General features: G+C 44.6%; 2 protein-coding genes across 2 annotated transcripts; one reads left to right on the top strand and one right to left on the bottom strand.

Moving 5' to 3' along the window:
• Nucleotides 1–27,238: 27,238 nt before the first annotated feature.
• Nucleotides 27,239–47,013, bottom strand: C13H20orf96 (chromosome 13 C20orf96 homolog). The gene is made up of 11 exons (XM_052651268.1): nucleotides 46,994–47,013; nucleotides 46,659–46,707; nucleotides 46,077–46,194; nucleotides 36,590–36,702; nucleotides 34,155–34,313; nucleotides 33,541–33,640; nucleotides 32,363–32,520; nucleotides 32,181–32,282; nucleotides 31,897–31,983; nucleotides 31,090–31,208; nucleotides 27,239–27,372 (listed from the first exon to the last, which is right to left on the bottom strand). Exons 1-11 carry the CDS (start codon nucleotides 47,011–47,013, stop codon nucleotides 27,312–27,314), a joined length of 1,086 nt encoding a protein of 361 aa, XP_052507228.1. The 3' UTR covers nucleotides 27,239–27,311.
• An 8,433-nt stretch (nucleotides 47,014–55,446) lies between these two features.
• Nucleotides 55,447–57,987, top strand: ZCCHC3 (zinc finger CCHC-type containing 3). Its single transcript, XM_052651082.1, has one exon. The coding sequence runs from the start codon at nucleotides 55,450–55,452 to the stop codon at nucleotides 56,662–56,664; it is 1,215 nt and encodes a 404-aa protein (XP_052507042.1). The 5' UTR covers nucleotides 55,447–55,449; the 3' UTR covers nucleotides 56,665–57,987.
• Nucleotides 57,988–72,089: the final 14,102 nt, after the last annotated feature.

Here is a 72,089-nt window from a genome sequence, read left to right as displayed (position 1 = left end):
CACAGAATGCATAGTAAAAGGCAATAAGCGTGGAACAATTGTTTAACAAGTGTCAGACAATTTGAATTTTTACACACAAACTGGGTTTGAATTTACTAATAAATACCAAAAGTTGCTATTTTAGGGTGAAAATAAAGGAGTCCCTGTGTGCTCAGCACCCTGTGCACACACTTCTCAAGTGACAGCAGTTGGAGTTTGACTTCAAATTCCGGCATATGGGTTAAACTGTGTTCAGTCATGTCCTACTCTTTGCAACCCCATGGACTGTACCCTGCCAGGCTCCTCTGTCCATGGGATTTTCCAGGCAAGAATACTGGAATGAGTTGCCATTTCCTCTTCTAGGGGATCTTCCCAACCCAGGGATTGAACCCACGTCTCCTACATCCCCTGTGTTGGCAGGTGGGTTCTTTACCACTGAGCCACCTGGGAAGCACTAGGAGTTGAAAGGACCACAGCGATTATCATTGCTTTGGGAACAGCTGCAATTGGCTATCTAGCTGACAAAAGATTTTATGTTAAGATTACTGCAGCAAATCTATGGTAAGCATTCACAACCAGAAAAACAACTTCAAGACAGTATATGCTTTTAACTTGAAGATTTAGAAAATAAAAGCTATATGGTAGTGGTTTCTTTAAATTTAGAATAATAACCTTTGTCAGCAAAGTGATGTCTCTGCTTTCTAATATGTTGTCTAGGTTTGTCATAGTTTTGTTCTCTTTAATTTCGCTTTGGAGATTGGATGTTTATCAACAAACTGCTCTCTAAAGTATATTGTATCAAGTTAAAACCACAGGAACAGTACAGAGCTGCCCCTGTTTTGCTTCACTTTTGCCAAGTAGCTAGAAGGCCTATTTTCAAGGACTGGGAGCTAATCTTCTAGATATTCCATGAGTACTCAGTAAATTTACCCAGTAGCCAGTTAGACAGTCTAACCAAATCTGTTTGACCTGATGGCAGAGCTTTCTGCTTTATCATCTGCCCACTGCCCAACTTCAGATCTCTTCGGAAGTCTAATAAATACTGGAGCTCCAGGCGAGTAACACAGGTAGCTCTGTCCTATCCACCCCACTGCACTCTCCCCAGGCATGTCCCCATCCTTCAGGCAAGAAGTTCTTGCCTCTGGCTTTTGCTGCTGTCTTGTTCCTCACTTCAATAACCTTAAGTAACCTGAAATTCTCCATATTGAGAAGAGAGTGATGGAGGGGAGGGGAGACAGAAACAAAAGCACTAGGTACATCTGTTTTTAAATGGGAGGAAAATTTTTAAATGCCCATCTATGGAAAGAGGAAGAAATGAGAAAGAGGAGAGGTTTTTAAAAGAAGCTAGACTTCTCTGAATATATCCTGTTTTGAAGATTTGACTTAGAAATTAATTATTTAAATATTTTACCTAATATAAACAGGTAAAGTGTATATTGAATTGATAGCATAACCACAAATAGAAGAGCTATTTGAAGTAACAGACATTTGAAATAATCTCTTATTCTGTTTGTGAAAAGAAAAGATAGGAAAAGTAAAATACATGTTCATCAATAGGAAGTACTAGTTGCTCAGTCGTGCCAGACTCCGAGACTCCATGGACTGCAGCCCACCAGGCTCCTCTGCCTATGGGATTTTCCAGACAAGGATACTGGAGTGGGTTGCCATTTCCTTCTCCAGATCTTCCCGACCCAGGGATAGAACCTGGGTCTCCTGCACTACAGGCAGATTCTTTACAAACTGAGTCATGTTGGAAGCCCCAATAGGGTCAATCAAAAGGTTTAACTAAACCACTGTATGTTCATATATATAAAGTTATGTAAAATTAGAAAAAAATAATGGAGATCTATATTTTTAGATATAAAAAGAGCTCTTAGACATGTTAAATTTTAAAAAGGAAGCTGAAGAACAATAAGTATAGAATGATGCAATTATTTATTTTCTATAATTTATTATAAAAAGTGAAGTGAAAGTCATTCAGTCATGTCCGACTCTTTGCAACCCTGTAGACTGTACGGTTCATGGAATTCTCCAGTTCAGAATACTGGAGTGGGTAGCCATTCCCTTCTCCAAGGAATCTTCCCAACCCAGGGATTGAACCCAGGTCTCCCACATTGCAGGCAGATTCTCTCGGATTCCTTACCATCTGAGCCAGCAGGGAAGTCCATAATTTATTAATATCATAGGGTAAATTTGGCTGTTTTTCCTTTCAGTGTACAGTTCTACGAATTTTAACATCTTTAGATTTATGCAACCATCACCACAAACAGGACATTGTTTCATCACTCTAAAATATACTACTTTGTATTCAAACTCTAATTGCACCATAACTCCTGGCAACCAGTGATCTATTTTTCATCCCTGTAGTTTTGCCTTCTCTGAGAATATCACAAAAATGGAATGTTTGAGGCTTCTCTCATTTAACACGGCTTTAAGATTCATCCAAGTTTCCCAAATATATTAATATCAATAATTCATTCCTTTTTACTGCTAAATAGTATTGTATTCTAAACATTTAATACTGGTTTTTTATCCTTTCACTCACTAAAGGACATTTGGTTTGTCTGTAGTTTTTTTGACCAACATAAGTAAAGTTGCTATAAACATTTGCTTATATATTTTTGTGTTATTAAAAGTTTCCATTTCACTAAGGTAAATACCCAAGTGTAAGACTGCTAGGTTCTATGGTAAAGTATGTTTAACTTTAAAGGAAACTGAAAACCAGTTTCCAGAGTGACTATGGAATTTTGCATTGCCACCCCTGAAAATTAATCAATGGAAACGTCTTGCAAAATGGAGCCGAGAGGTCAGAAGCGGGAGCTCTCGTACTCTACCACTCAAGGTTAATTGCATTATCAACAAGAAGAAAGTTAATGCTTTACTACTTTACTACCCAACAGGAAAAGGAAAGAATTTCTCCTTGCCTGGCTATAGCCTTACCAATGACAAAACTGTCACTATTCAGCCAATGAAAAAGCCACTACGCTTTTCAGTGGCCTTTCAGTGCCCAGTTTACTCCCACAAACTGAGTTTAACAGCCTCTCTCAACTCCCCCTTCTTCTCTATAAAAGAATGTTTTCTCTACTTCTGTTCTCTGGGCTTGCCTGTGGTTTGCAATTGATTTATGCATCTCACATTGTAATTCTTTGCTGTTCCTGAATAAATCCACTTTGCTTGTAAAACAACTGGCTGTTTTATTGTTTTGTTGCAGGAAGGGGGATCCCTTCCAGGGCCCAAGAGTGGGCTCTTGTCTAACACTTGGAAATGAATAGTCTGAGAAGACACACATGCTGACAAAGCAAGAGATGTCATTGGGAAGGGATGCCCAGGCTGAGAGCAGCAGGATAGGGGAACCCGGGGGAACTACTATGCCCATGAGGCTTGCAGCCTTGAGTTTTATGGTAATTGGATTGATTTCCAGGTTGTCTCTGGCCAATCACTCTGATCTGGGGTCCTTTCTGGGCGTGTGCATGGCTCAGCCAAGATGGTTTCCAGAGAGGATTCTGGGAGGTTGGTAGGACAAATGGACTGGAGACTCCTCTCTCCTTTTGATCTATCCCGAATTTTTCTGCTTGGCGGTAGCTTGTTAGTTCTTCATTCTTTACCAGGACCTCCTTTGAAGGTAACTCAGGCAAGTGGCTACTATCCTGTGTGGCCAGGGTGGCTGGTTTCAGTCAGTGTTTCCTCTAACAGTTTTAGGTCAACACCAGCAATGGGTGAGAATTCCATTTGCTTCACATCCTTGCCAGCACTTAATGTTGTCAGTGTGAAATGAAAATGTGTCCTGCCATATCAATAAACAAACACTCTCTTCCAACAACACAAGAGAAGATTCAACACATGGACATCACCGGATGGTCAATACCGAAATCAGATTGATTATAATCTTTGCAGCCAAAGATGGAGAAGCTCTATGCAGTCAGCAAAAACAGGACCGGGAGCTGACAGTGGCTCAGAGCATGAACTCCTTATTGTCAAATTCAGATTTAAATTGAAAACAGTAGGGAAAACCACTAGACCATTCAGGTATGACCTAAATCAAATCCCTTACAATTATACAGTGGAAGTGAGAAATAGATTCAAGGAATTAGGTTTGACAGACAGAGTGCCTGAAGAACTATGGATGGAGGTTCATGACATTGTACAGGAGGCAGGGATCAAGACCATCCCCAAGAAAAAGAAATGCAAAAAGGCAAAATGGTTGTCTGATGAGGCCTTACAAATAGCTGTGAATATAAGAGAAGCGAAAGGCAAAGGAGGAAAGGAAAGATTTATCCATTTGAATGCAGAGTTCCAAAGAATAGCAAGGAGAGAGAAGAAAGCCTTCCTCAGTGACCAATGCAAAGAAATAGAGGAAAGCAATAAAATGGGAAAGACTAGAAATCTCAAGAAAATTAGAGATACCAAGGGAACATTTCATGCAAAGATGGGCTCAATAAAGGACAGAAATGGTATGAACCCAACAGAAGCAGAAGATGTTAAGAAGAGGTGGCAAGAATACGAAGAAGAACTATACAAAAAAGATCTTCACAACCCGGATAATCATGATGGTGTGATCACTCACCTAGAGCCAGACATCCTGGAATGCGAAGTCAAGTGGGCCTCAGGAAGCATCACTATGAACACAGCTAGTGGAGGTGATGGAATTCCAGTTGAGCCATTTCAAACCCTAAAGGATCATGCTGTGAAAGTGCTGCACTCGATATGCCAGCAAATTTGGAAAACTCAGCAGTGGCCACAGGACTGGAAAAGGTCAGTTTTCATTCCAATCCCAAAGAAAGGTAATGCCAAAGAATGCTCAAACTACCACACAATTGCACTCATCACACGCTAATAAAGTAACGCTTAAAATTCTCCAAGCCAGGCTTCAACAGTATGTGAACAGTGAACTTCCAGATGTTCAAGCTGGTTTTGGAAAAAGCATAGGACCCAGAGATCAAATTGCCAACATCCGTTGGATCGTCAAAAAAGCAAGGGAGTTCCAAAAAAACATCTATTCCTGCTTCATTGACTATGCCAACGCCTTTGATAGTGTGAATCACAACAAACTGTGGAAAATTCTTAAAGAGATGGGAACACCAGACCACCTTACCTGCCACCTGAGAAATCTGTATGTAGATAAAGAAGCAACAGTTAGAACTGGACACGGAACAACAGACTGCTTCCAAATCGGGAGAGGAGTACATCAAGGCTATATACTGTCACCCTGCTATTTTAACTTATATGCACAGTACCTCATGAGAAACGCTGGACTGGATGAAGCACAAGCTGGAATCAAGATTGCCAGGAGAAATATCAATAATCTCAGATATGTAGATAACACCACTCTCATGGCAGAAAGTGAAGAAGAACTAAAGAGACTCTTGATGAAAGAGAAAGAGGAGAGTGAAAAAGTTGGCTTAAATTTCAACATTCAGAAAACTAAGATCATGGCATCCAGTCCCATCACTGCATGGAAAATAGATGGGGAAACAGTGGAAACAGTGACAGACTTTATTTTGGGGGGCTCCAAAATCACTGCAGATGGTGACTGCAGCCATGAAATTCAAAGATGCTTGCTCCTTGGAAGAAAAGCTATGACCAAGCTAGACAGCATATTAAAAAGCAGAGACATTACTTTGCCAACATAGGTCCATCTAGTCAAGGCTATGGTTTTTCCAGTAGTCATGTATAGATGTGAGAGTTGGACTATAAAGAAAGCTGAGTGCCGAAGAATTGAAGTTTTTGAACTGTGGTGTTGGAGAAGACTCTTGAGAGTCCCTTGGACTGCAAGGAGATCCAACCAGTCCATCCTAAAGGAAATCAGTCCTGAATATTCATTGGAAGGAATGATGCTGAGGCCGAAAATCCAATACTTTGGCCACCTGATGCGAAGAACTGACTCAATGGAAAAGAACCTGATGCTGGGAAAGATTGAAGGCAGGAGGAGAAGGGGATGACAGAGGATGAGATGTTTGGATGGCATCACCGACTTGATGGACATGAGTTTGAACAAGCTCCGGGAGCTGGTGATAGACAGGGAAGCCTGCAGTCCATGGGATCGCAAAGAATCATATACAACTTAGTGACTAAACTGAACTGAAGGGACCCAGAGGAGATTTTTCTCCTCTGTCTGAACTTTACAAGAAACCAGAGCCATTGTACCAGCAGAGGCCCCTTGTGACCATCTGCTTCCTTGGGAGTTCCAAACGGATTTGAGTAAGTCTTTCCTTGTTCTCAGATCTCCCATATTGGTTGATGTTAGGTAGTTAGAATAGGAAACAGGAGTCCAGAATGGCGGTGGCTAAAAGACAAGGAAGGGAAAAGCCCGCGAAAACAGAACAAAGGAAGGTCCGAGGACTGGAGTGAGGACCTCAGGTAGAACAAACAGCACTCCTTGCTAGCCCAGTTTACATAGGGCAGGCCCAGGGGGAGGAAAAAAACATAAAAAGAGGAGCCAAAGGGCTGGGGGTCTGTCTCTCTCTCTCTCTCTCACTCCCAGGGACACGCTTCTCTTTTTGTCTTTGGGTCGGCATGCCCTCAGGCCTCCAGGATGGATTTTCCTGATATTTTCTAAATAGAATAGAGCTGTAACATGGAGCTGTAACACTGTCTGTTCAAGACCTGAGAGCTATAACACAGTCTGTCCAAGACCCGAGAGCTTTAACACGGTGTGTCCAAGACCCGAGAGGGCTTTAATGTCCGTCACTCCAAAGCTTTGTTGTGATGAGACAGATCCGAGGAGCATACACTCACCTGACAGTTGCGATCTTGAATTTTTTATTTGATGAGGTATAGCAGGTACCTGCTCCCTCCCATCAAGGTACTGAGGAGACACCTGGCTGAAAGATACCTGGCACTGGTAGATATATCCACCCAAGGTCTAGATACTGGGTGGGGCTTGGTTGGAAGTTACCAAGAAATACCCCAGGCTGGGTTGGAAGACACCTCGGTGGCTCCCTTGTAGAAAGACATAAGACAGTACTTGCGAGTACCTAGTTAACTGTGTTACAGGGAGGCAACCAACTCTGACTCCCTGTTGGAAACTGCTTCTTTGACTTGCTTTTATTATAATCATACTCAATGGCTTGCCTGGAGGACCCTGCCCCTCTGCTTGACTGTAAACTAAAGTGCCTTTGTTCAGCTCATGGAGGGATAGTTTGTCCCTACCAACCTGTGAATAGAAGAGATTAACACACCCCCCTTCCAAAGGCTGGCCGTTTCCTTGGAGATGTTGTGCAAGACTGAAGACCCTTATCTCTTTAGTTTCCCACTGCATCTCTCTCTCTATTCTGCCTTTTGACTTTAGTTCCTCATTGCTTCTTTCTGAGCTATGAAAGAACCTGGCATCCAGACCCCAATAAGATGGTTATTTTGAGACTCTAGCCATCTTCTCATTTTGCCAGCTCCCCGATTAAAGTCTCTTCCTTGCCTCAGCATCTTGTCTCTTGGGTCCATTGGCCTTTCGTTCAGGGAGCAGAGTGAGCTTGGACTCTGTAGGTAACAATTGGGAGAGATTAAATCTCGCTCTAAATATTGAGGGGGCTCTTTAATGCGTATGCAGTTAAAAATTAAAAGCTGGCTGGGTAAAACCTTAAACAAGGCCTTCTAGGGGAAAGCTCAGACTTCTCTGTGTCTTTGAGATGTATCTGACCTTCCTAAGGTTGTTCTATTCTGTTTGTCCGTGTTAGCCTATAAGAAGTCTTTTTGCATTTTTAATCGTTGGCAACTCTGTGGAGATATTTATTGGTGGTGAAATGATATATCCTTTAAAAATTAGAGAAACTAACAAGTTATTAAATCTAGAGTGCTCTCATTGTAAACAACTGTTTTGTTGGTACGGATAAAAGTCAAATTAACTGAAGAACTTTTGTTGAGGAAGAAAAATTGGTTTAGGAAGCTCATGGTGGTTTTCCCCTCAATGGGCCTTACAGATGCTAATAAGAGCATTAAGAATATCAACAAACAACCTGGAGGAGGAAAAAAAGTCTAGCTATTATTTCAACAAGGTAAAAAAAAATTTTTTTAAGGCATTACCTACAATGAATAAAAAATTATTTGGATGATTACTTAGAATGGGATAAATAGACATTTATGTGATTAAACGATTCCATATTACTACACGACCCAGAGTTAATGAGCCATGAGGGACACCCTACTGGTCCCCATCAATAAAAATTAACCAAGTCTGTTCTATTACCCCAGTTTAAGTTATATATTTAAGGGACTAGAAAAATTTACACTGAGATATCCTACCAATTATTTTGGGACAGTTAGGCCAAAAGGCCTGACTTCCTCAGCTCTACCCATCTCTGGGGATCCCAGAGCCTTTTATATAAAAGTAAAGTAAAATAGACAGGGAACAAAAAGAAAAAGCCTTCTTCTAAATGCTCCCCTAAGACCAAAGCTTGTTGATTGGATCCTTATGAAAACTAAAGTTAAAGGTATAGAAAAAGTTGGTGGAATTTTACAGCTCTTACTTAATTATATTGTGGGATAAATAAGGCATATAAATTGCATTGAGGAAATATTAACTAAAAGTACTGAGGAAACCTGAGCCATACAAAATAAGTAAAAACTGAGAATTAACATACAAGGGCTCATAAAATAAAAATAGTGATTTTGCTTTGATTTAATTTATAAACTCAGGAAGATCTTTGCTAAATGCCTTATACAAACCTTTGAAGATGTGATAAATTAAAGCTCTAAAGTTATAAAACATAGAACTTCGTAAATTACATTTCAATTTGATAAAAAATCTTGCCACTGATTTTAGTAACTTTAGGCAACAAAACTATTTGAAAAACTAAGCAACTGCCTTTGTCTCATGAACGTCTAAACCAGAGTATGAATATAGGCCACGAGGACCTAGGCTAAGCCCAATTAAGCAGGCAAGACCCAAAAGACCACAGGCGGGGGGAGGGGGGGAAACATGGCAATTTTAAATATAAATTGCTGGGACTGTTCCCACTGCCAAATGCTACAGATGATGGTAACAGATAGTCTCTGGGTTGTGTCCCACTCTGTGCGACCCCATGGACTTCAGCCTGCCAGGCTTCCCTGTTACAGATAGTAGGCCTTAATCATCTGAGCAAGCAACTTTAAGATATTCCGACTGTTTGTTAACTAGTAAGTTTATATCAATATTGTGATACCTGGTTCATATCTAAGCTTTTACTAAAGCCACGAGACTCTGGTTTGTTTATGTCATGTACACTTTATACGTATGAGCTATCTCTACTTCTAAAAGGTAATTAAAGCTGGGACAGGGAAATACCCTTAAAATTTCCCTTAGAATTGTAAATGTCTCTTACAAAAGGGTAACTTCTTAGAGCTTTTCATATGTCTGATGCTTTCTGAAAAATAATTAACCTAAAGTAATCCTTCTGTCAAAGAGATTTGGGGTGGCAAACTCTGCTACCCTTTCTGTAGTGAGCTGTGGGACCTCTCAACCCAAATATACTATTCCACTCTGCACCGTCCAAACCAAAACACAGCTCCTAAATTACTATTCTCATAATTCATTTTATATCAAAACTATAATAAAAAATCTTCCAATAAACAAAGCCCAGGGCCAGATGGCTTCACAGGCAAATTCTACCAAAAGTTTAGAGAAGAGCTAAACTAAACCTAGGGGCTTCCCTGGTGGCTCAGATAGTAAAGAATCCACCTGCAATGCAGGACACCTGGGTTGGATCCCTGGGTTGGGAAGAACCCCTGGAGGAGGGCACAGCAACCCCCTGCAGTATTTTTTCCTGGAGAATCCCCATGGACAGAGAAGCCTGGTTGACCACAGTCCATGGGGTCACAAAGAGTCAGACATGACTGAGCGACTAAGGACACAGCACAGCAAACTAAACCTATCCTGCTAAACTTTTCCTGCTTAAACTCTTCCAGAAAATTTTAGTAAAACTAAGAAGTAAGCAACTATGAACTGTCTTTACATATCATTTTATAAATTGGGGGAAATAACTCTCTGAAGACCTGTTCTGCCAGGCTTTCCCCTGAGCAGAGTCCCTCATTTCTGCTCTCCACACTGAACTCCTTTCAGGGGATGGGTTAGCTGCAGCAGCATAGGACTTAATCCTTGTAAAGTCAGACGGCAATTGCCAATACGTAGTTGACAGGGAGCCCCTTTCACATGGACACCCAATATAAACTTGTTGCAAAACCAGAAACAGTTCAAATTTGCTGTCTCAGTGTCCCCTCATTGGTATGCTTGCATGCTAAGTCATTTCCGTAGTGTCTGACTCTGCGACCCTCCAGGCTCCTCTGTCCATAGGATTCTCCAGGCAAGAATACTGGAGTGGGTTGCCATGCCCTCCTCCAGGGGATCTTCCCGACCCAGGGATTGAACCCACGTCTCCTTTGGCTCCTGCCTTGCAGGCAGACTTGTTAGGGGAAGCACACTGACTGAAACAGCCCATGCTGGCCGGGTACCATAGTAACCATTTGCATGAGTTGTTAGGAGGTCCTGGTAAGGAACTCGGAACTAATAAGCCACCAGCGAGAAGAGTTCAGGAAATTCAAAAGGAGACACCATATGTCCAACCACCTCCCAGAATCCTTCTCGCTGGCATCCGTCTTGGCTGAGCAAGATGTGCACCACCAGGAAGAACTCTGAGTCAGAATGACTGGCTAAAGATGACCCAGAAACTAATCCCATCACCATAAAACCCAAGACTACAAGCCACGTGGTTGGGCAGTTCTCCTGGGTTCCTTTACCCTGCTGCTCTCCACCGGGGCGCCCTATTCCCAAGAAAATCTCTTGCCTTGTCAGCACATGTGTCTCCTCAGACAATTCATTTCCGAATGTTAGACAAGAGCCCAGCTTCGGGCCCTGAAAGCAGTCCCCCTTCCTGCAACAGATTCTTTACCGCTGAGCCACCAGGGAATCCCCCTCATAGGTATAACAGACGCTAATAAAAACATTCAATTAATGAACAAGAGAATGGGGAGAGGCTGAGGAGAAGTTCCGGGGACGCTTCCCAACAAGACTGAAATTTTTAAAGAGTTATTTAAAAATAAGGTGAGCAAAGCAAATATTGATAGCAATGAAACAAACAGGAAACAGAGAAGAGTCTTGGGACTCATCCCAGCAGGTGGAAGTCTTTAGACTGTTATTAAGAAATAGAATTGTTGCAGTAAAAAGGAAAAAAGAGGAACAAGTTTTTCTCTTTCCCTTTCCTGAGAACACAGATAAAGAAAACAGTGAGCAGGCCTGATTTCTTGTTTTTTTACTTAAACTGCTCCTAACTCTGAATGTCTGTAACTATGTTTTCTTTTCTGCCCCCCAACTCTGCAGGAGCTATAATTCTCATTTTTCCCTTGGACTCTATGCTAAACACATCCTGTATCTGGGGTTTACTCTTACCAACACCCTTTCCCTTGTAGTTAAATATCAGAAAGAAGGCCGCAGAGCCGCCAAACTGCCAGACTCAATTACGGGTTACTGACACCAGTCTATGACTGTCTTTGAAACAATGCAAGAGTGAAAATTCAAGATCCTATCACATTTGTTCCTCATCACGACTTCCAGCTGATTCCTGACTGCCAAGCCCTTGCCTTATATAAGCCTCTAGACTCCTCACGGAGCGAGGGGACAGTTCCTGAGGCACGAGCCAACCGTGTTCCCCTCTCCATCGGCTGAGAATTAAAGCCCCCTTTCTATTTTTTTGTAAACTTTGTCTCTGCATTTTTTTATTCGGCTTCAGTTTTCAGAAAAAGCCAAGATTTTGGCCAACATCAGAATGACTAAAATGGACATGGATGAGTTAAAACAAAGGTTTAACGCAGCACTACCAAAGGTTGAGTGAGACAAAGGGACCCACTGCTGGTCCCCCAACATTAAGGACCCCAAACAAGTCTTCTCTGTTTATCCCAGTATGGTATAATTTTAAAAGCTGGAAGGCAGATATTACAATAGGAAACCTGACCCACAGTCCCTTGGGACAAAGGTTAGGCAGATTAATCAAAATAAAGATCAACTAGAGTCCAGGATAGGGGGTCTGGGGGATGTGTGTAGTCTATCTTAGTTCTCAAAGAACTGCACAAAGATATGTATTAGATTATTATGTATATCCCTTGAGGAGGAACTAGGACTCTGTAATTGCTAAATTATTGTCATTACATTTCTTGTTTTCTTGCTTTTCCTGTGTTTCTGCATTCCCTCCTTTCCCTGAATAGTAGATGCCTGTGCCTGGTCTTTGGAACTCAGGAAAGGCTAGGACACTAAAGCTATTTTTTTATAAGAAGCAGGGGATAAAGGGGCTTTGTATCTGAGAGGGCCCCTCAGGGCCCTGCTCAGTTTCAATGAGAGTATTCATATTGAAGGGGTTTCCCAGGTGACTCAGTAGTAAAGAATTTGCCTGCCAAAGCTAGGGATGCAAGAGAAGCCAGTTCTATCCCCAGGTCGGGAAGATTCCCCTGGTGTAGGAAATGGCAACCCACTCCAATATTCCTGCCTGGAAAACTTACATGGACAGAGGAGCCTGGCAGGCTACCATCCACGGGGTCACAAAGAATCAGACGTGACTAAGCACACATGTATTCATATTGAAACAGGCAAAAAGTAATATTCCTATAGGTAAATCATGCTAGATATGTATTTTGTTTCCACAGTTGTTGTTTTTTTTTTTTTTACCATCAGTTAGGTTGCTTTTAGTTTTCTGCTACTGTGAACAACGTTGAGATAAACCTCTCTGTGTACTTGTTTAATTGTTTCATCAGACAGAAGTCCAAGGAACAGAGTCTCTGAGTCAAAACAAATGCATTATTTTTAAGACTTCTGATGCCAAATTGCTCTACAAAAGCAAAACTCCCAGCAACATTTCGAGAGAACACAAGTTTCCCCATACCCTCACCAACACTGCCTAGAGGACAGTTTCAAAGATGGGTGCTCTTTGATCTGTTTCTCTCTCCCTGCTAATAACCTAGAATACAGGTGCTCAATAAATCAATCCAGGCTACAGTCTATTAGACACTCTGATCTAACCTGTCTGTTCTGGGTTTCAGAGACTTCTCCTGGTTCACTGCCCAGGAGCCTGGTATTGTGTAGACCTTATAAAGGCAGTAGCTCCAAGCATATGACAGTAGAGGGCCCTGACCCCACTCAACCACCACCTACTCCCCAGGCCGCCCTTCAGCTATGAAGCTCCTGCTTCTCGTCTTTACAGCCCTGGGATTCCTGGTGACCCCAGGTAAACTGGATGGAGAAGAGTGAAGGGACTAGGGACCAGGAACACCAGCAAATCTGGCTGCTCTGGTGACAGACAAGCCAGGTTGGAAGTAGGCAGGGCTCAGCCCACTGAGTTCTGACCTGAAGTGGGGGTCTCCCAGCATCCACCACTGGCCCCAATACCCCTTATCCATCCATTGCTTTCTATAACCCTATACCAAAACCAATCTGCCCCAATTTTTTCCCATTCTAAAACAAGAGTCAGCCCCAACCTGGTTCAAAATATCTCCCTTTTCCCTTTACATGAGCTCTCTACATCTAAGCTCCTAAAACGCTGAGAAGGTGTCTCTCTTCCACACTTGCATCCTCTGAGATCAGACCCAGGTTTGTGCTCAGAGGAGAGACCAAGCCCTGGGGTAAGAAATTCAGGAGCACCTGCCTACACCCAAGAGTGCTGGCAGGGAGAACACTTAAGAAGAGTGTTAAGAAGGTAAGTTTACGTAAAATGTCAAACGAGGTGCTCAGCTCAAACCCTGGGGGAAGAAATTGAAGAGCCAGAGAGAAAATTCAGAGAGCCAGGCAATGGGTGTGAAGAACCAGAGGAGAAACCTCTCAGCAGATGCCTGGGCTGTGGGCCCATGGTGGACAGAGCACAGAGACGAAGCCCTCAGGTTTGATGAGAAGGTTGTACTTGGTAACGGTGTATGAATGCAAAATAGCCTGTCATAGCAACCATTATTTTCTCTTTAATGCTTCTGGAGAATGATTCAACTTTTTTTTTCCCCCACTCTGGGTTGATTGATATTGACAAGTTCATATTCCCTAAGAACAAGTGAGGCAGGAACACCTTTAAAAGGAGATGTGGGGAGCACTGGGACAACCCTGAGGGATGGGATGGGGAGGGAGGTGAGGGGGGATTCAGGATGGGGGACACATGTACACCCATGGCTGATTCATGTCAATGTATGGCAAAAAACACTGCAATATTATAAAGTAATTAGCCTCCAATTAAAATAAATTAAATTTTTTCTTAAAAAAAAGGAGATGTGGGATGAGTAAGAACAGCCACAAGTTCCCCTCGGAGTGTTCAAATGCCTCCCTGACAATGAAGACCTGGCTCCCCAGTCCCTTTTTTATTCAGACATTCTGTGGTACCAACTACAGCAAAAATGAGAGGCTTTAGCTGTTGCAAAGATGTAGATGCTGGCAAAGACAAAGAGCTCTTCTACATTCCCAGAGGCCATCCATCAGGGGAAATTCTGTCTCCTCCTGAGTCCTTCTCAAGACTGATATCTCAAGCATACATTTGAGGATAAAAAGTCCCCTTTAAGGACTTCCCTGGCAGTCTAGTGGGGTGAGGGTTCTATTCTTGGTCAGAGTTCAGGATTCCACATGGCCATAGTGGGGAAAAAAAAAAAAAAGCCCCAACTCCTTGGCAGTCCCTCAATTGTTTCTAACCTTGGATTCTCTATCTTTTCTTCTCCCTTGCAGCCAAAGGGGGCGGGACAATTTGTGGGCGTAAGATCGCGGGACACTGCAAGCTGGAATGCGGCTCCCTGGAAAAAACGGTATTCATGTGTGACAGGTACAAACAGTGTTGTGTCAAAGGCCTCTTCGTAGCAAAGCCCGTGATGCAACCACCCACCCAGAAACCTAACAAACCATACAGAAAATACACAGTTGGCTAAACCAAGGACCAATGGGTAAGACAATAGAATCTTCAAGAACCCAAAGGACTATCATGACTTAAAGCTCCTGTTTTCCCTATCTCTCCATCTTTCACTCAATAAAGAGTTTGGAGTTTGTATCTATCCTACAGGAACGGCTGCTCTGTGGACTCACCCATGGGGTGTGCGTCAGCTTGGGTCTTCCAAGAGCCAATGCCAAGACAGAATTAGACACAAAACCATTTACTAAGGGGGAACACCTGTGACGCAAGGCGGTGAGAAGGAGCAGACAGGGAGAGTCCTCATACTACATTACTGGTCTGATACCTGTAAAAGGAAAGATGGGCAGACAGAGGACTGGCTAGGAGGAGCCTGAGGCTGAAGATTGAAGAAAAGTCTCAGCCAAGACCATCAAGGCCCCAAAAGAACTGCTCCTCAGAGGAGCCCTACCCAGGACAGGGATGGCTAGGCACTGGGTTCAGTCACTGGCTGGGGGCTGCCCCTGGAGAACACAACCTTGGGGAGAATGCTACCACACATCTGGAAATATGGCAGCTGAAGGCTCTCCACCAACTACATCTTCAAGGCAATTCTCCTGACAGGAGATCTGAGTGGGAAACCCCATGCCTGCCACAAAGCATGGGAGGGAAAGGAGCTGAACGTGGATACTTGGCCTCCATGTGGATCGACAGATGAGGTACTCATTTGCATAATGAAATGGACAAAATGCATAGATCTGACATTGGTAGCAGTATCTGAAAGCAAGGCAATGATGCTAGTGACTTGAATGTGCCCAGCCATATCATATATATATCATATCAATTCAGCTCAGTCGCTCAGTTGTGTCCAACCCTGCAACCCCATGGACTGCAGCATACCAGGCTTCCCTGTCCACCACCAACTCCCAGAGCATGCTCAAACTCATATCCGTCGAGTCAGTGATAGCCATATCATGTAAAGTTGGCATAATCCTATCAGAAGGCCAAGTGAAAACAAGTACAAAGAAACAAGTCTTTTATTCATTTAAACCAGTTAATGCTACTTCTGGAAATCTATGTCCTTTCTAAAAAATGTTTTAAAAGTTAAAAACCTTAAACCTTGTTCATGTTCTTTGGCTGAGAGACTCTAATTTTAGGAATGACTGTATTCTGAGGAAATAACCAGAATCCGTGTTTAAAAATGATGGATGGTGACTTCCCTGGGGGTCCAGTGGTTAAAACTTCATGCTCCCAATGTAGAACTAGATCCCACATGCTGCAACTAAGATCCGGTGCAACCAAATAAATTTAAAATAAAAATGTGTGAACAGGCATAATCTTAACAACATAGTTTAAAATCATGAAAAACCGGAAGCTGCCTAAATGCCCAGGGATGAGGGAAATGTGAAGTAAATAGCTATAGATTCATAATGTGGATACTATGCACCTCTTAAAAAGGATAAGTTTAGGGACTTTCCTGGTGGTCCAGTGGTTAAGAATCCCACTTTGCAATGCAGGAAATGCAGGTTTGATCCCTGGTCAGGGAACTAAGATCCCACACACTGTGGGGCAATTACTGAGCCTTCATGAAGCAACTAAGACCTGATAAGCCAAATAAATAAGAAACAATTTTTTTCTTAAAGGATAAGTTTAGAGTTCTCTTCAGTCATAGAGAATAACTTTGATGTGCTATTAAAGAGCAGTTTAAAATATCATATGTATAGGTTGATCCCATTTTACAACAAAAACTCAAGCGCACATGCAAACCAGTACCCAAAACAGTGGGATGCTCTCAACAGCTAGTTTTTGCTCCACACCCTCCTCAGAGATGAAATACAGGGTATCCCAAAATAGATTCAGTTCCACAATAATAGAGTCATGAGAAATACAAGTTGTACTGAAGATGCCATGGGGAGATGTGGGAGAAATTTTGCATCACCCCTACCCAACAAAATTTCATAACAATTCCCTTTCAAGTTCCTTGGTTTGTTTTTTTTGTTTGTTTTTTTCAAGTTCTTTTTAGCCACTGACATCTCGGCCCATGGACCCTAGGTCTTGAAGTCACTCTACTTCTCCACTCAGTACCCCCACCCGATCAGATTCTCCCCTTCTTTTGCCATTTTGCCCTCTCTCTGCTTCTCCTAGTCACATCCTTATATTCATAACTAGATCAGCAAACAATAACCTTTCATAGCATTTAATCTTTTTAGAAAATAGCATGCATTATAAATACATTATCATATAAATGCATTTCTGATAGCAAGAGGCCCTAAAGTGATACAAAGATATGGAATTACGAAGTGTTTTTCATTGGTTACTTATATGTATAACTTTTCTACAGTAAACACATTAACAGGAAAAAGTAATATTCTAACAGAGGCACAATAATTATAAAGCATACCACAACTCAAATTGGCCACATGTCCTCCAGTTTTCTACCCATTCCCCTACTCTGTCTAGGATTCCTGAGGATGATGAAACAGAGTGCGTGTATGCATGCTAAGTAGCCAGGCTCCTCTGCCAAGGGTATTCTCCAGGCAAGAATCCTGAAATGGGTTGCCATAGCCTCCTCCAGGGTATCCTCCTGACCCAGGGATTGAACCCACCTCTTCTGTGGCTCCTCCATTGCAGGCGGATTCTTTACCACTGAGCCAGGGAAGCCCCCATGAAACGGAGTTATTTACTGTCATATCAATAAACAAGGAGGATGTCATAGCCATCTGCAATTCAGGCTCTCCAAAAGTGAATTTCTGAGCCCAGAGGGCACCCAGGGAGAACAATGCCATCTATCTGGCAGCCATTAGCCATTCCACATGGTGACTGTAAGCACTGGCCCTAGATAGCTGAGATGCATATGAAAGGAATGATATCAGCAAGCTTAGATTATTGCATTTTCCCATATGTAGGAAAGCCTTAAAATCTTTAACTTGTTCAGTCACTCAGTCGTGTCTGACTCTGCAGTCCCACGGGCTGCAGCACAACAGGCTTCCCTGTCCTTCACTATCTCCTGGCGTTTGCTCAAATTCATGTCTACTGAGTTGGTAATGCCATCCAACCATCCCATCTTCTGTCATCCCCTTCTCCTGCCTTCAATCTTTCCCAGCATCAGAGTCTTTTCCAGTGAATCAGTTCTTTGCATCAAGTGGCTAAAGTATTGGAACTTCAGCATCAGTCCTTCCAGTGGATAGTCAGGGTTGATTTTCTTTAGCATTGACTGGTTTGATCTCCTTGCTGTCCGAGGGACTCTCAAGAGTCTTCTCCAGCACCACAGTTCAAAAACAATTCTTCAGCACTCAGCCTTTTTTATTATCCAGCTCTCACATCCGTGCATGACAACTGGAAAATCCATAGCTTTGACTATATGGACCTTTGTCAGCAAAGTGGTGTCTCTGCTTTTGAATACACTGTCTAGGTTTGTCATAACTTTTCTCCCAAGGGGCAAGCGTGTTTTAATTTCATGGCTGCAGTCACCATCCACAGTGATTTTGGAGCCCAAGAAAATAAAATCTGCCACTGTTTCCATTTTTTCCTCATCTATTTGCCATGAAGTGATGGGACCGGATGCCATGATCTTAGTTTTATTAATGTTGAGTTTGAAGTCATTTTTTCCACTCTCCTCTTTCACCTTCATCAAGAGACTCTTTAGTTCCTCTTCACTTTCTACCATTAAAGGGGTATTATCTGCATATCTGAGATTGTTGATATTTCTTCTGGCAATCTTGATTCCAGCTTGTGAGTTATTCAATCCAGCATTTCCGGTGATATACTCTGCCGTTCCCTCCTATCACGCCCTTGTAGTTGGCGACAGGTTCATTTTATTGGGCCTGTACCGCCATCTGCTGGCGATATTCAGTATATACACGCCATGGTCAACACACGGGTTTATTGTGGGGATAATCTGATATTCACCACTGCTCCGGGGCCCCTCTAATCTCCACATGTGCCTTAAACTAGATTCAGATCAAAGCTCACAATGCACTTTACAAGATACACAGAGATGGGCCTTTAAACAGGAAACTTCTGGAACTTCGCTGATGCTCCAGTGATCAAGACTGTTCCCAATGCAGGGTGCCTGAGTTTGATCCCTGGTCAGGGAATTAGGTCTCTCACATGCCGCAACTAAGACCCAGTGCAGCCAAATAAATAAATAATTTTAAAAAACAAACAAACAGGAAACTTCCTGTTGTCCAATTAGCTGGCCCCACTGAGTACCAGAATAGGCTTTTCAAACAACCCCTACTAAAACTTAAAAACAGTGCCTGGTCATCTAGTATTTTAGCATCTGGTTCATGCCTGCCCACAATTCTCACCTTGTTAAATTCTCCCCCTTCGGAGACACCCAGCAAAACTCTCAGCAGACACCCCCAATGGTCTGTTCTTGTCGTCAGAGGTGATACCTAGGCTTTTTCCCCTCCCCTGTTTCCTCATACACATCCTCTCTCGCTCCTGCCACCTTCCAATACTCCAGGAAAGGATGATGGGCAGACAATAGGGTGGGATTCTTTCATTATGGAGTGCTCCACCTCCCCCCACCCACGGCCCCAAGCATGCTGATTTGGAATCCTAATCAGCTTAAGGCAGAAGCTTTGCCTAAATTCAGGATACAAGGGCCAACTCAAGCCAGTAATAACTATGAACTTCAACAGGAAGAGGAGGTAATTGTACTCAGCCCCGCAGACAATATGGTATGGCTAGTGATTAGGAGGCAGAATAACCTAAAACTGATGCATGTGAAAAACACCCTCAAATAATATGGTCTGGAAACTCCCCACAAGTGGTGTCACTCGGGATGTACTCGTGCTGAGCCCAGGGTGACTGCCCTGGCCCCTGGCCCCTTCCCATGCACCTGACCACAGTTAAGATCTCCAGGGGATCTTCTCAACCCAGGGATTGAACCCAGGTCTCCCACATTGCAAGTGGATTCTTTACCGGCTGAGCCACAAGGGAAGCCCAAGAATACTGGAGTGAGTAGTCTATCCGTTCTCCAGCAGATCTTTCTGACCCAGGAATCGAACCGGGGCCTCCTGCATTGCAGGTAGATTCCTTACCAACTGAGCTATCAAGGAAGCCCCCCCCCCCCACCCCCAGTCAAACAGGGACACTAACCTATGAAGTAAATGTTAATGGATCTGCGACCACCCCCACCTCCGCCCAACAAGGCTCTATGTCTCAAGGTTGTTCAGAGGCCAATTTCCCATTATAACTACACTCTGGACTCAACCAGGACCTAATGGCCTCAATTCAGGGTGTCTCCCCTCTTTCACCTGAGCAGATGAGAGGACATTGCCTCTCCACAGGATTTCACCTAAGGTGGCATCACCCCTTCAGAAGACTCCACGGGAGACGGCATTGCCTAGGACACCACCATGAGCTGGGACCCTAATTTCAACCTTGGCACAGAACAGACCCTGCCTCACATGGGCCCCATGCAAGCTCTGTCTTTCCTCTTGTTGGGTTTGCTCACCAGATGACACCCTGGGACCACTGCAGCACTGAGACCGCCCCAGCATTGTTCTCAACCAATCTAGGCAGGTCTCACATCTCTGATGATGGTGAATGGCCCCCAACACACCCCAGCATAAACACATTCAGTTAAGACAGGCAGAGTCCAGGCAGAGCTGGCCACCAGCCCTGCTGCCTCAGATCAGTAGTGAAACTTTGATGCACTGGACCAGTGTATTTAAGCTTTGGCTTCTGCACTTAGCCTCTGAATATGTGTCTGCCTACCCACCCAGAGTAAGCTAACCTCTTCTGTGCAAAATCCTGAATTTTCTGATGGACCCCTCCGTGAACACAGCAGTCCCTAGGCAGAGAGGCAAATGGACGAAGCAGACCCACTCGGGCTGATGACTCCCTGCTAGAGAGCTTTACACAAACCTGTTTCATAAATCTACCCCACAGGATCTGAGGGCTTTTAAATGTTTGGAGGCAGAGGTAGATTCTCTAGATCAGGAGTCCCCAACCCCTGGGCAACTGATCCATATTGAATGCAGACGGTGGGGGGGGGGGGGGGGGCGATATACAGCAGGAGGCAAGCGACAGGCAATTGTATTCATAATCTCTTCAATGCTCACACTACCTCCTGAGTCTGCCTCCTGTAGGATCAGCAGCACTAGAGTCTCCTATGTGTGAACTGTGCTTACAAGGGATCTAGGTTGTGTGCTCCTTATGAGCACATAATGCCTGGTGATCTGAGGTGGAGCCGAGGTCATGATGCTAGTGCTGGGGAGCAGCTGCAAAGTAAACGTAATGTGCTTGAATCATCCAGAAACATCATCTGTGGAAAAACCGTCTTCCACGAAACCGAGCTTTCATTCCAAAAAGGCTGGGGACTGTTCTGAATAATCTAGATCAACCCCACCCTTTGAAGAGCAAATCAGTGGCGACCCTCTCCTGGGTGGATGATTTCCAAAAATTAAAAATTTCCACGACTTTTGCCCCTCTACCCTCCATTCTTTGCAGGCTATCAAGGACCGCTTGACTGTCAACCACTGCCCTGCCCCCGCATGGCCTCTCCAAAACACTCCAGCTTCTCCTCCTTCCCCTTCTTCCATTTTTAAGGACTCTGTGATGATACAAGCCTAGAGGATTATTCCCAGGCCTAGAAAGCAGTTGAATTTTGAAATCGCTTGTGACCAGTGACTCCTTTTTTCCTTTCATTTTCTCCCTTTTGAATGAGAAAGTCTGTAACTCTTATCTAATGTCTACCCCACCACTGCATTTTGTGAGCAAATAACTTGTTTTTTTAGTTTCACGGGTTCACAGATGGGAAGGAATTGTGTCCAGGGATGAATAAAGTCTTTTCAGAGCCTCCCTTTACCTGGTTTAAATGATATTTAGGACTTTTGAACTAATGGGTTTTAGATGAGATGCTTTTCCTTTGAGTTGACGCAATAACAGGATGAGACTTTGGGAAGTGGTGGATGTATACTTTGCCTGTAGGACAGACATGAATCTTTGGGGTAGGAGGAATAATAACCCCCTAAAGTGAAAGTCGCTCAGTCATGTCCGACTCTTTGAGACCCCATGGACTATACAGTCCATGGAATTCTCTAGGCCAGAATACTAGAGTGGGTAGCCTTTCCCTTCTCCAGGGGATCTTCCCCAACCCAAGGATCAAACCCAAGTCTCCCGCAGCACAGGTGGATTCTTTGCCAGCTGAGCCAAAAATACCCCCTTAAAGATGTCCACATACTATCCCCAGAATCTGGGAGTGAGTTATGCTACATGGCAAAGAAGAATTATGATTGCAGATAAAGCTAAGCTTGCCAATGACCTTATAATGGAGAGATTACTCTGCATTATCCTGGTGGGCCTGGTGTCATCATAGAGTCCTTAAAAGTAGAAGAAAGGGCAGAAGAGGAGGCCAGAGTGATGTGATGGGCGAAGGACTCAACCTGCTGTTACTGGTTTTGAAGATGGAGGAAGGACCCACAAGCCAAGGAACACAGGTGGACTCTAGAAACTGGAAGAGGTAAGAAAATAGATTCTCCTCTAGTGCCTCTAGGAAAGAAGACAGCCCTGATGACCCCTAGATTTTACCCTTCTGAGATTTGTGTCAGACTTCGGACCTACAGATAGGTCAGATAATAAATTTGTGGTGCCTTATTTAAGATTGCAACAATCTGTTACAACAGCAACAGAAAACTAATGCCAGGAGCTCAGTCCCTGGCTCTATAGGGAGAAAAGCATGACCGTCTAGTTTACAGTTCAGCACACATCCACTCCCCTTACCCTCCCATGGGTAGGTGAAGGGAGGTGGTGGGGGAGAGATCTACCTCCCTCCCTAAGTCATTTGGGCCCTGGACCTGCGACCTCCTTTGCCCAGTGAAATGCTCGAACATTCGAAAAGTAGAGGTCTTAAGTGAAGACCTGACTCATTTGCTCCCGGGATCCTCCTTGAGAAAAGCACACCCGAGATCGAGTATCCTGATCCACAGTCTGGAGCCAAACCCAGCTGACCCACAACCTGAAGCAGAGCTGCCCAACCAGCCCAGCTGGGTTCGGCCAAAGTGCAGTCGACCTGAGGCCCTTGAGGAGAGGATAAACTTTCACTGCCGCAGTCCACTGAGTTCTGCAGGTGCTTCTCATGCAGCCGTGCTAATGGGGACAAAGCTGACTAACAGAGAGTTCTAGACAAGACACACAATCGGTCCTTTTACTGATAAGGGCAATCCTGGTGTGTATCTGTGTGCACATGCGCACATGAGGATCCACCCATGTGAAGCTCTGAAAAGTGAGAGAACATCCACATAGACCTGTGCACGTATGGGGTCACTCTCTGTCACAACTGGAGGCACCACAGCTGTGTGTGACGTCAGGGAATCCATGTGGTCAGTCGTCCTTTCTTGGTTTTCCCCCTCAAAACTCATTCATCCCCTCACTACAAAGAATCCAGCTTCTGGCCAAAACCTTATGCCTGACTTTTTTAAAGTATTTTTTTTGATTGAAGTATAGTTGATTTACAATGTTGTATTAGTATCTGGTGCACAGCCAAGTGAGATATATATATGCATGCATATATATGTGTATGTGTATATATATATATATATATGATATTTATAGATATCAGGTTCTTTTCCATCAAACGTTGCTAGGAGATATTGAATATAGTTCCCTGTACTATAGGGTAGGTCTTTGTCGTTCATCTATTTTTATACAGAGTGTGCGTGTGTGTGTGTGTGCTGTCGCCTCAGTCGTGTCCGACTCTTTGGGACCCCATGACTGTAGCCCACCGGCTCCTCTGTCCATGGGATTCTCCAGGCAAGACTACTGGAGGAGGTTTCCATGCCCCCCTCCAGGGGATGTTCCTGACCCAGGGATCTAACCTACTTTTCTTATGTCTCTAGCATTGGCAGGTGGGTTTTTTACCACTAGCACCACCCGGGAAAGCCTACAGTGTGTGTGTGTGTGTGTGTGTGTGTGTGTGTGACAGTGTGTGTGTGTGTTACCACTAGCACCACCAGGAAAAGCCTACAGTGTGTGTGTGTGTGTTACCACTAGCACCACCAGGGAAAGCCTACAGTGTGTGTGTGTGTTACCACTAGCACCACCAGGGAAAGCCTACAGTGTGTGTGTGACAGTGTGTGTGTGACACTGTGACAGTGTGTGTGTGACAGTGTGTGTCAGTGTGTGTGTGACAGTGTGTGTGTGTTACCACTAGCACCACCAAGGAAAGCCTACAGTGTGTGTGTGACAGTGTGTGTGTGTGTGACTGTGTGTTACCACTAGCACCACCAGGGAAAGCCTACAGTGTGTGTGTGTGTGACAGTGTGTGTGTGTGTGTGTGTGTGTGTGTGACAGTGTGTTACCACTAGCACCACCAAGGAAAGCCTACAGTGTGTGTGTGTGTGACAGTGTGTGTGTGTTACCACTAGCACCACCAAGGAAAGCCTACAGTGTGTGCGTGTGAGACAGTTTGTGTGTGTGTGTGACAGTGTGTTACCACTAGCACCACCAGGGAAAGCCTACAGTGTGTGTGTGTCAGTGTGTGTGTGTGTGTGTGTGTGAGACAGTGTGTGTGTTACCACTAGCACCACCAGGGAAAGCCTACAGTGTGTGTGTGTGACAGTGTGTATGTGTGTGTGAGACAGTGTGTGTGTTACCACTAGCACCACCAGGGAAAGCCCACAGTGTGTGTGTGTGTGTGTGTGTGTGTGTGCACATGCATATCTATGTGTGTATGTTCAGTCACTTCAGTCCTGTCCAACTCTGTGACCTATGGACTGTAGCCCACCAGGCTCCTCTGTCCATGGAGTTTTCCAGGCAAGAATACTGGAGTGGGTTGCCATGCCCTCCTCCAGGGGGTCTTCCCAACCCAGGGACTGAATCCTCGTCTCCTGCACTGCAGGCCGATTCTTTATGCTGAGCCACCATGGAAGCCCCATAGAGAAGTGTATACCTGTAACTTCTCAGGCACAACCACAGGCCGTTACAAAGGCTCTCCCCAGCAGGCCTGGTGGGAAGTCTGCCTGCCCCCACACACCAGCGTGGTGCCGCTGCAGCGCACGCAGTCTCTGAGGGGTCACAGCCAAGAACTCAAGCCCCTGGCCAATCCTACACTCTTAGCCCAGCTTCCTTCAGAGACCTTCAGCAAGGGACGGGGTAGCCTTTGCCCAAGGCCCTCCTCAGGTGCCTCCCCCTTATCAGGGGTAGAGGAGAAACCCTGAAGACACTTGTCTCCACTCTGACTCAGGACTCAGGACCTTCCTGCTCCTAGCCCTCCCTACACTCCCTTCCCCACTCCACCCAACCCCACCCTAATCCCCAGCTCCGGCCCCCAGGTTCACAGGCTCCCAGCAGTGAGAACACCCTGGTACTGACCCACCCCACCCAATGGCACCATTCATCCCAAGCAGAAAACTCAAGGGAGCGATGCCAGAGCTTCTCCAGTTTAGCAGCCTCTTCCTTATGCTACAGAAGTGAGCAATTGAAGCTGGACCATTACTTTCATTTGGACCCTTTTTTTTTGGGCTGTGCTGGGTCTTCACTGCTGCGCACGGGCTTCTCACTGTGGTGGCTTCTCGTGTTGTGAAGCATGGGGCTCTAGGCATGTGGGCTTCAGTAGCTGCGGCTGACCGGCTTAGTCTCCCCCCAGCATATGGGATTTTCCCAGACCAGGGATCGAACCTGTGTCCACTGCACTGGCAGAGGATTCTTAACCACTAGACCACCAGCGAAGTCCTGGACTTAACTGGCTCCTATGACACCTGGTGGCTCTGCTCTCTCCAGCCCGGCTGAGCTCCTGACAGTGCACTGATTAAAAGTGAACTGCCTCTACCACTTTCAGCCTGGTGACCTCGAAAAAGCCACTGAACAGCTTTATGCTTTGGGTTCTTCCTCTGTAAAAATGAAAATGCTCACAATACCCACCTCCTAGGGTTGTTCTTGTGACGATATGATAAGCTGACAGATGTAAGAAGTTCCAGCTAAGCATTTGCTATGATGATGTTCAACACTGTCCATTTCTGTTTGGAGATCCATGAGCTTCTGGGGGCGCCTGTTGGCTGAGCCTTGGTCATGTGCCCACCCCATCCACGCCTTCCCCTGCTCCAGGGGGTCTAGACTAAACTAGCAGGTGTTCACCTCCTAGGCTGATTCCTGGTGGGCTTGTGATCTGATCCAGTCATAGTGAATCTTAAAGACATTGGCTGAAAATTCTGGGATACAGACACTCTCTTTTTCTAGCAGGACATGAACAAAGAATCATAACCCCCTAGGAGATGCTGGCAGCCATTCTTGGACCACAGGGAGTGCCGACCTCAGCAAGGGGAAACACGTGGAAAACAAAGGAGAAAAAAGGAAACCAGGTCCTTGGTGTCATCACTTGATTTCTGGTTAAAGCCTCACCTCATCTAGAAATATGTACCTGAGCCCTTCACTGTTTAGGCCAATTTGACTTGGGTGTTCTGTCGCCTGTAACCCCAAATCTCCCAACACACAGAGTGGATCTGTGAGTAGTCAGAGGCTCTTGGGAGTAGGAGGTAGACTAGGTCCCCAGGGAGGCCAACTCTGAGACAGCACAGGGTACAAGCTTTGATTACTGCGTGTCCTGGGGATCAGCTGAGGGAGAGAAGAGAGGGCTAGGCAGGGCTGGGAAGACAAGGAAATTGAGCTACAGTGCAGACCCAGGGGCAGTTTCCGCCAACCCTCCAGGGAGCTGTGGAGCCAGAGGCGCCTTTGGTGTTTGCACATTGAGCATCATCAGAAGTGGGAAGGGGCCGGGGCTCTCTCCACCTCACACAAACACCGATGGGACTGGCAGCTGGAGGATACCTGCCAATGCCCCTCCCAGTAACCCCAGCAACAAGCCCTTGCTTGAAGGGCGTCCAAACATCACCCCTCTAAGTCTACCTTGGAAGCCTATGTGATGGGGAATGGTGCCCTACCGGGCACCGGAGGTGGTATTCATGTCCACGTACAGTGAGAATACAGGCGGTGGACAGACAGATGACTGGACTGTAAGAGAGATGGACAGCAGCAGTGAAGATTCAGCAAGTTCCCAGGGGTATCAAACTCCAGGCGTCCCCCCTCCACCTGGGCACTGGTCTCAAAAGATCTGGGCACAAATCAGGGGAAAAACTGGGCTCCCACTGCACCAGGGAGGGGGCGGCTGGAGCCACAGAACCATGGAGCCTCAGGCAGGGGGTCCCTCCAGCACTTGATGAGAAGTTCTGAGCCCCAGATGCAGGCAGCACAGTCATCCACCTCTTAAGACAAAATCTATTCCTACCATGCCTTAGGAAGCCCCAGGCACTGGCAAAGACCAGGGAAAGCCCAACTTTATTGGTAAAAAGGACTCGCCTAGGAATTCCTACCTGGCCCAAGTAGCAGCTCTGAAAGAATGAGGGGCAGGAGAGGAAAGAAGAAAGGAAGGGAGAGAGGGAAAAAAAGGGGGGAAAGAGGGAGGGAGTGAGGAGGGAAGGAACTGCAGACCGGCACCTGAATGGGGATGTGGCCTTAGGGGAGAACTCAAGGCTCCAGGGAGGGGGAAGAGACCGGGGAAGGAGGGTTGGCCCCCAGCCCCGCCATCTAGAAGGGCAGCGGCTCTTCCACAGGGATGTTGAGGACGACGTCCATGTCGGGGGTGCACCTGTAGGGAAGAGCAAAGCGGGGGTGTAAGAGGCCAGGCACTAGAGCTGCAGGTAGGGGAGCATGGCCTCAGGGGAACCCTGCTCTTTAGAACACTTGTACTGGGGAGCCCCATTCCAAAACAACCTGTGCGCGCACACACACGCACATCAAAATGAAACAGGAATTGGTTTGGCAGGACTCGTGTTCCGCTACAGAGGTCTGAGGTGAACAGGGAGCAGGAGCTCAGCTCTCAAGCGCTGGGGCCCTTCAGGATGAGCGCTCCCTCTGGAGTCAGAATGACGGTTTTGGAAGCCTGGCTCTCCTCTCTGAGCCTCCCGCCTTCACTGGGGACAGACCCCAGGCAAGCCTCTGTTTCCTCACCTGGCAAATGGGGAGGGTCTGGAAGAAATGAAGATGAAGCCGATACGGCCAAAATATAACAAATTCTAAATCTAGACGGGTAACTGGGTACTCCTCATAGTATTCTCTCAATTGTTCTATACATTGGAAATCGCTCAAAGTAAAAAAAAAAAAAAAAAAAAAGGCATCTCTGCACTGTTGTTCAGTCACTCAGTCACAGTTCAAAAGTGTCAATTCTTCGGCACTCAGCCTTCTTTAAGGTCCAACTCTCACATCCATACATGACTGCTGGAAAAACCATACCTTTCACTATATGAACCTTTGTCGGCAAAGTGATATCTCTGCTTTTGAATATGGTGTCTAGGTTTGTCATAGCTTTTCTTCCAGGGAGCAAGCATCTTTTAATTTCATGGCTGCAATCACTGTCTGCAGTGATTCTGGAGCTCAAGAAGATAAAATGTCACTGTTTTCATTGTTTCCCCATCTATTTGCCAAGAAGTGATGGGACTGGATGCTATGATCTTTATTTTCTGAATGCTGAGTTTTAAGCCAGCTTTTTTACTCTCCTCTTTCACCTTCATCAAGAGGCTCTTTAGTTCCTCTTTACTTTCTGCCGTAAGGGTGGTGTCATCTACCTATCTGAGGTTATTCCAGCTTGTACTGGCATTGCCAAAATTTCCATTTCCAGCCAAAGTCTGTCTTCTGAGATCTACACTTATACCCTCAGCTCCCCACCTGTCAGCTCCACGCTCAGGTCTCCATAACTTAGACTCAGTGTCCAAATCAACTGCTGATTGACCTACATATGCATCCTTCACCCCTAGTCCCAGTCTTCCCTCTCTCTGGGTTTGGTATCACTACCCACCCTGTTACAAAAGCTAGGAACCCAAGGGTCATTCTTGACACCTCCCTGTACTGTGCTTCCCATATCCAAATATCACCAAGTCCTACAGATTTACCTTCTTAAATATTTCTCCACTCCGTCCATCTCTCTTCTCTCTTCTGCCACCCATCTTGGCCAAGTCACTCCCAACCACCCCCTCCACACACAACTGCGATCACAACCAACTGGACTCCCAACACGGCCTCTCCAATATCTTCTCCATATTCTTTTCAAAGTGTCTTTTCTTGGAATGCAAATCTGATGTCATCACTGAGCTTAAAAAGTCTTTACTTAGGCCTTCCCTGGTGGCCCAGTGATTAAGACTCCACATATCCACTGCCGGGAGCACAGGTTTGATACCTGGTTGGAGAACTAAGATCCTGTATGCCAAGTAGTATGGGCAAAAAAAAAAAAAAGTTCTTTGCTTTCAGGATCAAATATCTTTGGTCTACAGGGCCCTGCATGGAAGGGTGGGCCTGTCATTACTCTCCCCATCACTCTGCAGTCCAACCTCACACAGCTCCCCATAAACACCAACTTCCCTCCTACCACACATCTACAGCCTCACTGCTCAGCCTGTGGTCCAGGGATCGGCACCTCAGCATCTCCCAGGAGCTTCTTAGAAATGTAGACTCTTGAGCCCCATTCCAGGCCTATTGATTCAAAATCTGCTTTTCAACAAGATCTCCAGGTGATTCCAGTGCATGTTTTGGATGGAAAAGTTCCACTTAACAGCATGCCATTCCCATATTCTAGGAGGAGACAGCTTCTTCCCACTCCTGGCGTCTCCCTGCCCATGGAAGGGCATCAATGGGCATACATCATCAATGGGCATACTGCTCCTGGCTTCTCTCCATCTCTTTACCCACTCTGCCCGGGAAGGAGGTATAACAACCAGAACAGAGTCTAGAGAGAGGAATGGGACCTGGGTAGCCCTGCCGCATTCTCTCTCAGTAATGAGCAGCCTGCAAGGACTACAGTCTCCTTTGCTTCCATGCAGCTGACCACGGAACTCCATTTGCCTAATTCTGGGTTAGTATTCAGAAGCAAACATGCCTGGAGATATAAGCTACATTCTCTAAAATCAGCTCTATCAGATAAAAGTGAGAGTCTGGCCCATGTCACCCTTTCCCCTTTCATTCTTATTTCAGTGTGTCCAGAGCTCAGGTAGGGACAATGGAGCCTACTTAGCACATCTTGAGATGCCAACACCACTACCCAGAAATGCTCTTCCTTCAGTTTCCCCTTCAGCCCCCTTCGCCCAGTGAACTTCTAGGAATAATCCTTCAGACTTTAATTTAAAAACGTCACATTCTCAGGACTTCCCTGGTGGTCCAGTGGTGAAGAATCTGCCTTCCAATACAGGGGATGCAGGTTCGATCCCTGGTTTGGGAACTAAGATCCCACATGCTGTGGGGCAACTAAGCCCACACGCCACAACTAGGGAAGCCTGTGCACCACAATGGAGACTCAGCACAGTCAAAAAAAAAAAAAGGTCACATTTTTAGGGAGACCTCTTTGCCACTCCAGACACCTCTCTGTCCAGGCCACGCTCTCCTGTCACCACATCCACACCTCTTCTTTAGCAGCTCTCATCTCAGCTACAACATTTATCTGTGGCTCATTATCAATTATGTCTGGTCCTGTCCTCGGCTCTGTGGTGGCAGAGCCAAGGACTGCTTGCCCTCACCATGCCTGGTGCTCCATAGGCCCGTCGTAGATCTGACAGCACTTTTTAAGGAAATTTAAGAGAAGGATGGCATCACGGACTCGATGAACATGAGTCCGAGTGAACTCCGGGAGATGGTGATGGACAGGGAGGCCTGGCGTGCTGTGATTCATGGGGTCGCAAAGAGTCGGACACGACTGAGTGACTGAACTGAACTGAAGAGAAGAATGAAGAGGTAGGGGAGGAAGAAGGGAAGGGAGAGGAAGAGAAGGAAACAGACACAGAAGCTAAGGAGAAGGAAAACAATTGGCAGATGGCAGGAACTGCCCCACCTGGAGAGGCATGGCCTGGTGGGATCCCCACGCTCAAACAGGGCGGGCCTGCCCTCTAGGAGGTCGGGTAGGGAATTGATTTTGGAAGGAAGTTCTTCCTCTGGGTCCCAGAAGTCTGCCCCACAGAGAGAACACTGTTCTCTCCTCGCAGGGTGCCTTCCAGGCCATTCTTCCCTGGAGCTAACCACCCTACTCAACACCGTCTTCCTGAACAGCCTGGGAGCTCAGGGGTGCACCCACTTAGTTGAGACACGGAATCTGGAACTGGAAGGGGCCAGGGAGATTACCTAACTCAGCCTGCTACATGCAGATGGACACTCAGGCCAAGAGATAGCAAAAGGTCACAGCTGCCACATGGTCAGTGGCAAACACCCAGTCTCCTGCACCCCTGCACAGGTCCTGCCTTCTCCCCTAGGCTGCCCCCAAGAACAGAGAGATTGCTCAAGCCAAGAGCATGTCTAGTGCAAGAGGTGCTGCTCAAGGACCACCTACTTGGATCTCCGAAGTAGAACGTCCGCAAACACGATCTCTCGGGGTTCCCAGATCTGAAATTCCAGCTGTTCCATCTCAGCCCTTAATCTGGGTATTTCCTCCTCAAAACGGTCTATAAACTGAGGAAAGCAGGTGAAAGTGAGAAACCAAACATCTCCCAACCAATAGAAGAAAAGGACAAATTGCGTGAATAAGGACATCTAGGGAAATGGCCTGGGCTTTGTCATTGGGACTTCTGGACTTCAAAGCGGGGCTCTCTCCTTGCAGGGCAGGGCTGGCTCATGAGTTACTGACAAGGTTTGATGGTGCTGAAAAAGGTGAGGGAGACAGGCTGCAAGGGGGTGGCAGTGCTTGACAGTGAGAATTAGTGGGAGCCGGTGGAGGTGATGAAGGTCATTCAGGCAGACAACTGACGAAGGTGCAAGATAACAAAAATTACCGTGAGAGGGTGGTGATCATGGAATTCATTAACATGGTCTTGAGTGATGGTCAATGTCGAGAATGAAGAGGTGAAGGCAAGGAGTGGGTAGTGATAGTAAAGTGATGGTTGTGTGGGTGAAGCTTGGTGATGCTGCCGATGGGTCACGGCTGGTGGTGTTGGTTAATGAGGCAAGGCCTAGTCCAGGACAAACTCTCTTCTCAGATGGAAGACGAGTGACATTAATGGCACAGCCAAGCAGGAAGACTAACACCAGAGACCTTGTGAGCCCCAGATCAGGACAAGCCTGACCCTGCCCAGGGTCCTGGGGACCACCCACTCCCCCTGCTCTCGCACAGGGGGGACCACGACCATCGCCACCCACTCACTTCTCGGAACTTGTCCATGTATTTCAGTATAACCTGGGTATTCCAGGTCTTCTGCAGGAGAGTCTCCTGGTTGGCACGCTGGATTTTCTGTGGAAGAAGGAAAATCTTCTTCTGGCCTCCTAGAAGGGGCCCCCTAGGAGTCTGGCCCCCTAGACTGGCCCCAGTGTCTACCCCTGCCCTGGGTAGCAGATGGGCATGTGGTGGGCCTGAGGGCAGAGGACAGGGTTAAGAAAGCAGGGCTGGGGGCAGGACCTAGATACCTGCCACAGTGGCTGGCTACTCACCACCACCAAAGACCTCAGAAGGTTTTTTTTCTTATTCTGAATCTGGTTGGACATAGACGCCAGGACCATTCTGCACATCTCACTGAGTTCATCTAGCTCGTCCTAGAGGTCGGCAGGAAGGTGTTGGCCACCAATCCTGCCTCGCACAAGGTCAGGTGAGGCAAAACCAGGGGCTCACCTACCAACTGGCTGTCCTTCACCTGCTGCAGCTGGCGCACGAGGTTGGCCACCTGTACCAACTTGATGGGGTACTCGTGGTCCTTGTATGTGCTCACGAAGCTCACCTGCTCACGGACCTTCTTGATCTGGGCATCCAGCTGCTCCACCTGCTGCTCTAGGTCTGACGAGATCAGGAGGGACAGAAGGCAGGATCGTCCCTCAAGGACAGCTCCAGGGCCACCCGAGAAGCAAAGCTCTCCTTAGCCAGTGGATTGGGGTCTGGGTCTATGGCTGTACCACCCTGAACGCTCCTGATCTCATCAGGTTGGGGTCTGGGCTGAAACGAGCCCAAACACAGCTGGGAAGTGATGGATGGGTAAGCCCCCAGAAAGAGCTTTGCCTTCACAGGAGAAGAAGCAACAACCTACCCAAAAGAGGAAACAAACTATCCCAGTGCCCAATCCTCGGCACCAAGCCTAGGGAAATGGGGTGACAGGGCAGGATTAAGACAGCCTATCCTGGGACTTCCCTGGTGGTCCAGTGGTTAAGAATCTGCAAGGATGAGGGTTTGATCCCTGGTCGGGGAACTAAAATCCCACATGCTGTAGAGCAACTAAGCCCACACACCACAACTAGAGAAGCCTCCTAACTGCAACTACTGAGCCCTGTGCACTCCAGAGTCTGTGCTCTGCAACTAGAGAAAGCCCACAAGCTGCAACAAAGACCCTGTGCAGCCAAAAAAAGGCAGTCTATCCTGCCACCCTCCACAGAGGGGATCCCAAGTGTCTGAAGCTGCCTGACACACCAGGGGGAAAAAAACCACAGGCTCAACAAATCTGTGACCAGTGACCTGCCTAGCCACCAACTCCCAGAGGAACCTTGGCAGGAAACAGACAGGCTGGGATTGGATGCTGGCTCCTAGCTGTATAACTTTCAGCAGGCTACTTCACTTCCGTTAGCCTCAGTTTCCTCATCCGTAAAATGGGAGAAAAGAAAAACTTCCCTGCCTCATAGGGAGTTGTAAGGACTGAAAGTATGCCCGTAAAAACAAAGCACATAGGGCCTGCAAATGCTAAGTGATGAGTAAGCTGTCGCTGTCGATCTTAGCAGTCGGCTTGTGCCTCAGAAGCGAGGTGGTGGGCCTGATGGCTTTCCCTAGAGAGCCAAGTGAGGGTCAACTAATCCACGGAGATATTCTTACTGTGGATCTTCGATTCCTCCTTCTCCTCCCATTCCTGGAGCTCACACTTCATCTGGTGCAGCTTCTTCTTGTTGGAGTACTCCAAGATGTCAGTGATGGTCTGTGGAAGTTGGCGGGGGGACGGGGGGGGGGGGGGGGGGGGGGGGCGCGTGGTTAGCTCACCACCACCACCACCCCACCACCCCTCGCTTCCACTGGTGCTGCCAAAGGAAGGACTGTCAGAGAATTCAGTACTTCCTCAGAGGAGTCCCCAGACCCAACCCCACACTGGGGCCCACACCTCCTGTGTGCCAGGTGCAACTCCGTTGTGCCCCACTTGTATGGGGCTCAGAGGTTGACTCAGAGCCTTCCAGCTAACTAGTGCTGAACTGGGATGAGCCCCCACCCTACCCCCAGTCTGATTCCAAGGCCCCGGTAGGGGTGCGGGGGGCGGGGAGAGCCGAGCGTGTAAAAGATGCTATCTTCCAGACGGAGGAAGGAGCTTCTGCAACCGGCCGGGAGAGGCCGGGAGAAAGCAGGAGAGGGCGCCCGAGGGCTCGGCAGGGGCGGTGTCGCGGGCTGGACGGCGGCTCAGGGCGGAGGCGGGGCTGCGGGGCCAAGGCGGGGAGAATCACCGTGTGGACGTCCTGCTGCTGCAGCAACATGCGCACGTTCAGGGCCACGCCGTCCTCTGTGTCCTGGATGGTCTTGATCAGTTCCCCAGAGAGCTTGGTGAGGAAGTCCTCGTGGTCGCAGAGCTCCTGGTACGAGGTTCGCCGGTTCTGGAGCATTGTCTGCGGGCGGAGAGACAAGGAAAGGAGGCGGCGGTGCGCGGGGCCGGCCGGCACCTCCGGGAGCCCAGGGACCACGTCCCTCCCGCCGCAATCCTCCCCCTTGTGGCCCCGACTGATAAATGCCACCCGAGCTGGGCGGCTGTTCTCTATTGTCTGCGGGTCAGAGCACCTTGAATTATTTCATCCTTTCTGAAACACCCATTTTCCCATAATTTCATACTCTGGGGTGCAGCTGTATCTTACAGCTGGTGGCGTGTTACAGTCTAGTTGAAAAATATTTAATTAGTGAGTTATGAAGATAAAGGTGCGCCTTATTACCAGTGGCTTCTTAAAATCAGTGAACCTGTGTGTGTGTGTTAGTCGCTGAGTTGTATCTGACTCTTTGCGACCCAATGGACTTGTAGCCCGCCAGGGTCCTCCGTCCATGGGATTCTCCAGACAAGAATACCGGAGTGGGTTGCCATTCCCTTCTCCAGGGGAACTTCCTGACCCAGGGATGGAATCATGGTCTCCCGCATCGCGGGCGAATTCTTTACCCTGAGTCACCAGGGAAACCCTCTTTGCATTGAAAGAAGTCTTAACCGCTGGACCACTAAGCAAGTCCCAACATATTTTTATTTTCTTCTTTCTTTTCTGTCTTCCCAACTAGAATTTTACAGCCAGGAGGGCAGGGGCTTTGGTTGTCTTGTCACAGCTGTATCTCCAGCACACACACAGAACAGTGCCTAGAGCTCCATAAGGGTGGGCTAAATCAACTGATGAGTAAATATTCTTTGGAGGTTTTTTAATTTGTTATGCGTCTCCGCACTAAAGTATAAGCTCCATCATAGCACAGATTCTGGGATCATGTTCATGGCTATCTCCCCAGCACCCAGCTTGGTGCCTGACACATCGCTGGCCCTCTCAGGAGTTGTTGCTTGAATAAAAAACTGTCCTGAAGCTGACGGCCAGAGACAGAATCCTACTCCAACCCCAAGAACAAACCAACAGGGTCGGTTCTGCGTTCTTGCACTGTTTCCCCCTTGTCCCCACAGCCCATTCTGCACACGGCAACAGCAGCCCCGGGACTCCTATGAACCTCAGGGCCTTTGCAGTTCAGTTCTTCTGCCTGGAGCATTCCTGCCTCAGATGTCACCACCTTGACAGCCTTCCCTGACCACCCTCCTAAAATGGTCATGGCTACCCCCTCCTCTGTGCCCCTTCAGCCCCCTAACCTTATTTTATACTTCTTCACAGCTCTTATCTTCACTACACATATCATATTTTTATCTATCTTGTTTGTTATCTGTCTCCCCTAGTAGACTGGGAGCTCCCTAAGGTCAGAGGCCACATCACTGGTGAATTCCCACACTTAGAACAGGGTCTGGGACACAGTAGATGCTCAAATATTTGTTGACTAAACAAATGAATGATTATAAGAGTATTAGGAACTGGTTAGGAGCACAGGTTTTAGAGCCAGTTATCTAGGTTCATGTTTCATACCAAACAAAAACACATAACCCTTCTAAAGTCAGGATAAAAATAACACCAGAAATATGAGTTCCTCCTTTAAGAATACTGGGCTGCCTCTAATAACTCATTTTTGCAAAATTGAAGATTAAAGGGAAAAAATGATTTCAAGGCAAATACATTTCTCCCTATTTCTTTATCAGTCATTGCTCATTGAGCTATTAAAAACTTTCCTGAAGAAGTTAGGAACTCTTCTATGATATTTTGTAGTAGTTATAGTATTTGGTATGTTACTTTCTGCTATGGACACTAATGCCCCCACTTCTTCTAGTTCATTTCAAGTACTTTGAAATATTGTTCAGAAGCCATAATAAACAACAGATTTTGAGAAAATGAATGATCAAAAGTTCTGTCAGTTGATGTGGAAAGTTTTAATAGGAAGCTCCTAAGTCTTGCTTCAAGATGCACTGTATTTCATGAAAGGTTAATTTCCTGGAGTTTTTAAATGAACAAGCCAGTAGATTGTATTCCTAATGCAGTGAAATAATATGATTCCAATCATTTTCCTGAATCTAAAACACAAAGGCAAATCTTTGCCTAACTGGCTTTGACCCCTGGTATTGCATTTTCTAACTGTGTGATCTGCCGCAAGTCATTTATCTCCATGCACCTCAGTTTTCCCTTCTGTAAAATAGGGCTGATGATAAGCATGCCCATGGGGTTGCTGGGAGAGCAAGACTGCAGACAGGCACCCACGAAGCGCTCAGGGCACGTTTGCTGTCACCATCCCCCACCCCCGGCCCCGCGCCTGTGGGAGATGCTCATACCCTCATTAGTCGGATTGTGGCCTGTGTCTTCCCAGAGTCCAGCTTTCCTCTGCGCAGCTCTACTGGATTCCTCGGCTGGCTTGTCATCCACAAGGTAGGCTTGGATTGCCACCCTAGGGCATGGGAAAGGACAGAGAGAGAGTCAGGAGAAAGAGAGAGTCAGACAGCCCAGGCCCCAAATGCATCCACTCATGGCCTTATAGTGTATGACAGTGAGACAGAGGCCAAAGCTGACATCCATCCATAAGCTCCCAGGCCCCGCTCAGGTCCTTGTTATAAAGGACAGCAAAGCCCAGGGAACTTCCACATACCACACAGACTGTGCGGCTGAACAGAGGGGCAGTGAGGGGTAGCAGCGGGAGATGGCCAGACACCCTCATCTCTCCCATCAAGCTGGCCAATGGTAAGCTCAGGAGGGAAAGAGGTTAAAAGCAATAACTAATGAGCTAGACAGCCTGGGTTTGAATCTGGCAGCTCACACGACCTCTCTGCCCCTCACTTCCCCGTTACTCTGTAATACAAGAATCATCATCATGACTACCTCACAGAATTGTCGTGAAGACTAAATAAGAAGTTACTGTCCTTTAAAGTGTTTGGAATAACGCTTAACACATATTCAGTGCAAATATAAATTACCAGTTGTCACTGTTATTACCAGTGACCTGAGAACTGGGATCAGGACCACAGCATCAGATAAAGATAGGAGCCAAGCAAAACACTGTCTCTGAAATACCTGTAAAACCTGTGGTCCTGCCAGATATGAAGTATACGAAAATAATTCAGAGCAGAAGACTCTCAGAGGGCATGTTCCAAGAATCCCTGATTCCTCTTGGCATGTCCTGCACTGGCGTGAGGCAAATCACACAAACCATCACAGATGCTGCCCTCAAAGGCCCCGTTAGAGGTGCAACTCAGTTCATTTTGAAAAATATTATTTCTTTAATGGATTGATATCCATAATTTAGTATTAAGTACAGAGGTGACAAAGCAAATTAGAGTAATTTTGAGTTAAAGTTATGAATTATCTGATATTTACTTGAAACTGTTTGAGAGATGGAGTGATTAATACATTACTCTTGAAATTCTAATTTTTTTGTATTTATATTTATTTATTTGGCTGCACCAGGTCTTAGTTGCAGCATGTGGGATCTTTGATCTTTGTTGCGGCATGCAGGATCTTCAGTTGTGGCATGTGGGATCTAGTTCCCTGGCCAGGGATGGAACTTGGGCCCCTTACATTCAGTCTTAGCCACGGGACCACCAAGAGAAGTCCCTTGTGATTCTAATTCAAAATACATAAATGAGATTTTGATTTAGAATTAAGTTGCAAGGTTTAATACAATCTTATTAAATGTATATAAAGTACCGCAACTTTTAAGAGAACATAAGATTACTCACATTTAGAGGTTTATTTATAAGATATACAAGAATTACATTACATGCCCAATGGTTTTGTAATCAGAACAAGTGAACTTTTTGAAAGTGAAAATGTATATATTAAATTTTAAATGTAGCTTAAACAATTTAAGGGAATTTAATTAACCAAGTTCCAAAAACTCCTTTATGAGGGTTTTTAAAAATTATAACATTTGTAGGTTGAACTTAGATACTTAGGAAGATTTGTCGGTTTAATAACGAGTATTTCTTTTCATTAGCGGTGGTAGCCTTGATTTATCTTTTTTTAATTAAACTTTTAATTTTGAAATAAATTCAGATTACATGCAGTTTTAAGAAATAATACAAAGAAATCTTATATTTCCTCAACTGTTACTCCCAGTGGTAACATCTTATAAAACTAAGCACAGTATCACAACCAGGACACTGAAAGCCAGCATGTTACAGAACAGTTCCACAAACGCAAAGGATTGCTCCTGGGGCCTTGTACTGCCATACTCATTTCCCTCTCCTTCCATCCTCCTCCCACTGCTGGCAATCATGAATCTGTTCTCCATTTCTACAGTTCTGTCATTCCCAGAATGTTATACAAATGGAATCTAACAATATGATGCTTCTAAGATTGGCTTTTCTCACTCAGCGTAATTCACTGGAGATTCATCGAAGTTAGTGAATGTATCAAAAGTTCTTTCCTTTTCCTTCTGAATAGTATTATGTGGTATGGAATGGATGCACCATAGTTTCTTTAACTACTCACTCATTAAAGGACATCTGGATTGTTTCCAGTTTGAGGGTATTATGAATCAGGCTACAGTGAAATTGTCACGCACTGGTTTTTGTGTGACCGTAAGTTTTCACGTCTCTGGAATAAATGCCCAACAGTTTGGTTTTTGTGTGACCGTAAGTTTTCACTTCTCTGGAATAAATGCCCAAGAGTGCAACTGTTGGATCATTATGGGAAATGTGTGCTTGGTTTCATTGGAAACGAATGACCCAATCTCTTGTTGTTGCCAACACTTGGCATTATAACTATTTTTCATTTTGGTCATTCTGATAGATGTTCAGTGACACCCCATTTTGGTTTAATTTGCATAGTCTTAGTGGATAATGATTGGAGAAGGAAATGGCAACCCACTCCAGTGTTCTTGCCTGGAGAACCCCAGGGACGGGGGAGCCTGGTGGGCTGCCGTCTATGGGGTCGCATAGAGTCGGACACGACTGAAGCGACTTAGCAGCAGCAGCAGCAGCAGTGGACAATGATGTTGAACATCTTTTCCTGTGCTTATTTACCATATGTATTTCCTCTTCTGGTGAAATGTCTCTTCAAGTCTTTTGCCTTTAACTCTTTACCTGAATTGTTTTTCTGCTGAGTTTGAGGATTCCCAATATATTCTACAAAGCAGTCCTTTGTCAGGTATGTGGTTTGCAAACATTTTATCCAAGTACATAGCTTCATACTTAATCTCTGTTAAGACTGTGAAAAGAACAGAAGTCATACATTTTTATGAAATCCTACCTGTCCATTTATTCCATTTTTCTTTTATGAATCCGCTGTTGGTACGAAAACAAAGAACTCTTCACTTGCCATGAGTCCCAGAGATTTTTCTCTCATGTTTTTTCTAAAAGTTTTACTGTTTTATGTTTAATTTTGATTTCATTTTAAATTTACATTTTGGGTTAATTTTTGTATAAGTTGTGAGACTTCAACAGAAGTTCATTTTTTCATCTGTGGATGTCCATCTGCTCTAGCACCATTTGTGGAAAAGGCTTTCTTTTCTCCACTGTTTTTGCACCTTTGTCAAAAATTGCTTGGGTATTTGTGTGGCTGTTTCTGGTTTTTTATTCTGTTCTATTGATCTATGTGTTTCTCTATCAATATGATGCTGTTTTGATTACTATAACCAAGTAGTAGGCATTAATATCAGGTAAAGTGATTCTTCCAATGTTGTTCACTTTAAATTGTCTTATCTATCCTAGGACCTTGCTTTTCTGTATAAATTTTAGAATAAACCTGTCTATGTCTACAAAAAAGTTTGCTGGGATTTTGACTGGAATTGCATTAAACATGAATCAGTCTGAGAACTGACATCTTTACGATGTTGAGTCTTCTAATCCATGAACACAGTGTGTTTCTCCTTTTACTTAGGTCTTCTTTGATTCTTACATCAGCATTATATAGATTTCAGCTTACAGATCCTGTACATGTTTTGTTAAGTTTATGCCTAAATATTTCATTTTCTTTGGTGTGACTAAATGTATTGCATTTTTTATTTTGATTTCTACATACTTATTATTAGTACATAGAAATGTGATGGGTTTTCGTGTGTTGTGCTAATATCTTGCAACCTTGGTCAACTCATTACTTCTAGTTTCTTTTCAGATATAGTAGATTCCTTAAGATTTTTTATGTAGACAGTCATGTCATCTATAAATAAGAACAGTCAAATAATTCTATCTGATTCATCTCAGTGTTGGTGTCTGTCTTTTCTCATTCATGTTGTGACTTTTCTCATTCTTGATATGACGGGTGATTCTGATTGTATCTTGGATGTTTTAGATATTGCTCTGGATCCTATTTCATCTTCTTTTTAGCAGACAATCTCCTGTTGAAATTCAGCATGAAGGCCAGATGATGGTGTATGCTCCCCATTCTAGCAGCCCACTTTCTTCTTTACAGGTTTCAGAGCCTCTCTCTGTTGTGTAGTGTCCAGAGATTTTTAGTTGCAAAAGGGAGGACCAGGAAGGAATGGGGCTACTCCATCTTGGTGGAATCAGCAGGTTTATCTTTTTTTAATACTCAAAAGCTACCCTCAAGGACATGACTTTCCACAAGACATGCTACCAACCCAAGCTTCAGTGTCCTCATTTGTAAAATGGTGATGACACCATTTCCAGAAGTGAATGAGATCATGCATATGTGCTCAGTTGCTCAGTCGTGTCTGGCTCTTTGCGACCCCAGAGACTGTAGCCCACCAGGCTTCTCTGTCCATGGGATTTCCCAGGCAACAATGTTGAAGTGGGTTGCCAATGCCTCATCCAGAGGATGTTCCTGACCCAGGGACTGAACCCTGGTCATTTGCGTCTCCTGCATTGTAGGCGGATTCTTTACCACTGAGCCACCAGGGAAGCCCATGAATGAGATCATGACCTCCTTCAATTATAACTGTATTTTTTTTTTCTTTTTAGCTGCACTTTGCTGTGACTCGTGGGCTCTCTAGTTGCAGCACAGCAGATTTAGTTGCCCCAAGGCATTGGGACCTTAGTTCCCCCACCAGGGATCAAACCCAAGTCCCCTGCATTGGAAAGCAGATTCTTTACCACTGGACCACCATGGAAGTCCCTACAAGTGTATTTAAAGTTTTGTGTAATTACATGTGTGAGGTTGGGACTATGAACTCTACACGGCTAGAAACCACTCTTTCTCCTAAGTCAACAACACTCGGCCCAATGCTGTGTACACCAGGGGCTCAGCAAATGGCTGCTGCTAAATGGACGTATGAATGAATGAGTGAGTGAATGAATGGATGAATGAACAAATAAGGCCTCTACAATAGAGCCTGACACAAAATGAGTCCTCAGCAAATGCTAACTGTTGTTATTTACATAGATTACACTTGAATAAGGCAGGAATCTTTGTGCCCATTTCCACAGGGAAGGAAACTGAGGCTGGGATCAGTAACTTAAATAGAATTGCTAGCAAGAAGGGACACCGGAACACCAGCTTAGGTCTACATTTCTCCAGTGGTTGACTCTGGGTCCTGGAGCCAAACTGCCAAATATCACAGCCTGGCTGTGCCCCCTCCTACCTGTGTGACCTTGGGAGTTGCACCTGTCTGTGCTTCAGGTTCCTCATCTGTAAGAGGAGGTGATAACATCAGCACCCACCTCATAGGGCTATTGGGAAGATTAAATGAAGTGATATGTGTAAATTGCTCAGATAGTATCTAGCACATATGTCCTTGGCATATGTTAATTGCTCTTGTTCTGGTTGTGGTTGTATCTATTACATACCTCACTGCTTTCCCAGTGAAAGGAAAGGGCAAGCGTTTCCTTGTAGATGCTGTTTGAATAGGGTCTAGGGCCAAAGACAAAAATTCTGTCACTATCACAATGTCGTGTGCTCATCACTTTACATCAGTGACTCTCAACAGCTCAACAGGGGTATTTACATATACTGCTGGGGGAATCTGCGGTGCACATAAATACTAAGGGTCCAACATCTCCCAGACAGGACAACCCCATAGAACATAAAATTCTCCTATCTTGTTTAACTTTTCTAAGTCCTACTAGATACTGACATAGGTAAAATCCGATTATGATCTGATCCCAGAACCTGATTTTGTTTTACATGTAACTATAAAAATGGAAAAAAGCAAAAACAATGACAGATTTTATTTTCCTGGGCTCCAAAATCACTGCAGACAGTGACTGCAGCCAAGAAATTAAAAGATGCTTGCTCCCTGGAAGGAAAGCTATGACAAACCTAGACAGCATATTAAAAAGTAGAGACATCACTTTGCCCACAAAGGGTCATATAGTCAAAGCTATGGTTTTTCCAGTAGTCATGTACAGATGTGAGAGATGGACCAGAAAGAAGGCTGAGCGCTGAAGAATTGATGCTTTCGAATTGTCGTGCTATTGAAGACTACCAATAGTCCCTTGGATTGCAAGGAGATCAAACCAGTCAGTCCTAAAGGAAATCAACCCTGAATACTCACTGGAAGGACTGATGCTGAAGCTGAAGCTCCAATACTATAGCCACCTGATGCAAAGAGCCAAATTACTGGAAAAGACCCTGATGCTGGGAAAGATTGAGGGCAGGAGGAGAAGGGGGTGACAGAAGATGAGATGGTTGGAGGGCATCACCGACTCAATGGACATGAGTTTGAGCAAACTCTGGGAGATGGTGAAGGACAGGGAAGCCTGGTGCTGCAGTCCATGGGGTCACAAAGAGTCATTCACAACTTAGCAACTAAACAACAACATAATGCTGAATTTTCCAACGAAGCAGCTACAATCAGGGGAAGATTGTGCCTTGTTTTGTTTAGAACTTTAGTAAGAGATGACACAACTTTGTAAATCGGGTTGCAATGAAAAATCCCCCTTGGTATTTGAGTCCCCAATTTCCATCGTGTGTCAGTCAGCATTTGCAACTGTTACATTCACCATGACGCCGCATCTATGAGTAAGCTTCTGATGACTTGCTCATGTCTTCCAGTGGGCTCCATCCTGAACATTTACATACTGAAACCTATGCTATTTAAATATAAATAACTTGCCTTTTCCTTTACTTTACAGTTCCCTTCAGTTCAATTTAGTCGCTCAGTCGTGTCTGACTCTTTGCCACCCCCTGGACTGCAGCAAGCCAGGCTTCCCTGTCCATCACCAACTCCCAGAGCTTGCTCAAACTCATGTCCATCAAGTTGGTGATGCCATCCAACCATCTCATCCTTTGTCGTCCCTTTCTCCTCCTGCTGTCAATCTTTCCCAGCACCAGGGTCTTTTCCAGTGACCCAGTTCTTCGCATCAGGTAGCCAAAGTATTGGAGTTTCAGCTTCAGCATCAGTCCTTCCAGTGAACATTCAGGACTGATTTCCTTTAGGATAGACTGGCTGAATCTCCTAGCAGTTGAGGGACTCTCAAGAGTCTTCTCCAACACCACAGTTCAAAAGCATCAACTTTTCAGCGCTCAGCTTTCTTTATAGTCCAACTCTCACATCCATACATGACTACTGGAAAAACCATAGATTGACTACGGGCCTTTGTTGGCAAAGTAATGTCTCTGCTTTTCAATATGCTACCTAGGTTGGTCATTGCTTTTCTTCCAAGGATCAAGCGTCTTTGAATTTCACGGCTTCAGTCACCATCTGCAGTCATTTTTGAGCCCCCCAAAATAAAGTGTGTCACTGTTTCCATTGTTTCCTCATGTATTTGCCATGCAGTGATGGGACCGGATGCCATGATCTTAGTTTTCTGAATGTTGAGCTTTAAGCCAACTTTTTCACTCTCCACTTTCACTTTCATCAAAAGGCTCTTTGGTTCTTCTTCACTTTCTGCCATAAGGGTGGTATCATCTGCATATCTGAGGTTACTGATATTTCTCCCGGCAATCTTGATTCCAGCTTGTGCTTCATGCAACCCAGCATTTCGCATGATGTACTCTGCATATAAGTTAAATAAGCAGGATGACAATATATAGCATTGATGTACTCCTTTTCTGATTTGGAACCAGTCTGTTAGTCTATGTCCAGTTTTAATTGTTGCTTCTTGATCTGCATACAGATTTCTCAGGAGGCAGGTCAGGTGGTCTGGTATTCCCATCTCTTTAACAATTTTCCACATTTTGTTGTGATCCATAGTCAAAGGCTTTGGCATAGTCAATAAAGCAGAAGTAGATGTTTTTCTGGAACTCTCTTGCGTTTTCGATGATCCAAGAGATGCTGGCATTTGATCTCTGGTTCCTCTGCCTTTTCTAAATCCAGCTTGAATATCTGGAAGATCACTGTTCATGTACTGTTGAAACCTGGCGTGGAGAATTTTGAGTATTACTTTGCTAGCTTGTGAGATGAGTGCAATTGTGCGGTAGTTTGAGCATTCTTTGGCATTGCCTTTCTTTGAGATTGGAATGAAAACTGACCTTTTCCAGTCCTGTGGCCACTGCTGAGTTTTCCAAAGTTGCTGGCATGTTGAGTGCAGCACTTTCACAGCATCATCTTTCACGATTTGAAATAGCTCAACTGGAATTCCATCACCTCCACTAGCTTTGTTTGTAGTGATGCTTCCTAAGGCCCACTTGACTTCGCATTCCAGGATGTCTGGCTCTAGGTGAGTGATCACACCGTCGTGGTTATATGGGTCGTGAAGATCTTTTTTGTATAGTTCTTCTGGGTATTCTTGCCACCTCTTAATATCTTCTGCTTCTGTTAGGTCCATACCATTTCTGTCCTTTATTGTGCCCATCTTTGCATGAAATGTTCCCTTGGTATCTCTAATTTTCTTGAAGAGATCTCTGGTCTTTCCCATTCTATTGTTTTCCTCTATTTCTTTGCACTGATCACTGAGGAAGTCTTTCTTATCTCTCCTTGCTATTCTTTGGAACTCTGCATTCAAGTGGGCATATCTTTCATTTTCTCCTTTGCCTTTAGCGTCTCTTCTTTTCTCAGCTATTTGTTAGGCCTCCTCAGACAACCATTTTGCCTTTTTGCATTTCTTTTTCTTGCTATTTTCATTTCTTTTTGTATTTTTTCTTTACTTTACAGTTAGGGCATTATATTAACTTTTAAATTATATATAGGTAGATTATATTATCTGTGAAGTTTATTTCAGGATACTAAAGGAATATTACAAAATATGTGTCATTAAAAGGAGTGCTGAGTCTCATAAGGTTGAATAACAATGGGCTTTACATGGATCTTCTCATTTAATTCTCACAACAATCATATCAGGTAAGTATTAGTGTCCTCATTTTAAAAATGAGGAAACAGAAACTTAGAGAGATGAATGACTTTCCCAAGAGAGTAAATGAGAGAACCAAGATCTGAATCCATATCTGCCTAAGCCAAGGCCTCAGAACTCCCCTGGAAGGCATGACAGTAATGTGGCAGAGATTATCCCAAGTTCACCAGACTGTTTTCTTTTCCTAGCTGGACGACATTTCCCATCTTTCCTTAGGGTTAAGGGTGGGCATGTGGCTGAGTTAAGGACACTGGAATATGAGTGGGCGTGATATGTGTCCCTTCAAGTCTAGGCCCTGAAAAAGAACTGTCCACAAGATCATCCATATTCTTGCTCTCTTTCTTCTTTCTGCTGGATGCAAAAGGACCCAACAGAGGACTTCAGGACCTTACAAGATGTCCTAGTCACAAGGTGATGGAGCCTAGATCCCAGAATGATCATGTGAAAAAGATTATCCCCTTCCCCCAGATCCACAAATGTACTTTGACATCAATGAGAAACAAACATCTATATTAATACTTCAAATCTAGGGACTGTTAGAGCAGTTAGCCTGCCCTGATGCTGTCACCAAGGGCCAAGAACCTCTACCCCATCCTGCCCCCACCTTCTTCTCCAGCGCCCAAGGACCTCTGCCCACCTGGCTGGACGGTAGACCGGGTCTTCCTTTTGCTTTTCTTAGTGCCCACAGTCTGTGGGATTGGAGGCAGAGTAGATGGTTTGGCTCTCTGTTTGGACCGCTGCCATGGAACATAATCCTACCAGACACAACACAAATCAGTCACACAGTTCATGGGCTCAAATCCCAGCTTCACCCCGTACTGATATCTGTAACCTTGACCAAGCGGGTTTACCTCTCTGGGCCTCAATTTTCTCATCTGTAAACTGGACCGAATTTAAAAACCGACCTCCATAGGTTGGTACAAACATTCCAAAAGATATTTGTAAAGCATGTGGTAAGTGCTCCCTAAATGTTATCAAGTTTGCATCAGCCAGCCAGAATTTACTAAGCATATCCAGGCGGGGAGGTGCTAAGCACTGTGAGAAACAGAAGGCATGGAAAAGACCCGATAGGAAAGCAGATATGCAATCAGAGATAAAGAATACAGCAGCATAATATATCCTTACCTCCTGATAAGACGGTGAGAAAACTGAGGTTCTGAGGCACGCCCCGGGTCAGCAAGCCCCACCCCCACACCGACCCTAGCCCTCTTGGACTCACCGGAACCTGGAACTGGGGGACCGTGGAGCCGATCCCAGAGTGGCTGCGTCTGCAGAGTGTTGGGGCGGGAAAATACTCCCATTAGTCCCAACCCATGAGGATGCAAGCAGCAAGCGTGAAACTGGGATGGGGTCTCGAACCCGAAACCTCAGTCACTAAGGACAGAAGCCTAGCGGGAGCCAGAGAACACGCAGGAGAGGCGAGTCTAGGGGAGATATGGGCGGGGGAGAGGGCGGGGTCAAAAGAGCGGGATGACACCCGGAGAGGATCCAGCCAGCGCTAGGTTGGGGGCCACGCATGCGCACTCCACCGCCCTCCGTACCCTTTTCACATACTTTGGAAAGTCGCGCGCCATTTGGGAGAATGGAAGAAGAGTCCCGAGGCTTTGGGGCCCCGGGACTGGGGGATTTGGGGGGATGCCTGTTTCTTCGGCTTCTCCAACTTCCTTGTCTCAGCGTGGATCGCGCGGTAACCAAGGCCACTCAAACTTTCCAGAGAGACCTGATGCTTTCTCTCTTGTCTCGGTCTCCAAGGAAACGGACGCAGACTACCGAGCGCCTAGAGGGACCAATATCGCACTGGAAAAAGTAGCTCTCTCCACATTCCACGCATCGCGGTTTCAAATTCCCCTCAGCTGGCCCCGCCTATCATGCTAAAGAATTATGTCATATTCCTCCTCTCAACAAACCTCCATCAAGTCCTTCTCCATTGTTACTGTTGGCTAATTACGTTGCTTCCTGTTTCACCGGGAAAATCATGGGAATCAGTAAACTCAGGTTCACATCACCTCATTCACCCACCCACATGCCTCCCTCCTGAGACTCTGTAACCTGCCTGCTGACCTCGATTCCTAGTGTTGTGCACTGAAATCTGTCCTTTCTCATTTTCTCTAGGACTGTCCCCCAGGAATTTCCCCCATTTTCTCCATCACCCTCTTCTCTGTATTCTTCTCACTGCTTTACCAACATATTTTAATTTCTTCTGTTAAAAAAAAGCGAACAGTTCCCATCCAGCTACCCTCCCATTTCTGCTTCACTTTAAAGCAAAACTTCTAAAGAGGTTTGCCTACTGTTTCCCATTCCTTTTTGCCTCTTCAATCAGGCTTTCTCCCCGTCTCCACTGAAACTGCCACTGTCAGCACTGCCAGTGAGCTCCATTTTGCTAAACTTCTCTGTATACATCTTCCTCAGCCTGTCTGCAGCATTTGACACAATGGATCACTCCCTCCTTGACACACTTTCTTAACATGGTGTCCTGGAAACCACTCTCTAGAGCTGCTTCCCACCTCATTTTCTTCTCTTTTCCTGGTTTCTCTTTTTCTCCCTTTACTCCCAGGTTGCCCCAGGACTCGGACTCAGCCCTCTCTTTTTTTCTATCCATTCGTGCTCCCTTTCAGTCTTGTGACTTCAGATGCCATCTTTACCCAGATGCCTCCTAAACTCACATCTCCAGCCTCTCCATCTTCGTCCAGTCACATACATCCAACTGCCTACTCAGCATCTCCATTTGGGTACCTGAGAGGCAACTAACACTCAATATTTCTCCAGAACCAACTCAAAGTGGCAGGACACCCTCTTCCTGGAGTCTTTTTTTTTTTTTTTTTTTTGCCACACGCAGGAAGTCTTGTGGCCTGTAGTGAAAGTGTGGAGCTCTAACCACTGAACTGCCAGGGAATTCCCCTGGAGTCATTCTTAACTCATCTTTTGACTCATCTCTCATCCCACATCCAAATCTGTCGGCAATACCTTCAAAGTAATGTAGAGTCCGACTGCTTACTCCCACCACCACCCATACAAACACCCCACTTTCCCCCTCACTCCAAGACTACAAGTACCAGCTCCCCCCCTTACCCCACTCCAGTTCTCTCTCCACACCTCAGTTTTGCTAGACAGAGCACAGATTTAAAAGTGCATTCCTGTTTTAAAAAATAATTTGGAAGGAGAAAATAATTTGAACGCAAGGCTTGATGATCCAGCAATTAAGAACCTGCCTTGCAATGCAGGAGATGCGGGTTCGCTCCCTGGTCAGGGAACTAAGATCCCACATGCCAAGGAGCAACTAGAGAACCCACAAGCTGCAACTAGAGAAGCCTACATGCAGCAACTACTGAATCCTGCATGCTCTGGGGCCTGCATAACACAACTAAAGACTCCATGCACCACAACAAAAGATCCTGCATTTTGTAACTAAGACCCAACATAGCCAAAATAAATAAATAAAATTGTTTAAACCTATCATTCTATATGTTTAAAAATCTATTTTTAAAAAAGAGAGAGAACACTAGGCCAGCCAGAGCTCCCAACCTTCTCCCCCTCTTAAAAATCACAGGAAAATGTTTTAAATAGCACTGCACCTTGTGGTCAACAGAAGAGACTGCTATGGCAAAAAGCACACAATATTGTAAATTAACTATACTTCAATAAATAAATAATAAAGAAAACATAAATAAAAATAAAGATCTCATTTCCCAACCTCCCTTGTAGCTACATGAGGCCATGTGATTAGGTTTTGGCAAATGTGAGCAGAAGAAACGTGGTTTTTGGTCATACCCTTAAAAGGAAAGGAGACTAGATAAACATGGAGACTGAAGGCACTGGGATCACAGAGCTGTCCTGCCAACTGGAGGCTCTAGTATCCACTGATGACTGGCTTTTCCTGGTTAAAGGTGGAATTCTCCTTGGTACTGATGCTGCAATAGGAATGCTAGCTGGATTTGTTACAACATTATCCTTGGCTAGGAGACAAAGTCCTAAATGTCTCAACAAGGCCATGCATTCTTACTGGAGTGTAGGTATTCCCTTACCTTTCGAGCCCTGGGGTGGGGCTCACTTTATGCATGGTGTGGGATTGCTGTGATCAGCTTCACATCTGGAAAACTTTGGGAGTTCACAATACATTGTACCAGACATTTAGATATAGCAGATTATTTCATCTTCACAGTAACTTTGAGGCAGATGAAAGACTTCCGAAGTAAAATGCAATCAGTATTTCCAACAATTCCCAGGAACTCTTTTTTAAAAAAATATTTGTCAGCACTGGGTCTTAGGGTCTTAGTTGCAGCATGTGGGTTTAGTTCCCTGACCAAGGATGGAACCTGGGCCCCTTGCATTGGGAGTGCAGAGTTCTAGCCATTGGACCACTAGAGAAGTCCCTCTGAAGAACTCCTGGATTGACTGTTGAGTGGGAGGAAGCATTGAAATGCAGATGAGATGAACAAGGTGGATAAAGTCCAGAATAGCTGTTATGGGAAGGGCTGTCTTTGGAGAAGCCACAAGAGCAGAGGGACTCAGTTGATTTCTCCTCAGGAACACATGCAGATTGCTGACTGACTTATGGGAGAGATGGCACTCAGTGTCCTCACAGGAGGCCGACAGTCATTTCTGTGTGCTGTACTTTACAGCTGATTTGGTTATGTTCATGTGTGTGTGTGTGTTGGAGGGAGGGCAGTCTTCCCAAAGCTAGGAAGACTGTTTAAAAAAAGTTATATGGATAACTTCTCTATGTGGAGAAAATCTCAGAGGAAATACTTTTAGGACTACAAGAAACAGTTGAAACCAAGTTTCTTACCTGAAAAAAATTATACTAAGCTATAATGGAAAGTCTTCAGAAACAGACTCCAAACAGCAATAGTAACTCAATGTGCCTAAATAAATAAATTTCAACAGTCTTTCTTGTCAGTAGGTGGCTATCAGAACTTAAAGGACTTTCTGGTGTTAGGCAGACTCCAAAATGATGGGGTTAATAGGTAATCCTGTCCATCAGGCAGTGGGTGTGGCTTTGGTCTCCTGAAGGCAGTCTTTGATTTTTACTTGCTAGTCATTTACCCCAAAACCTCTCACCTTAAGGCCCTGTATATTCTTAGACAAGAAGCCAGTAACACATTATGATACCTTGAAAGGATAATCATGCTAAAATAATAATAAATTGGTTCTGGGTCCCTAAACATTGACGGTTTATAGTTTTATCTCAGTTGTCAAGATAAAAATAGCCCAATTATCACCTATCTTAACAAATGATTTTAACCAGAAAGTCATCTGAGTATTGAGTCTCAATATTGATGAGCACCACCTCCCTGATGGAAAGAGCTACTGGTCTATTCTTATAAACACTCCTTGTTCTTTCCTGTCCTCCTAGATCTCTCCTAGAAAGCAAACAAATATCTGCTTTTGCTGGAGATTAACTTTTTTTAAGAAAACTACATTCATATGTCAATATGCCCAGAAAAATAACTTTTGATTGAATATTGTGTAATTTTTTTTATGATTGCTTAGGCTCTAATTAGCTATCAGATTTAATAAAGTACATTTGAAATGTATCTCACAATGAAACCTTTCAGTTTTAAGGAAAATTTTTTAATGAAATGTCAAGTGCGTATGTAACAGTTTTCTCTGGACCACGTTTCCCTGTTAAAATTGCTGCAGTGTTAATTAATTAAAGAATGTTAATAAGCACCTGGGAAAATAAAGAGCCTCAGCTTGTGTGCTGATAGAACCATGAATGTAAGTTGTCGGTAAACAGTAACCTTGATGTAGGCATCGTTATCTCCATTTCACAGACACGTGGCAGGAGTACATAAGAAAATAACCATATAAGCTTTGGAGCTTATATAGTTGATGGGGGCACAGATTTTGACAATCAAAAAAACAGAACTATGTTAAACAACATGGAACTGAACATTATTTTTCATACAAAGTTAAAAGCACATTATATTTCCTTCCTGACCACTTACCCACTTGCTTCCAGAGAAATAAGCTTCATCTGAATTATTACATCTGATTGATGATTGTCATTTATAACTTTATTGCTACTCCTGTCAGGCATTCCTTTGGAAAAGGAGTATGGATTCATTCCATATTCTGTAGAGTATAAGATAAAGTTAAGCATGTATCTGCTGATACTTTTTAAGATGACCTGTTCTGTTTTGTTTGATCTGTCTTTATACTTCAGTCGCTCAGTCTTGTCCAACCGTGATCCCATGGACTGCAGCACTCCAGGCCTCCCTGTGTTTATACTTAGAAGTGTCTCTTAAGAGTAGGCTTCCCTGGTGGTTCAGATGGTAAAGAATCTCCCTGCAATGCAGGAAACCCATGTTCGGTGCCTGGGTGGGGAAGATCCCCTGGAGAAGGAAATGGCAACCCACTCCAGTATTCTTGCCTGGAGAATTCCATGGACAGAGGAACCTGGCAGGGGACAGTCCATGGAATCACAAAGAGTTGGACACAACTGAGCGACTATCACTCACTCAAACTACTACAAGCTTTGTGACACTGGGCAATTCACTTCCATGACTGAGCCTACTTTCCTCATCTGTGCATAGGAACAGTAATTCTAAGTCACAGATTTTTTTTCTCTCTTGTTCTCCAGAACCTGCTTCTTTTTGCAAAGGCCATCTCAAATCACACCTCCCCCACAGTCTCCTAACTAGCCTTTTAATAATAGTGCAAATTCCAAAATTCTGTCCGCTAAAATCCAGACTGAGATGCCAAACTTACCAATTCTACTAACCCTCTCTGGCGATAATCTGCCAGGAATGAGTAAGGGCTGCCCTCTTCAGATGGCCTTGGTGCCCATCTGGACTGTTTTGCTCACAGGATACCTGCCTGGCCCCACAGCTTCTGGTTCAGCGATCTCTACCATCTTCAGCGATCTCTGACTATAGACTTGGTCTACAGTCAGACCAAGCTGACTACTGGACAGTGCTGAGGGGAATGGTTGACAGTTTTTTTAATAAATTCAGTGAGAAATCAATATAAATGTTTAGCCTTTTATCCAATTCACAGTGCTGTTAGTGATCATCAAGAAAAAAACCTAAAAATGACCAAAAGAGAAGAGAGAAAACTTGGATCTGCAAAAGTTGACGAGAAAAAAGGCACTGATGGAAAGTGCCTTTACCCATACCAGCAAAATCTTATGACAGAAGAAGATACAGTTAGTAAAACTGAGAAGTAGCCAGACCCCAGTCCACAGATCAAATCTTTTCAAAATACAAACAGATCTCTCAGTAGTCAGAAACAAAACAAAAATGCCCAGTATATCTTGATTCCGTGAGGGGTCCTGTCTGGTACAGTAAAACAAGAAAAAAGTGTTAAGATCTGAACAGAAAGACGTTCATTATTTACAGACAATATGACTGTCAACAAAGAAAAGGAAATTGATTCTAAAAGCCATTGGAAACCTTAAGATTTCAGTATTGTTGGCAGATATGAGTTCAATACAAAAAAATTCAAATGTGTTCCCTTCAAACACCAACATCAAATATGTGATCTCTAAAGATACCACTTACAATAGCAACCAAGGTGCCTTGGAATAAATCCCTCCCAAAATTATACAAGATCTTTATGAAGAAAACCATAAATTGCTATTGAAATTCATAAAATAAGACTTACATAAATGAGGAATCCCAGAGGGTCATAAATGGGGAGACTCAGTATTATAATATGGTAATTCTGTATAAATGCAATGTAAACCCAATTAAAATTCCCAAAAGTGGTTTCCTGGAATTTACTAAGCTGGTTCTAAAATTTATACAGAGGATCCAAATATAGCTGAGACAACCTCAAAGAAAAAAGAGAAGGAAGAATGTTTGCCATTTAAAAAAAGAAACTAGAGTTAGGCTTCACTTTAAAAACAGGAAGATCTGGCCACAGTGGGAGCAGTAATTAGCTGGAGTTGACTATCAGCTGCCCCTTCAGATAGACTATGCACCCTCCAGCTCCCCCATTTCTTTATTTAAAGTACCTGCCTTGTAGATAAATTATTGTGTGCTAGTTACCTGGGGTGGGGAGTTAGGGTAAGAGGTACAAAAGAAATTATTAAAAATGAATAGGTTCTAGGACTTTCCTGGAAGTCCAGTGGTTAAGACTTCACTTTCTAATCCTGTGGGTGCAGGGTCTGATCCCTGGGAGGGAAGCTAAGATCCCACATGCCTCAAGGCCAAAAACACCAAACATTAAAATAAAAAAAAAAAAGACGCAGTGTTGTAACAAATTCAATAAAGATTTTTTTTTTAAATGGTCCACATCCAAAAAAGAAAAACTTAAAATAAAATACATAGGTTCTATTTGGTTATGTAAATATCCTCACCATGAAAAAGATATGAGCAGGTGAGCAGAAAGAATAAAAGAGTGGAGTGTGTGAATCTAAGATTTTGATACTTTCGGTCAATGATCCCAATATATATGATCCTGGGCATTTGGGGCAGAGAAGGGATGGAGGAAATCAGGTCAGGAGTTATAAAATGAAGGAATAGGAAGCACAAGAGTTGGATCCTGAGACCAGTACTGGAAGTGGAGTAAAGGGAACCCTCTTAAAGAACTCACAGGATTCCCAGATGGTAGGTAGAACTGCAAGAGAAATAGGAAAGAATCCAATACTGGCAGAAAGGAAAAATAACCTTTTCTGGAAACCCACGGTGGACTAACCTCTTTGACACAGATTATCTCCTAGAAACCCCACTTTAGTCCTCTGAGAGTAGATACTAATATACCCTTTGCTGAGCAAACTGAGCTTTGAAAACCAAGGTCACTGTCCCCACGTGACAAAGCTGAGACTGGAAGCAGTCAGATTCAAACTAGGGTCTCCCTGACTCCACAAATCATCTTTTCTTTCACTAAACCCAGAAAGATCACTGAAGCTCCCTGAAATACAAGCAGTTATGGTAAAGAAAACAAGATGACAAAAGATATTAAACCCATTGCCTTCCAGCACTCAAATTTTATCACTGCTTCCAAACACGAGTTGAAACAGAACAGGGAGGAATAACAGATTGTGTCCCGTGCTAGCTTTAGTTAGGGAATCTGTGTGAAGGAGGTTTTCTAGGGAGTATAATCGAGTCATTTTCGACAATGTCAGAAGCAAAAAAGTGGAAGAAATACAAGCCACCGTCGCGTGGAGCTGCCTGTTAACTCTGCCACTTGGCCAAGTGATTTAACTCCTATCTCCAACCCTCTGCTTCCTATATAATGGGTGTAATTACAGCACCGTTTTGGAAGGTTCCATGTGATAAAGCTTGCGATGTGCTTAGAACAATATTGGACATTTACGCCCTCAATTGCCATCACGAATATGATGGAGGTCTTTAAAAAAAAAAAAAAAAAGCAATGTCACTTACTTGGAAGTGTCTCAAAAAATGAGTGACGGATAGAGGTGTAGTGTGATATGGTATAGCAAAATTTTAATCATAGAAAGTTAAAACAGTTTAAATGTTAAAGGTAAAATGTTCGCCGCAAAATTCTACTTTCTGCGTGTTTGAAAATGTCCATAATCCAGTGTTGCAAAAATAATGCATTGTGATCTGCTTTGGGAGGAGGGAGAGCTAAGTTTTGTCTGTTTTTTTTTAATAGAAAAGGTACAAAAACGAAAACAAAATGGGCGAAATCTTCCTCAACTCTGTCCCGCCTTCGGACTGTGGGCCGTTAGCAAAGCCACTTGAATGAAATCATCGAGGACCGCTTGCGAAACACCAAATCCTCGAGAGCGAGGGCAAAGCTGCCAAACCCTCGCGACGGACAGGGACGCGCTCCAAGATCCCCATTCCGCTTCGGGGCCGAGGAGGTGGGGTTGGAGCGAGCACTAGCGGAAACGCGGTCCAGCCCTTACCAGGGGGTTCCCGGCCCGCAGCCGCAGGACGCCCGAGCGCCTCAAGTAAATACTTTGGCGGGGCGGGGAAGAGAAGCATCGAATTTCAAAAAAAAAAAAAAGCCCAAACCCCCACAACCCCGGGCGGGCGGGCGCGCGCGATGGGCGCACTTTGGCTGCGGGAACGAGTGGAGGATGCTGGGAAGGAGGTAAAATGGCCACCGGCGGCGGCGCGGAGGAGGAGAGGAAGCGGGGGCGGCCGCAGCTCCTGGGCCCCGCGCGCCCGTCGACCAGAGCCGAGGAGGCCGAGGGCGGCCGCGAGAAGATGGGCTGGGCCCAAGTGGTGAAGAACCTGGCCGAGAAGAAGGGCGAATTCCGTGAGTCGCGGCCGCCGCGGCGGGAGGAAGAAAGCAGCAGCGGCGCGGGAGGCGGGCTTGGTGCTCCCGCGGGTCTGGCGGCGCCGAGCCTCGGCGACTTCCCCCCAGCCGGCCGCGGGGACCCGAAGGGCCGCCGGAGAGACCCAGCTGGAGAGGCGGCGGACTCCCGCAAGAAAAAGGGTGCAGCCGAGGCGGGCAGGAGGAAGAAGGCTGAGGCGGCAGCCATGGCGACCCCGGCGAGGCCCGACGCGGCCGAGGACGCAGCCGACCGGCCCCCCCAGGACGAGCAGGCTACGGCGGCTGGCCCCGCTGCGGGCCCGGGAAAGGGCCGCTTCCTCGTGCGCATCTGTTTCCAGGGAGACGAGGGCGCCTGCCCAACCAGAGACTTCGTAGTGGGCGCGCTCATCCTGCGTTCCATCGGCATGGACCCGAGCGACATCTACGCGGTCATTCAGATCCCGGGCAGTCGCGAGTTCGACGTGAGCTTCCGTTCGGCGGAGAAGCTAGCCCTGTTCCTGCGCGTCTACGAGGAGAAGCGCGAGCAGGAGGACTGCTGGGAGAACTTTGTGGTGCTGGGGCGGAGCAAGTCCAGCCTGAAGACGCTCTTCATTCTCTTCCGGAACGAGACGGTGGACGTGGAGGACATCGTGACCTGGCTCAAACGCCACTGCGATGTGCTGGCCGTGCCCGTGAAAGTGACCGACAGGTTTGGGATCTGGACCGGGGAGTACAAGTGCGAGATCGAGCTGCGCCAGGGGGAGGGAGGGGTCAGGCACCTGCCGGGAGCCTTTTTCCTGGGGGCCGAGAGGGGCTACAGCTGGTACAAGGGGCAGCCCAAGACGTGCTTTAAATGTGGTTCCCGGACCCACATGAGCGGCAGCTGCACACAGGACAGGTGCTTCAGGTGCGGGGAGGAGGGGCACCTGAGCCCTTACTGCCGGAAGGGCATCGTGTGTAACCTCTGTGGCAAGCGAGGACACGCCTTTGCCCAATGTCCCAAAGCGGTTCACAATTCCGTGGGAGCTCAGCTAACCGGCGTGGCCGGGCACTGAACACCCGCCTACCAGCCAGGGTGAACACAAAGCCAGCTTACCCCTCTTAAGTGCCAAAACTTTTTTTTAAACCATTTTTTATAGTTTTTTGAAGGAGATCTTCTTAAACCTACAAGAGACATCTCACTCTGCCTTCCTAAATCGAGTTTACTCCTTTCGGCCTTTCCTGAATTTGGTGACTCTTGTCATCAGTAATGACTACCGAGAACTGTAGTGTGCAGATACGTTGCCCTGCCCTTTTTAAAATTTTATTTCATTTTTGTATTCGGAGATTTTTTTTTTTCTGGTACTTTTTTACTTCCTACGCCTTGTCTTCTCCCTTGGTTTTTACCCTTGGAGCTGCCTTGCTCATCTTTATGCCCCAGTGCTAGGTAGGGGCCCAGCACATGGTAGGCACTCCATCAGTGTTTGTTGAATTGAGAACATCGTTGACTCTGGCTTCTGTCAGGGTGTTTATCTTTTGCAGTTCATCCCGTCCCTTTTAATTTGCTGCTTCTAATCTATGTGGTCTGAGAATTTTGTGAAACCAGTGTTGTTAGAAGTGTATGTAACCTGAGTCAATAAGCTCTGAATGGTGGCCACGGGCCTCTCCTATGGCATTAGAATGCATGGACTTTGTGACAGCGCTTTCAGTGGCTCAGAAGCCATTCTTCACAGAATCATGGAATCTAGTTTTCCTGCTGAAAAGGACCTAAAAGTTGGTTAAGACCAATCCCCTGGTTTTCCAACAGATGAACCAGTAACAGAGAGGTTATATGACTGGGTCGAAATCACATAGCTGTCTGGTGCCAGAGCTAGCCTAGAGTAGAGTTCCCTGACCCCAAGCCTGGTGCTCATTCCACTACCTCTCACACTTCACAACATTTTCCTCAACACTTGAGGGCCCAGAAAGTCTGCTCTTTCCAGAATGAGCCCAGGGGAATGCTAAGACATCATCTGGGGGAGGAAGCAAAAGATTTGGCAGGGGCTTCAGAACACTTGGGAGATACGGAAGGGACAAAGGAACACAATCCAGGGTGCACTCTGATGCCCGGGTACCACATCTGGATTAAAGTGGTCCAGGTCTTTGTGACCTTTCCCCTCCCCAGTCATCACCATCAGTGAGAAGTAGAAGCCCTCCTGAGTAAAGAAAGGTTTACATTTGTACCTTAGCTTCAGTAGCCAGAGCCCCTAGAGAAGCAGCTACCTGGAGCTCATCTGCAACCTCCTGGCTCACAGGAGAAAATGGAATTCTACGTGAGCTGTTAACTCTAAAATGTACTTGTTAAATAGGCCAAGCGAGAGGGCATTGGGTCTACTAAGTGTTACCGAGTTAAAGTAGAAAAGACAGTACACTGCTTTTCTTACTGTTTTTGTCTTTGCTTTATGTTTTGCTATTTCCTTGTGGCTTAGAATGTAAAATTGATTTGTTTAAAGTTTTGTTCTGAATAAATATTTATCTTTTGTATTGCTAATGCTGCTGCACTATTTCCTTTCAAAATATTGGCTGCAGAGGTTCACAGGCCCTAGTTCAACCAAGGCTTGCCACACACCCTTTGTTTACCTTGCAAATACATGTCCAGGTCCACAGGCAACATTTTACACCTACTATGTTGTCCCCTGATGCTGGGAAAGATTGCAGGCAAAAGGAAAAGGGGGCAGCAGAGGATGACATGGTTAGATAGCATCCCTGACTCAATGAACATGAATTTGAGGGAACTCTGGGGGAGTGGAGGACAGAGGAGCCTGGTGTGCTGAGACTGAACAACAACAAATGTTGTCCCAGGCCCTTGGGAGCTGTTACCTAAACCTCTGCATCAGAATCACTTAGTATATAAAATTAAAGTGTTAAGTCCTTACCTCCAAGGAATCAGAATCACTGGAGTGAGTGGAAATATGTTTAATAAGCACCCCAAGCAACTCTTGATGGGCAGCCAAGTTTGAGACCACAGTTCTGAATAGTACTAACAGGAATGAGAGGGACTCTGCTCTCTGGAGATTACAAACCAGTGGGGTAGACAAAGGTAAGGTGTCAATTTCACATCTTACAGTTATTGTAATTGTACTAAATTGGATACAGATTGTTCATGGGCTTAGAAATAAAATGCTGTCTCTTCCAGCTATAAGGGAGGAAGAAAGTCCAGGAAACTTCCCATAGAACTCCTCCAAGCCTCCCTGGAGACTCTAGACACAGCCTTCTGAAGGAATTTCTGTCTCTGAGATGATGAGATGATCTGATCCTAAGAATTGTTCCCAGCGTATTGATTCTCTGACTCAGTGATTTGAGGGTATTTCCAGAGCTGATCTGGTGCAGTTGAGGCCTGGATGGCTTTTGGGAATCATGAGTTTCAGAGCCAGCTCAGCCCTTCCCTTCCTGTCTCCCAAGGCAAACACACTCTTCCCTCCTCCATCCCTCCCTCCCTCTGTCCTCTCCCCCACACCCCCTCTTCTACTCTGCCACAGGTTTCCCTCCCTCACAGTGCTGGAGGCCTGATGGGGGTAAAAGCCTGCATTCATCATAGTCCCCTCCCCCTTCCTCCTAGCAGGCTCTGGGCCAAGGAGCCTCTTTGGAAGGAATCTTCCCTCTCTCTGCTCCTCCCCCATAACTGGAGGGAGCAGAGGAACAAACTGTTTCCCTGCCCATGCTCCCCACCCCCTGCGCCCCCACCAGGATCTGCTCCAGGGCCTCCTGCCTGGCGCTGTCCGGACTGGGCCATGGGCTGGAACAGAACAAACCTCCCCCGACTTCCTCTCCTGATCTAACAGTCCCCAAATTAACAATCCCTCACTGTTCATGGGCTCCTGGGGAGGGTGTCCAGATCCCAAGACTGAGGCTGACGGGCTAGCTGACATTCATTTCTTCAACTTTCAACAGTACTGAAGGCCATTAGCGCAAGGCCCCAAACAAGGTGCTTTTATACACCTGTGAATAAGTGCACTTGCAGAGCGAGCTACAGATAAGAAATAAGCAATTTTTAAAATAATATTAAGTATTTTTTGTGTTGAGTATAGAGTTGCCTCAGGAACAGGTCTGGCAGAAGAAATGATGATGTCTGGACTGAAACCTGCAAGATGAAGAGTCAGGTGAAAAAGGAAGAGAGATTCAGGCAACAGAAGCAGTCTATGCAGAGACCTGGAGACTAGAGCACAAGGTGTGTTCAGGCTGGCTGTAGAGTCACGGGAAGATGTGGTTGGGAAAAGGCCCAGAGGAAGTGACACAGGGCTTGTCAGTGTTAGAAGAGGCTTGATTTTGTCCTAACACCCTCCACTCTGGCCTCCTTCATTCTGTTCATTTAACACACCCAACTCTTTCAAGGCAATGGATTACAGCAAAATAGTTAAGTCCTTTGGGGCTCGAATTCTAGAGTCCTGCAAATATGTAATTATAAGAGTGATATGTTTAATAAGGAATATTGATCTGTTCTTGATGAGGGATACCTTCCCAAACAAAATGTTTGAACTGAGATCAAAAGACTATATAAGGAGTTGAGAGATGGGGTTGGAGATTAAGTGGCGTAAGGATATGAGCCTAGGTTTCCATTAGGATAACAAGTATAACAACCCTAGGAGGCATGGCAGATTCTAGAAACCAAGTGAAGTCCAGTGTTTAGAAACAAACCACTCTAAACTTTGAGGAAAGTAATGGGCTCTGGGCTGGATATTAGGAAGAATTCCTAGAACACCACAGAACTGACATACCAGGGGAGCTACTACCTCCCACAGAAAGGAGCCAGGAGGCCATCACTGAAAAGATTGAAAAGCTGCTACCCAAGGACGAGATGTCCCTGCCAGTGCTATTGCTAGAGCAGTGAAATGTCAAGACTTGAAGCCAGAAACCATATCCTAGAGTCTCCACAACCTTACTTCCAAGCAAAAACAGCCAACATTGTTGGACTTCTGCCTATTTCCACCTTCCAAACCTGATGCTAGCGTACCTAATGGTTGGAGCCCTCGCTTCAGTGGAATCAGGAGATGCTTTCGCTTTCCAGCACGCGTAGCACAGAAGGCACATAAACAGTCGGAAGGGGAGCTATCTGCTAACCAACCACATCTGGCACAACCAGTGTGGCAGTAATGCAGAGAGGGGCAGGGGGTGATGGTGCAGTATAAGACCGCAGATCTCTTGGGGAGGTCTGGTCAGCCACGTTTAGAATTTGAGTCTAAGAATGATGAGGTGCCATTGAAAGATTTTTAAACAAGGAAGTGACATGTTCAGGGTTATATTTTTAAAAGACCATCCAGGATACTTTGTAGAGAATGGGACAGAGGGAAGCCCAAGTGTAAAAAAGTCCATCAAGGTGACAGATCAGGGCACCTTGGACCTGGGTAATGCAAACAGAAAAGCAGGCAGGATTTCTAGAAGTTGTTAAGTCAACAGGACTTAGACATGGGCTGGAGGAGAAGTATCAAGGATGACACCCAAGCTTCCAGCCTCTGCACTTGGATAGAGAGTGGGGCCATTCCCTGAGATGGAGAATAGAGGAGAAAATCCAAGTTTCAGATGAAGGTCTTGAGTCTGATTTTGGCTGTGTTGAGTTTGAGGTCTCTGTAGAGGATGTCTAAAAGGTGTGGAACGTGTGGTTCAATATCCACAGGTCTTAAATTGTAACCAGATCTCGGGCTTGAGAAATAAACACAAGTGTCCTATAGCAATGGTTTTCAAACTCTTCACCCACATTCCACAGAAGGATATACATTTTACATTGCAGCCATCCAACATATACATGTGTGTACTTAAATATAAATGAAAAAGTATAGAAAGAATATTATCTCTGTGGGTGGTGATGCACTCATCTTTTTATTGCTTCATTCTTTTATAAATGCTTACATGACCCACATATTTGTTGAATGGGTACCCATTGGATTGAATAACATAAAGGTTATTGGTGAAGGCATTTTAGAGTGTTGTGAGAAAGAGGTGGACTAAGGAACTAATAATCTTCCTATAATGCAGTCTAGCACTCTAACTCTTTTACTCCCTGTTGCTCTTGGAGTCAGCCTAGCATACAACTCTTTCGAAAGGCTTCTGGGCCCCTTTGGAACCTTGTTCTCAGCCAGAGTGCCCATTACCTTATTCTTTGTCAACTCCAGGTATGGCTGACAAAGAGCTACCAGGAGTTCAGTATGATGAAGTATGGAGTGGTACAAGAGGAAGCTAAGGGTACCAGGGGTCTCATCACACCAAGTTGAAGGTAGACTTCCATGAGAGCATTATGAGCCTTGGGCAAGGCCAGTGGATCTATACAGCACCACTTGCTGGCTTGTCAGTGTGACTAAGAATATTTGGGGGAGGATATGTTTTGTGAAAGTAAACAGATACATTATGGAGGAGAATGCAAACTTTGCAGAGTTGTAAAATAAAACATGGACCAACATCTTTGGAAAGCAGTTTGTTTGGCACTATAAAAACTTTAAATTCACATAATCTTTAACACAGCAGTCATTTATAGAAGATGAATACATAGCTAAACTTGGACACAAAGATGTTATGTATCATGACATTCACTGATGCATTATTTGGAGTACCAAGGACTGGAAACAACCTGATTATCAATTACCTATCAATAGCAGTTAGATAGGCTATGGTATATTCAAATACTGTAACTAGGAAGTTGTTAAAAGGAACAGCTATTAAAAACCACCTAAGACACATTTTAAAGTGAACAAAGCAAGATATGGTATGCTTCTGTTTACATTTCAGTTTTACTTTTTTCAGCTTTGTTGAGGTATAATTGACAAAATTGTAATAAGTTATTTAAAGTATACAATATGATAACTGACATACATATTACATGTTAAAATGGTGGAATAAATACATACACATGCTTATTTATGTATAGAATAATCTGGAAGGATATTAGTGAAATTGATAACTATTGTAGCTTCTGAGTTCAGTTCAATTCAGTTCAGTCGCTCAGTCGTGTCCGACTCTTTGCGACCCCATGTATTGCAGCACACCAGGCCTCTGAGAAGAACCTACTATTCAGGATTTGGGATGGAAGGAAAACATTTTCCACAGTATATCCCTGGTAGGGGCTGTGGGAGGTTGTTTCTATTTCATGTATTATCTCTGGCAAAAAAAAAAAATTAACAAAAACAAAATGCAAAAGGCAACACAACCCTTGAAAGAAATTCTTGTGGAATCCTTAGAAACAGGAGTCCATTTTCTCTCTCTTTAAAAATAAGACATTTTGATATGAAAGTTTAAGACTCTAGAACAGCCAACTCACTGTCTCCCTACTTCCAAGCTTCGCCTCCTTCCACCCAGGAAAACTGTCCCCCAGGTGAAATTTGATCACAGTAAGGCCCAGCTTAAGGACCTTCAAAGACTCTGTGTCCTGGGTTGGGGGGTGCCCCCAGGCCTTGCCTGGCTGCCCAGCCTCCTCTGGGCCTCCCCCGCTCCCCCTGGCTGGGCTCCCAACAATCATTCCAGGAATCCACCCTTCTAGACCCATGGTTAACTCTTTGACTTCCCTGGTGCTCAGCGCTAATGCTACTTAACTACAGCCTTCTCTAACCTAGACCAAACCCTCTTACACTCTCCCCTCCTTTTTGTGGTCACTGCAGGTACAATATGTTTATTTATGCTGTGGTTTGATTAATATCTGCCTTGAGTTCCCTAAGGCAAAGAACATGACTTTTTTTTTTTCCCTTGGTTTTAGTTCCAACATTCTGTACTGTACCTGGCATATAGTAAAAGTCCAATAAATATTTATTGCATGGATAATCTAGAGATTACTTGGCTACAGTTACAGATCAGGATATGTACCTCCTTATCTTTTTACCTTTTTTTAAATTGAAGTGTAGTTGATTTACAGTGTTGTGTTTCAGTTGTACAGCAAAATGACTTTAGTTTTACATATATATATATATTCTTTTTCAGATTATTTTCCATTATAACTATTATAAGATACTGAATGTACTTCCCTGTACAGTAGGTCCTTGTTTATTTTATATACAGTAGTCTGTAATCTTCCTTGTTCTATGTACATGACATTCAAAATATCCCTTAGCACACCTGTTGCTGACTCTACTGAATAAGGGCTTATTCATTCATCTTTAAAAAGCAAATGCAAATTTTGAGATTAACAAATACACACTACTAAATATACAACAGACAACAAGGACCTACTGTGCAGCACAAGGGGTAGTAACTTATAATAACCTACAATGGAAAGGAATCTGAAAAGTTCTCTCTCTATATATATATATGTATGTATGTATATATATATGTAATTGAGTTCTTTGCTGTATATCTGAATCACTGAAAATCAACTACATTTCAATTTTAAAATAATAATAATTTTTTTAAAAAAGCAATTCACTCCTTCGGTCTTCTCACCTTTGGTAAGAGTTTCCTTCAGCCTGAAGGTCAGACCATTCTCCCCATTCCTCTGAAGGCATATCATTGAAACTTAAGCCTGCATGGCTCCCACACTATGAGGCCCAGTGGATTGTGAATGCCTAGCTTTAACAAAACACTTCCTTACCCCTGGCAAGAGTAGCTCTGGCCCTGAGCCCTCCCCCTCCTCAGGGGTTGGGGTGGGAAACTGTGGGCACAAGAGGAACTGCCCACCCAGAGTCTGTGCCCTCCTTTTCCAGACCATTCTCTGAAGCCTCAGAAGTCCCTTCCAAAATATCCCTACGGTCACTTAGAGCCTCCATGGCCTCATCCCTGGGTTCATCTCAGCTGAGGGCAGTGCAGCCTGATACACCCCTTACAGACCTGAGGCTTAGGTCTCAGAGTAGCTGTTTGTAAGTCAGATGGATGTGGGGGCCGGGGTGTTCACTCATGCATGCTGGGTCTTTCGCTGATGGGGTGGGAGGTAGCAGGACAAGGGTTAGAAACAGGATCCAGTGGGCAGCCCTCCCTGGGCAGACACATCCCCGCTCTGATCTTCAAGGGTCCTGGAATTCTAATTTGAACCTGGCCCTTCCAGGTGGTGGTGAAAATAGATCCCTCAGGAGGAGAAGATACCATATTTAACTTAACACATTAAATTGATGGATCACTTCTAACTATAGAGACACATGGTATATGGGCCTCCAGTTGCACATTTGTCCTGGGCACTACAAATATCCCTGTTTGGTGGTGTCATTTCTTAGCTCAGACAAGCCATTTCCTTACCAGAAAAATGGGTTTAATGGTAACTGCCTTATCAGGGCTGATAAGAAATTGAAATAAAGATTCATATAAAGGGTTTGGCAGAGTGCCAGGCCCTCAGTAAACAGTAGCTATCATCGTTATTTTTTCCTTTTTGCCCTCTGGCTATCATCTCCCATGATTTTTTTTTTTTCATCTCTCAAGATTTTCTAGGTGACATCCAAACTGGTTTCTTATGTAAGATTTCCACACTGCTCTTTCCTCCTCCCTTGTTTACCTATGAACTGATAACCTCCTATTCTCTCCACCTAGTCAAATCCAGTCCCTTCTTCAATTACAGGAATAGCTGCTGGTGACTACAGTTTACTGTGTTTCGAGCACCATATTAAGAGGTTGCCAGGCATTATCTCAACTCAGTTCTGACACCGACTTAACGAAGTGGGTACTGTTTATCATCCTCCAAACACAAAGACACTGGGAGCTGGAGAGTCGAAGCATTGACATCTGGTAGGTGGTAGGGCCAGCGGGAATGAGAATCCGAGGGTCTTAACTGCAGACAGGTCTCCCAAATGCCTAGTCACGATCCTGTCTGCCGCCCCCTCCGTCCTTCCAGTGTACCGGCCAGCCCTCTCTGCTCCAAGCTCAACTCCAGGCTCTTACACCCCTTCGGGTCTGTCTTTGGACTTTCCTCCCCAAAGGCAGGGCGCTCTGTCTCACGCCACGTTGCACACCCACGTTGCATCCCACATCAGGGATCCTCCCTCCTTCTGTCCTCTTCCTTCCTCCCTACTTAAGTATCGCTTTCCTAGTCTGCTAGGCTTTGTGTTCCTTCACATACTGAATTTTATCAATGAAAGGTCAAGGGAGGATGGAATTATTCGTCATTTTTCTCTTACATCTTCAACGGGCTGTTTGATTATTTTTTTTCCAGTGAGCACGCAGGCCAGGTTTCTCGAACCCAGTTCAAATGCTGCTTGGCTAGGTTGGTTTGGTCGGAAGAAGGCCCTGTCCCCTTAACTCCCAGCCCCCACGCCTCCTCCACCAGCCCTCAAATCCAGGACGCCCATCCCCCTCCGGAAGGGGGGAGTTGGGAACGAACGCCGAAATATGAGTGGCTCTTTCAAGCCTCCGTTGCCGTAGAAACCGGCTGCACAGGCCTTGGCGGTCCTTTATACCATCCTCAGCGACGCAGCCAATGGGCCACGAGCTCCATCCAGGCGCTGCCCAGCAACCCACCAATGGGCAGGCCTCTTGGCTTAGAGTCCTGCCTTCCGCTTAGGGACACCACCAGTGAGCTTCGATCCTGCTCCCTCCTGATTCAATGTAGCAACAGACTCGATTTTTCAAAAGAAGGAATTCTCCAAATTAGAAGGAACTAGAAGTAACGCCTCTGTCAGTTGCAGCCTGAATAATCTTTGGCTGCTATTTTATTTAAGGAAAACAAAAGTGTTCCAATTACACAGTATATGTTGTTCTCTACTAAAACAATTTTAGGCAATGAAAATTTAGGCAGTGGGGTTGATATCATCTCTATGTGGATGTCTTTATGGGTATTTTCATTTAATTTAAAATGATCAAGAAGCTAGTCATCTTTCTTTCTTTGTATTTCAAATGCATACAAATGAAAGACGCTGAGGTTTGTTACTGAGTTCCGAGACATTGACCTAAGCAATGATAGTCGACTTTTACTGGACAAAACATACTGAAACTGTAGGATAAACGAATATTTCTTTTAATCCATTGAAGAAATTCCATTTTTAAGGCAAGCTGTGTAATTACTTTAACACGCTAAAGTCTAAATAAACTAAACGTGTTTCTAAAACCTTAAGCCATCTTTTTTAAAACAAACTTAATTTTTGAGAACAGTTTCAGATTTACAGAAAAATTGTTAGAAGATAATACAAAGTTCCTATATCCTCCACTCATCCGGTTTCCTCTGTTATTAACATCTTACATTAATATGGGCTTCCCTGATAGCTCAGTTGGTAAAGAATCCGCCTGCAATGTGGGAGACCTGGGTTCCATCCTTGGGCTGGGAAGATCCCCTGGAGAAGGGAAAGGCTACCCACTCCAGTATTCTGGCCTGGAGAATTCCATGGACTGTATAGTCCATGGGGCTGCAAAGAGTGGGACACGAATGAGCGACTTTCACTTATATTAATATGGTGTATTTGTTACCATTAATAAATCAACATTGGTGCATTATTAACTAAATCTCATAGCTGATGCCAATTTCCTTAGTTTTTACTTTATGTCCTTTTTCTATCCTGGGATCCCATTTAGGATGGCACATGGCATTTATTTCATGTCTCCTTAGATTCTTCTTGGCTGTGCCATTTGTCAGACATCAACAGGACTTATCACAATTGATATTGACCTTGATGCCCTGACTAAAGTAGTGTCTGTTAGGTTTCTCTACCTTAAAGTTACCCTTCTTTTACCCCTTTCCTTGCTCTCCTCTTTGGAAGAAAGTAGCTATGTTTAGCCCACGCTAAATAGTAAGGAGGAATGTTCTATCGGAGTATCTATTATACTTTAGTTATTTGAAAATTTTCTGCACTGAAGGTGGGTTTCTTTTCCTCTATTTATTCAGTCATTATTTACATCAGTGGACTCACAGATGTTTATTTCATACTTTAGGTTATAATCCAGTACTATTTAATTTTTTCGCTCAAATTGGTCCAGATTTGGCCTTTGGGAGCCTTTTTAGTTGGCTCCTGAGTCCCTCTGATATATTCCTATCTTTGTGTGTCTTTTTGTTGTTGTTGAGCACTTACTTACTTTCTGGTAGTATATGTTATCTCAGACTCATCTCGTATATTCCCTGCCCCAGTCCTAAATTAGCTGTTTCTCAAAAACCCAGATTCCTCCTATTAGAGAATGGCATTAGAAACCAAAATTTCGACCCTAAGTGTGCTTATTGCTACTCAGATGTTTCTTTTAAGTCTTCCCAACTAACAAAACAAAGAAATAAATTTATATATGCTAACCTGTGTACATACACATATCTATGAATAGTTCTGTATGTAACCATCTACATCTATATTAAGCTATTAGTTATGAGGTTCTATTTATATTTTCAACTCTAATCTATTACCACATGAATCATTCTAACCTCCTCCCCTTGCTTATCTGTAAATTCCCACTCCAACAATGAGAAATCTGGCTCCCATCATCCACCAGCCATTTACTTAATTGTTTAATTCTAGTATATATGTATATCAGTATCAGTATTGTTAACCCATACCCCTGTGGGAAAAGCTATCAACTTTCTGTACACTTTCTTTTGCTTTTAGTTTTACAGACTCTGCTCATTTCTAAAATTACTTAAATCAGGGTCCTCCCCCACCCCCCACCCCCCACCTCACCCCTGCCTTTAGTGGGGTTGTTTCATATGTTTGTGATACAGTTTCATTGCTTTGTCACATTCTGCCTTCCATTTTGGGATTCTCCCTATGTTCTAAATTATTTTTTATAATTTTTCATGCATTAAGATTTGCTCTTTCTATTGTATAGTTCCATGGGTTTTGACAAATGCGTAAGGTCTTGTATCCACAGTTATACTATATATTAATAGAAGAGTTTTACCACCCTAAAAATTTCTCTGTGCTTCACCTTTTCAACCCTCTCTCCCCCCAAACCCTGACAACCATTAGATCTTTTTGCTATCTCTATATTTTGTCTTTCTGTACCTTTTTTTTTTTTTAAAAAAAAGGGAATACACACAATAGAGTATTTTGGTTGTTGCTCATATTACAACTCACTGACTGTTTACCATGTCCCATGTCCCATGTCCTAAACTATTATGCTCTCCCATTTTGCAGATGAGAAAACTGAGGCACATTAGTTGAAGTAACTTTGTAAAATCTCATATTATTGAACAAAGTTTGACTTCAGATCCTGGATGCTTTGATTGTTTAAAGCCCCAGTATGTCCATGCTTGACTTCTCAGTCATCTATGGGAGTCCTCTATATATAGCCAATAAGAGGAGAATGACTTATTTCCCAGTTTACCCAGGCACTCTCAGTTTATCTCTGTTGTTCCAGCATAATTAGTAATAGTATCCCCTTTCATGATAAAAAAAATATGGTCACCTCCAAAGGAAAAATCTAATGAATTTCAGAGTCAGGTTGTAGGAGTAAGAATTATATTCTAGGAGAAGTGGAAGTGTGCCAATGGGGTGTGCCAGATATCCAAATAAAGTCAGCTCCTCCTCTAGTCTCCTTCCCCTTCCTCCTCCCAATCTGATTATTCCCCAAGTCCACCAGTCCTGTTGGTGCTGCTGAAATGCCTCTGATGCTATCCTCTTCTCCGCATGAACATGCTCCCACTTCTGGTCTTTCCTCTCTGTCTCGTGCTTCTCTGAATTTCAAACTGTATCTCATGGACTGGCAACCCATAATTCCATTAGGATCTTTAAGATTTGGGGGATTTCACAGAGAAGTAAATAAAATAAAATCCTCCCTCCCTTGAAAAAAACTACTTATTTTAAAATTTGGAGATGGACAAAAGATTGCCAGCTTTTTATTTTGCCAAGTAAAAATGAGGGAAACCTCCATCTTTTGTATTCGTACTGCCTATTAGAAATATAATACAAGCTCTAAGTGTTATTTTAAATTTTCCAGAAGCCACATTTCATCTTTTTTTTTTTTTTGGCCATGCCACGTGGCATGTGGAATCTTAGTTCCCTGACCAGGGATGGAACCTGCACCCTCTGCACTGACAGCCTGGAATCTTAACAACTGGACCACCAGGGAAGACCCTAGAAACCACATTTTAAAAGGTAAAATAAAGTTTTTGTTGTTTAGCTGGTAAGTCGTATCCTACTCTTTTGTGACCCCACAAACTGTAACCCACCAAGCTCCTCTGTCCATGGAATTTTCCAGGCAAGAATACTGGAGTGGGTTGCTATTTCCTTCTCCAAGGGGATCTTCCCAGCCCAAGGATTGAACCTGTGTCAGCTGTGATGGCAAGCAAATTCTTTACCTCTGAGCAACCAGGAAAAACCACAAATAAATAGACAGGTGAAATTAATTTTAATATATTTGATTTAACCCAATATATCCAAAATGTTATAATCTCAAAAATATTAACACGATAGTTTACATTTTTTGTGCTGTTTGAAAACCAGTGATAATTTTGTACTGAGCACATTTCAATTTGCAGGAGCTGTATTTAAGTGCTCGAGAGCAATGCAGTTCTCCCATGTGCAGTTCTTTCCTGTTAGTAAAAGAGCCCTGGAATATATACACACATTCACATATGATCATAATTGTTGAATTTTTCAGAGAAGACATTTAGATGAATCAAAAAATGAATTCCCTTGTTCCTATTGCTTTCTCTTTTTATTATGAATGTCTTTGAGGACCATGCCAGTTCAAAGACTGATGTTTTAGAACTAGACTCAGGGTGGGGAGAGTTGCATGGTGCTGTAACAGCCATGCCCACAGTCGAGTTGGCGCCTTCCTCCTTTCACTGCATGGATATTAACAGGCTGTGCTGTCCCAAGATGTGCTAGGTGCTGGGGAAAGTGGAAATCAGGTGGGTCCTCTGAGCCCATGGAGCTCCTGCTCTACCATGGTGTACCAAGTAGGACCTTGCAGGCAATGAGAGGGTGTATTGTCTGCAGAGAATCTGAAAACAATAAAACTGATTGAATGTCTGTCTGCATTTTATTATTACCATGTGCCCACAATTCTAAACCATGCCACTGATTAAGACATTCCTCCCTGAAAATCAAGTAGTTGGTGTAACCTGAGTCCTAATGATATATTTATAAGCTTTGAATTGGCATATTTTAATCACTTGTACACTAGTCGACAGTATCACCCAGGGATTTATATCACAACACTCCCAGCTATACATTCAGCCCCTAACACACACCAAGCCAGACACAGTTATACGTGTTAGTTTTGAGAATAAGTTCATAACAGTCCAGAATTGTTCAAGCTCGCTTCCTGAGTACTTGTGTCTCTAGCCCCTTTGGTACAACATATGGCTGTGTTTAAACAATAGATTGAAAATAAACAATGATAGCCCAGTGATTAGGAAGCTGAAGAACCAGAACTTGAGTTGCTTCAATTCTGCCATTCTGTGTGACCACTTGAAGCTTTTGTATTTAAAATTCAAAGCAGTGAAACAGTGAACTGCAGAGTGTGGTAACTGCAAATTTTATTATTTAGTAAAACAGTATTATATACAATATTATTATTTAGAAAAATTATGTTTTACCAAATTTGAATCATATATTTAACATTAAAGTTGATTCTTATTTTTAAAGTATTTTCTTATTTGTTTTTTAATTTTAATGTAATTAATGTAATGGAATTATTGCAACAGACTGCTATGTGGGTACGTTTTTTTATTTTCTTTTCTTTGCAAGGAAATAAAGTAATTGGAAAGTATGGATCAAATACTCTTTCCCTTTTTTTGTACTATAATATTTACTTTTACTGACATGACTACATATACAGAGTTTAATAAAGGAATATTTTCACCATCCACATTTCTTATCTGGCCATTACCATTAGTGTTATTCATTGTGTTTCATGCTTATTGAAAATACTGTCATTTAACAAAAGTGGGTGTTAAAAAATTATCTGTTCTGGGACTTGCCTTGTGGTCCAGTGGTAAAAGATACATCTTGCAATACAGGGGACACGGTTCGATACCTAGTCAGGGAATTAAGATCTCACATGCCTTGAGGCAACTACATGCACCTCAACTACTGAGCCCACAAGCGGCAACAAGTAAATAAATAAAAACCCAAACCTGAGCACGAGAACTAGAGAGGAGTCCCCACTTCCTACAACTAGAGAAAGCCCAGGCACACAACAAAGAGCCCGTGCGCCACAACTAAGACCCAGCATAGCCAAATAAATTTTTTTTTTTAATTTTTAAATTTTCTGTTAAAGTATCAGACGAGCTAGGCAGGTCACTGGTGCTCTGAAGAAAAGGAACATGGGGTTAGGAGAGCTCTAAAGAGGCAGACACGAGGCAGGAGTGCTGGAAAGGCGAGAGAACGGACTTCCTAGCACCCTGTGTGGGGAGTCAGCTCAGCCTTTTCCACAAATTGAAAGTGACTCAAGACTGAGAAACTCAAAGAGGAGAGTCAGATAGGTGAGCAAGGGTCAGATCATGCTTGGCCTACGTGAAAGTCCAGTGTTTATCTTGAGAGTAATGGGAAAACCACTGATGGGTTTTAAGAAGGGAAGATGCACAAGCAGTTTTGTGACTGAAAAACAACATCCTTCTAGCTTCAGGGAGGAGAATGGAATGGAAGGAGACATGCTGGGTACAGGGACCAGAAAGGAGGCTGGACAGGTACCAGATAAGAGATGA

Source organism: Budorcas taxicolor, chromosome 13 (genome assembly GCF_023091745.1).
Source record: "Budorcas taxicolor isolate Tak-1 chromosome 13, Takin1.1, whole genome shotgun sequence".
Classification (NCBI taxonomy): Eukaryota; Metazoa; Chordata; class Mammalia; order Artiodactyla; family Bovidae; genus Budorcas; species Budorcas taxicolor.
The sequence above is the reverse complement of the archived record's forward strand: the minus strand, read 5'-3'. Positions and strand labels throughout refer to the sequence as shown.

Excerpts from the sequence above, each read along its gene's own strand:
- ZCCHC3 (XM_052651082.1), top strand. The coding sequence starts at position 55,450 with ATGGCCACCGGCGGCGGCGCGGAGGAGGAGAGGAAGCGGGGGCGGCCG.
- C13H20orf96 (XM_052651268.1), bottom strand. The coding sequence starts at position 47,013 with ATGGCGCGCGACTTTCCAAA. Across the intron at positions 36,703-46,076 it reads CCGGTCTACCGTCCAGCCAG|GGTGGCAATCCAAGCCTACC; the intron begins GTGGGCAGAGGT and ends CCCATGCCCTAG. Across the intron at positions 34,314-36,589 it reads CCACAATCCGACTAATGAGG|ACAATGCTCCAGAACCGGCG; the intron begins GTATGAGCATCT and ends CTCCGCCCGCAG.